General features: G+C 38.7%; 6 protein-coding genes across 8 annotated transcripts; 1 reads left to right on the top strand and 5 right to left on the bottom strand.

Moving 5' to 3' along the window:
• Positions 1-5219: 5219 nt before the first annotated feature.
• Positions 5220-8425, bottom strand: foxf2a (forkhead box F2a). The gene is made up of 2 exons (XM_069158031.1): positions 7194-8425; positions 5220-5726 (listed from the first exon to the last, which is right to left on the bottom strand). The coding sequence occupies exons 1-2, from the start codon at positions 8158-8160 to the stop codon at positions 5554-5556; spliced, it is 1140 nt and encodes a 379-aa protein (XP_069014132.1). The 5' UTR covers positions 8161-8425; the 3' UTR covers positions 5220-5553.
• Positions 8426-9970: 1545 nt separating this feature from the next.
• Positions 9971-11295, bottom strand: foxq1a (forkhead box Q1a). The gene has a single exon (XM_069158030.1). The coding sequence runs from the start codon at positions 11163-11165 to the stop codon at positions 10347-10349; it is 819 nt and encodes a 272-aa protein (XP_069014131.1). The 5' UTR covers positions 11166-11295; the 3' UTR covers positions 9971-10346.
• Positions 11296-34714: 23419 nt separating this feature from the next.
• On the bottom strand, positions 34715-47235 carry irf4a (interferon regulatory factor 4a). The gene is given in 10 exon segments (XM_069157464.1): positions 34715-40593; positions 40595-40651; positions 41598-41710; positions 42821-43219; positions 43611-43691; positions 44403-44580; positions 44711-44796; positions 45591-45777; positions 45927-46124; positions 46602-47235. Coding segments are annotated over 9 exon segments (1392 nt in total). The 5' UTR covers positions 46602-47235; the 3' UTR covers positions 34715-40500.
• A 91-nt stretch (positions 47236-47326) lies between these two features.
• On the bottom strand, positions 47327-51850 carry dusp22b (dual specificity phosphatase 22b). The gene is made up of 7 exons (XM_069157465.1): positions 51664-51850; positions 51247-51280; positions 51063-51145; positions 50299-50348; positions 49293-49367; positions 47951-48122; positions 47327-47779 (listed from the first exon to the last, which is right to left on the bottom strand). The coding sequence occupies exons 1-7, from the start codon at positions 51682-51684 to the stop codon at positions 47684-47686; spliced, it is 531 nt and encodes a 176-aa protein (XP_069013566.1). The 5' UTR covers positions 51685-51850; the 3' UTR covers positions 47327-47683.
• A 2139-nt stretch (positions 51851-53989) lies between these two features.
• On the top strand, positions 53990-64005 carry ripk1l (receptor (TNFRSF)-interacting serine-threonine kinase 1, like). Of its 3 annotated transcripts, XM_069157462.1 has the most exons (11): positions 53990-54064; positions 54425-54587; positions 56059-56215; positions 56365-56502; positions 56592-56823; positions 56947-57096; positions 57628-57704; positions 57844-57925; positions 58089-58697; positions 58833-58982; positions 59676-64005. In XM_069157462.1, exons 2-11 carry the CDS (start codon positions 54427-54429, stop codon positions 59972-59974), a joined length of 2055 nt encoding a protein of 684 aa, XP_069013563.1. In that variant the 5' UTR covers positions 53990-54064; positions 54425-54426; the 3' UTR covers positions 59975-64005. The 3 variants fall into 3 exon arrangements, with proteins under 3 accessions (XP_069013563.1, XP_069013562.1, XP_069013561.1); XM_069157461.1 differs by lacking the exon at positions 53990-54064 and having other exon boundaries at positions 54383-54587; positions 57844-57916; XM_069157460.1 differs by lacking the exon at positions 53990-54064 and having other exon boundaries at positions 54384-54587.
• opn7a (opsin 7, group member a) lies at positions 63894-69423 on the bottom strand. Its single transcript, XM_069157463.1, has 5 exons — positions 69336-69423; positions 67885-68047; positions 67416-67543; positions 65481-65815; positions 63894-64526 (listed from the first exon to the last, which is right to left on the bottom strand). Exons 1-5 carry the CDS (start codon positions 69421-69423, stop codon positions 63894-63896), a joined length of 1347 nt encoding a protein of 448 aa, XP_069013564.1.
• Between the last annotated feature and the right edge of the window lie 1892 nt (positions 69424-71315).

Below are 71315 nucleotides of genomic sequence, written 5' to 3'. Positions count from 1 at the left end.
GTTTACGTGCAGTTTAACATCTTTAAAGTGTATTTTATTAGTTAAAACACTCAACACCAGCAGCAGATCAAAGCAGCAAAGAACCTCGCGTCGTTTGCAATGGGCGGTTAAGTGCGATCTCATTACAGCGGGAATTACAATTAAGACAGTTTGGGCTGAGAGAGACCATGGATGTGAGAGTTTATTCAAGAAAAGCATCTGAAGACATGCGCCAAATGGGACGACCACGACACCTCAGATGTGTGGCTTTTCATCCAAACGTTATATCTGTTGACGGCCAATCGAGAATGTATTGGCTCAGTAACTGAATAAACAAAATGTGACTATTTAGCACACGTTAAACATTAATAAGTATTTATTTACAGACCTAATATTTGTTTTCTTTCCAACAATGCAGCTCTTTTATTAATTTGTAATTTAAAAGTCCCCTGAAGAGTTTCAAAGGTGTTTCATAGCAGTCCACGGAATTGTATTAAATAATGTTGAGGCCTGGAGAGTAGTTATAGAAAGACAGAAAAAGTTCAATAAGCCAACCCTAAAGGCCCTTATATCGCCCTGCTGTTGAGGGTGACTTTGCATAAAATTGTGAATGATCATTGTGAGGCAAAGTTACAGTCCCAATATCGCTGTAATCCTCCGCAGGTCGTCTTAATTAAATGTCCGTGCAGTGGCCTGCTGCTCCGCTGGTTTCTCCTTACATGGACCCGGGCATGAACTTTTTCCACCGCCCTGGGCTGTTTACACAATTCACGACGGGCCTTTTACTTAATACCACGGCCTGCCCACCCAGTCCTCCTTAACTCTTTTTTATTTAAAGTGTCCACGACTGCTGATAACACAGTGTAAAGCTGATTAGGTGTCAAATTAATTAATAACACGTCCGCGCAAATATTTGTGGCCTGATGGCCTTGTGTCTTTTTTTTTTTTTTTTTTTCTAAACCAATATCAGTAGCAACAAATAACGGGCAGAATTATTGATAAAATAAATCTTAATATGTTGTACACTGATGTAGAAACGTGTTCTAATATCATTTGGTCTATACAATTTAATTTGATTTAAATTTGTGTTTATTTTTACTAGTTTGTCTTTCTTTATTTCCATTTCTTTCTTTTTTTCCCTAAAACACGGAGACAAGGACATTTGATCATGTAATTCATTTATAATATCAGGTTAAACCAGTGAAATGTGATTCAACAAACTATTTACTAAATCAGATTTAGTAGTCTCTAATACAGATGATCCATCACATAAAACATGTGTGGTTCAAAATGAAAAAAAAAAACCTCACAATTCTGACATTTTTTTTAAATAAAGAAGAGAGCGAGAGAGAGAAAGAGGGAGTGAGAGAGAGAGAGAGAGAAATAGAGAGAGAGATAGATAGATAGAGAGAGAGAGAGAGAGAGAGAGAGAGAGAGAGAGAGAGAGAGAGAGAGAGACAGAGAGAGAGAGAGAGAAAGAGAGAGAGAGAGAGGCCTAGTCAGGGTTAATCGTCATAACTATGAACTTGGCTCCCTCTAGTGTTCAGAAAAGGGAAAGTATTGTAATGTGTCGTCGGAAAAGCACATCGTTCTTTGATGTCCTTAAATATTGAAAGGATTTTAATTGGACAATTATTATTAAATGTAATAAAGTCCTTAATAATGACTACCAACTTTAAACTTAAATTTCCAGAGATATAGTTAATTGCACACATACATTAAGTTGCTTAACCAGAAGTATATTCAGGGGCCTATATATTTGTCCTCAGGTTTTTCTTCTAGGTATTGATCTAGATCATAATTGTGTAGATTATAGATATTGCTGAGACTCATTAATCTAGCCTACATGAGTTTCCTCAAGTAGCAAGTTGAGCCCCTGCAGACTGAAAGTTTATAGAACATTTATTTGAAGCTGCTGCCACCTCGCGACCTACTTCAGTACTACAGTCACATACTGACAATCCAATACTAGCAAACCATGATGATATGTACTGCTCAACGTGTTTGTCATTAAATAGTTGCAGTACTAAATAGATGCAACAAACCCAGGCAATTTGACCAAAAACGTACCTTCATCAAAGTGTATAATACCTTTATCCTTACTTTAAACGATAATAATAATAATATTAATATAATAATACAAGATCCAATAACAACTGGAGTACAACAGAAAAAGCAAGTATCAGCATAATTTCCAGAAATAAGAAAAAAAAAATCACATTTGAAGCTTTGGTTAAAAATTGACATTGTATTCAACTGTGGTATTATGTTTAAATATGGAGGCACTGGTATCAATAGGAGTTGATGACCATGACATGGTTTGTTACTACTTCTCTAAACCTGGACTCTTTTTGTTTATGAGGCTGAGGTAGTTCCTGTTTTTCCTGATTGCACCCTGCTTCATTAAAGTAATTAGAAAAACAACTTTATGCACAGGTTAAGTGCATGAAATATTGCATCTAAAATTCAGATTTTGGGGGAATTTTGACCAAGAGGAAACCACTCTGACACACTCAATAATATCAAGCAAGTTCAGTGACTCATACTTCCGATCCATTCCTTTTGAAGTTCCCTATAATCATTCTTTCCAGTGACATCTTGAATTAAATTGATTTCTTCCAAACATGTCAAGTGTAACATACCTTTGAGCAACTGCCAACTACTTTCAGCATCATCTTGAGCTTCTCCATCCTCTCCCTCTCTTTCTCTTGGTTATGTAGGACACAGTAATGATGACAGCAATCATGTGCCTGAAACCAATGACAGTGATCACTATAAAGAACATAGATATGATACAGAATGATAATTGGCCAAATTGTTTCTCCAATAATTACGTTTACCTCATTTTACAGATTATGATAACCTTGTCAGACATTTAAAAAAAAAAACAACATTATTTTTAAGGATGCTTGCTGCTTCCTTAATAATAATATTTTTTTAATGTCTGACAAGGGTATCATTTGTGCTACTGGCTAGCACTGTGAAAGTCGCTAATTGATGTTGACAGCTAGATTAATGATTGTTTACTTTAGCCATCAAATATAGGGCATCATTGTTGCAAAAAATAGTTTTATTAAAGAGATCTTCCAGCCAGGTTTAGGCAACGACACGAGTCAAACTTTCCTACTACTTTTTTCAGACTAAAATGTATTGATTGAAACCATTCAATAGACTCACATAGATGAAATAACAACATAAGACCACCTCGTTGTAATGTGATGTGTATATGTAATAACCGTCATTTGATTTCAGTTTTTTTAGTCAACAATGTTTTTGAACCTGGGCCATTTGGAGTTCACTTGTTAGGCCTTTCAGTGAAGCTCTTGCAGTACCACCAGGTGGAGCCTCGCGTTCCACTGTTTGGGAATCCCCTTGCTGTATGTTTTAACAAGTAGAGTGCCTCAGAGGCTAAAATTTACTAGCTGACTTTATTACTGATTTGCTAAGAGGCAAGGTTGCTGGATGAGGGATGTAAATAGTTCATTTGTATAAAATGATTGTGCATGACCCTGTGGCCACATGAAACCACACATTCTCACCATGCTAATTTGGTGAGGCCTGGTTTTAGCGAAAGTTAAGGACCATATGTAACTCATATGAGGAATGTAACATTTGCTATCTTTACTTTCTTCAACTAATGTATCACATGAAAAGCAGCACAAGCTCTGTTGACTGCTCAAATTAGTGTATACCGACTCAGTATAAATATTCCATGATGCTCAATACTGCTATTGTGCCATCTAATCATTTTCGATTTGCCAATTTAGAATATGACTGCATATTTAACATAAATCATAGATAATAGATACCCTAATATGTATATATTACACTCTTTAGCACCATGGACAACAAAGGATTGAATAAGCGTTTACAATGTAACAGTATTCATTACGCTCTTCAGCACCATGGACAGCAAATCAATAAACTCTTACAGATGAGTGAAACTTAACTTTTTGGAAAATGACACCACTGTTGTAAATATAACAATATCAAATGCCATGTCTACTTAATTCATGTGAATATGCATCAATCTAACTCCATAATATTTCTCAGAACTGGACTCGTATTATACATCACACTATTCTGTCCCCCAAAAGCCAAAATGAGTAGATTTACACACTTAAATTAGCCAGTCTATATGCCAGTGGGCTTTAGGAAGTCAAAGTGAAGGCGTATTTTCTTGTAATATCTGGTTCTCAGTTTAGAACCTTAGGGAGCCCATATCAAAGGAGTAGTTAAATTTCAGTCCAATGTGTAGTGAGTTGTGCCTGTTTATGTCTGTGATTGACAAAGATGAATATCTGCTTTGACATACAAAAGCATCTTTGTCCTGATTAAATACTTTAATTACAACTTATTACAGCTTTTTTTTTTTTTTAATCTCTCCTTAAATCTCTGCAAATCGAAGTCGCACACTCATAAGGAATGCACAGATTTTTTTAAGCACCTCAACCTTCAGTCACCAGGAGATGGCAGTGCAAGTCCAACCAATAGGACTGTGGAAGAGGCATTTTAATTTGAGCAACAAAACTTAAAACTGTATATTGAATGTGCCATTTGTCCTTTTTTTCTACTAATTCATTAAATAACCATCTTTAAACAGCAAATATGCAAGCAAGCTTCTTAGGATAAACAAAATACAAGTTACAGTTGAATTATCCTCTGCGTATGAACAGCTCAACTGAGGTCTTTTTGATTTCAGTCTTTTCGTGACATAAAATGTGATTGGTGTAAATCTAAAACTACACCATATCTTTGCCCATATTGTAAATAAGTGCAGTACCATCTTGCTGTGAAATGAGAAGAAACTAATAACACAACTGGAATTATTTGCTGATGCTCGATGAGATAATAGTGTCTCTGAGGGGTGCCTACTGATATTTCGAAATGACAATTTAAAAATTCAAAAAGGTGGATTTTTTTTTCTTTTGCTGCCGAGTTGCTGCAAATCCAAAAAAGTGATCATCCAAAACCAAACATTTTTAAAAGGTCAGAAAAAAAGGGAAACAATCAGTAAATTAGATCATTCACAAACTCCAGTGTTTACAAATGCTTTCCATAATGAATCAGGATTTTAGTCATTTTAGGTATAATAGTATAGATATAATATTGACACTAGAAATGTTCTCGTAGTGGAAAAAAGGGAAGACAAAAGAGAAGAACATATATTCCTACGAAAAACATTTATTCCTCAAGACATTCAACACTTTTAAATTCTTTAAAAATAAATCTCTTTAAGGATTGACAATTGTTGCAGAAGATCAGCAACAATTTAAACAACGGTAGAAAAACAAAATTAGGTGCATGAATAAAGATTAAATCATACGTGGTATATGTTTTTTTTGTCAGTAAATAGATATTCATTATCCATCTGCGTGAACTCAGTCAAGTAATGAGAATGTGAAGTGCCACAAACCATTAGTTTAAAAGGGATCTTTTCAAAGGTCAAAGTTCACTGAAGGGATTTCATTACTGCTACATGAGAAAAAGGTTTTCTCTGACTCCACCCTGGAGCCGAATTTAGAGGAAAAGTATTTAGCAGTTTTATTTTTGGAACTCGCTGCCCTCCTCTTGTCACATTACACATGGCTTTACGTCCTGATAGACACTTTGGTGATGGTGATGAAGCTGATGATAATAAGATCCTCCGGTGCTGGCATGGAGGGAAGAGATTCCATTTAGGTTTAAAACGAATTCCTTCCTGTCACACACAGGAGCCGAGTGGCTGGAATATCGAGACAGTCCCACTGTAAACAAACAGGACACAAGAGGTCAAGTCATCATTTCTTTAGGCCCAATGTTGCTTTATTTTGTTTTATTTTAAATTAATATTTGCTTCTTTTTTTAAATCTAAATGCTAGACAGGTTTCCAAAACAGTGCATGCTTAATGGATTTAGTTTAGAGGTACAATGTAATGGTGCCTTGCACTTTCTAATACCACTGAAAGAGTTTATAAATTGTAAATATTCTCTTCAATAATGATGAATCCAACTTTGACAAAGGTTGTCATTTGTCAGATTTGGATGTTTGGTAAAAAGTAAGTTGATGCATGCAAATGATTTTGAGATCATCTGCCGGCTTTAAAAAATATAATACAATTTTACAAATAGCCTGTCAAATTTGCAGTTGATAATCTTAAAAGGAGTTAATAAAAGCAGTTTGGACCAGATGCTCAGAGAGTGATTTTCCTGAATTAAAAAAAATATTGGTGGAAGAGAATAAACAGATTAATATCGAGACTTGATATTTAGCATTAGTAAATTATAAGTAGGCTAAATAACTTCTTAAACACGACCACCAAACCACGAAATTACAAAATTTGTCATCTATTCTAAAAAAAAATCTACAAGCAGTCAAAAAAGATTTTGTCAATAAAAGAAATATATATATATATATATATATATATATATATATATGCTGTTGTTATTTTCTAAATGTGTTTCAATATATATATACATACATATATAAGCCTGCAGGCATATATGTGGATCATTTTAAAGGCCTTCATGAATTTAAATTTAAATGTTTTTCTTTTGAATTGTTATGAATATGTGTTTGAAAGCTCGTTTAATGAAATGTGCATGACTTCTTTATGCTTTTTGTTGTGCTACAGTCATTGAGTATTGTACATATTTCCTCTTGGTTCCAAAGCATAGAGGCCTTTAAAAAGGCTTATTTCAAGCCAATCAAATATAATAGTATAAAATTATAATGAAGAGTAGGTATAAGGCAAAGAATGTAATTATATGATGCATGATAATAATAAAAAATGAAACCGAAAACCAAAGATTTATTTTCTAGATTTTACTTGCGCGATTTATGATATGATCAATTGAACTAATTGTCGTTCTTTGTATTCAGGGGTACTCTTCTGTGTTTTACTCACTGCATTCCGATAAATGTTCGTTCAAAAACGGATTTGCATGCATTTCTTCTTGGAAAACTTTAATTTTATCAAATAGAAATTGATTGTGAAAATCTTTGCTAATTTGTATAGGTTACGTTTTAATTTATGTGATGTCTGAAAGTCTAAGACATTTGAATTTGACCTAAATAAAGGTGACCTCTGTTTTGTCACATAGCTCATTAGTTTGAGTTCGATATGGCCCTCGGCTGAATATATTGGCTCATTGCGGTGAAAATAGTAATGAGCAAACATAAAACAATAATGGTTATAATATATATATATATAAATACATAAGTAATGCTCTACCTGAAATGTCAGAAGAATCTCTGGCATTGTGGTGCAGATACCCCTGATCCAGGGAGTAAGGTGACATCCCCGTGTGCACAGCAGAGGAGTTGGGGCTGTTTGATGCCAACGACTGCTGTTTGATGTATGAAGATACACCAGGTGCACTCCAGTGTGAGGCTGCATTTGCATATGGAGACTGACAGTCCAAAGTGCCGACCATCGCCGGGGAGGATTGCAGGGGGCTACTGCTGCTGTCCGGACAATAGTCTGCGTTGGAGGCCACCTGACATGCGGCCATATACGATGAGCCGGAGTTTGATGACATATGCGGGACGTGATGTCCTCCTCCGAGTCCCTCGAACCCACCTGGAACCGTATTACCCATCAAGTCTAAGTTGTAGCTGTTATGGCATAATGAGCCTGAAGGTGATTGAAACTCAAAGCTCTGCGGCAACATGGACGCACCAAATCCAATGCCATTCATCACCCTGTACATTGGTTTCAGAGCTTGGCATTTCCTACGAAACCCCCGAGGTCTGCGACGAAAGGAGCCCTCCTCGAACATAAACTCACTACCCGGGTCTATGGTCCAGTAGTGCCCCTTGCCAGGTCTGCCCAGACCTTTGGGCAGTTTGATAAAACACTCGTTCAGAGAGAGGTTGTGTCTAACGGAATTTTTCCATCCCTGGTATGATCCCCTGAAGAAAGGAAATCGGGCCTGCAGGAACTGATATATCTCGCTTAAAGTAAGTCTTTTGGTCGGTGAGCTTTGAATTGCCATCACAATAAGGGCAATATACGAGTAGGGGGGCTTTTCAGGGCGCCTCAAGCCGGAGTTTCCCTTTTTCCCTTTAGCGGCAGCATTATGCGCGCTCTCCATCACTGGCTGCGCGCTCAGCAGAGCTGCGCTCAGAGCACTGGCCGCTGGACTGGAGCGCAGTGGATTAGATGGATCCAAAAGCTGCTGGGAAATCTCGGTCGTCATGGCCGTGCCTCGTTTTGGAATCTTACACTGTGGGGTCTCTATAACACGTCGGCAACTCACTTCTCCTGTATCTCAAGCGCTATTAAAGGTTTCCTAATGCAAAGGGGTCAGCGTCCCTTTGCGATGCTCCGAAAGGCTACAACCGTGAAAATCAAGAAACGCCTGCCGCTGTTCCCCCTTCCTCTCTCTGTCCATTGCTGGCAATAATCCCACAAGAGAGAGAAAATAAAGCTCCTCGACTTTGCTTGCGCATATCCACCCGGCCAAACACAACCCGACCACCTATCAGTTCTTAAATCTCTCTCTGCCCCTCTATCCCCCCAAATCCCTCCAAGAAATCGCCAGGAACTACTCCCTCCCCATCTGGCCAGGATCCAGACTAGAAGCCGGACACGGCGCTGCAGAGTAAGACAAATCTCCTCCCACGACTCACTTTCCAAAATACCTCTGTCCACATTTGACAGACCAATATTTGTCACAATAAAATGACAAACCATGATGAAAGTTAAAGAGTTTGCCCAAATTGAAACGATTCACCCCACTTACTGAAAACAGTGAAGATGCCTGCGAGCAGCTTGTAAAGTTGTACAGGGGAAGTCGTGACTACTGATTTGTTTGGGATGTGTTCAGGGTTAGGGCTCTGACATGAGAGGAAGCATGCTTTTTCCATCAGAGCGTGCCAGCAAACCACACACAGCGCACAAGTGTCAGTTTACCTCTCGGAGCCTGGATTACATCCCTGGAGAATTGAATTTATTAGAGATTTCTACGGAAACGATTCAGATGATGAAATATTCAAATGTCGTTTCTGCAAAGTCCGTACTGCAAATGGCTTTTTTAAAAATTATTATTATTATTATTATTATTATTATTATTATTTTTTAATTTTTATGTCAGGCGTAAATTTATCGGGGGTCACTACGCTTAAATCCTAAAATCATTTCCCATTCGCAAAGTTAAAAGAAAAGTTTAGTCTACCCAGACAACCAACATCAAACTTGTGGCCACGCTGCGTCCAGAAAACACAGCTGCTTTAAGGAAATCAACTTTCTAGTCTTAGAAGAATAGGCCAAATTGGAAGACATGTATTCCTATTGAGTTCAGCTCGTTCAGGATGCACCATTTGTCTGAACCCTTTGCTGCGCATGTGTGGTGACTGAGGCGACAGCTATTTCCAGGGCCAGACAGAAAACATAAATATTGTATGCCCCTATCCGGCAGCTAGTCTCATGAACACTGAAAAGTAAATTCTTATGGAATTTTTTTTTTTTTTATTTTATTTTTTTGGCAGCAAAGGAAAGAGGAAAATTAGAAACTGTAAGTTAGTATTATTATTATAATCATCATAATTTATTTCCTATTATTATTGTTGTTGTCGTTATTATTATTATTATTATTATTATTATGTTATACAAACCTTAGCCATGCACTTTTTAACGCTCGTTTTTACAAGAGTGTAGTCAGGTAAAAGTTGTGTTAAATACAAATTACGTGCTTAAGACCCGGAGTTGCGCAGCATATTTTTTCCAAAGCAAGAAATATGGGAAATTTCAATACATCATAATCGGCTCCAATGGCTTTTAAGCATGAGGTTAGACTAAGAAGGCGTGTAGGAGGCCCTTTACACTTGCAACCAATCCCTACTAGGCTTTCTAAAAAGGTTTTGCAAAGTGTAGTCACATGAACACACGCCCTGAAGCAAACAGGTGTTAATGTTTCAGACGGGTGCCATTTCCTATTCGGCTGCACAAAAAAACACGATGATTGCTCTGCAGTTCAATATGGTACAACAAAGAGAAACACTTTAACATGAGTCAGCATTTATTTTATTATTAAAAACATAGTTTTTGAAAGAAAGAGGAACAAAAGCAGCCAAAATCCATATGTTTAACAAGTTTGTTGAAAAAAACTAGCAACGGTTCTATTCAGTAACGCTTCCGAGAAACATCTGAGTATTAAATATAAAAGGTTGAGAATGCTTTAAAGGGAAACGAGCAGGTACAAACATATACAGTGAAACACCATGCCACCACAATAATATCAAATGCAATTAAGTCCTAGCTCAAAGTTTTTTTCTGTCTTTGGTCCGCTTCCTCCTTGGTATCCACCATCAGTGCAAATGATGATTTCTAATCACCAAATTAAAAAAAAGTCCCAATTTATGTCTGATATTACGACACTGTCTATTAAAGCAGACCGCCGATATAAGCGTTTGGCACGTGTGCTGCACAGGAGCCCACAGTCCAGGGTGCTTCAACGTGCGGAAATGTGGCAGGTGTATTTGGATGGTGAAACATCAGTTCAGTGTACCGCGGCCAGGTAAAGGCAGGGAGGAGAAGTGTGTGGTCTGTGTTTAAGTCTCTCTTGAACGGTTTACTGAGGATGCTCTCGATGGCAAATGAACTGGTAAACTTGGGGCGGGAGTCCGTCCTGGTGGCCGGGGCAGACTGGTGAAGGCTCTGTGGCTCCTTTGCATGGTCAGACGCCTCTTTCTCCCTGCTGAACGTTTTGCTAATGCGTTTTCTTCTGCGCTGGAACACCCCATCCGCAAACGTGTATTCGCTGTGAGGATTGAGCATCCAATAATTGTCCTTTCCCCACGGTCTAGACGGGTCTCGGAGCACTTTGCGAAAACAGTCATTTAGAGACAAATTATGTCGAACCGAGTTCCTCCAGCCGGTGTAGTTGCCTCTGAAAAACGGAAACTTCTTCATCAGATAGTCGTTTATTTCCGCCAAAGTCAGACGTCCAGAGGGAGAATCCCGGATGGCCATGGCGATGAGAGCGATGTATGAAAACGGGGGTTTGGGTCTCCGCGTGTACGGCTTGGACATTTTGCTGCTCCCGCACGGAGTAACAGGTGGGGGGCTGTGCGCCACGCAGTCCCCATCCGACCCCAGTTCCTCCTCAGCAGAGAGAGGGGATCGCGCATTCCCCTCTGCATCACTGGACATCTCGGAACTTTTCACGTCATAGTGGCTTCCACACAACACCTCCAGCTTCATGCTTATTGTGGAGCTGAGTAGGATCTGTCCAGTCTTAAACCCCCAGAAGCGAAAGTCCGCAGCCTTTGGTGCGTCAAGACGCGGAGTTTCTTGAGCTGAATCCAAACAAGTGTGTCCTTGCGAGCGCACCTGTCTCACCCGTCTCACCTAAAGCTTGTGTGAGGAGCAGTTTATAGCCGGCTCACCTCAGGACCAACCCAAGAAGGCGGGGCTAGACAATTTCAAAAGATCTGGAGCATGACAAATCATCTTCACAGTGCATGAATGATTGTCCATCATGAAACACTGATCATATTAACAGTTTCATAATAATCATAGTATTTTTTTAGTAAATAGCAAGAGATTATGTTCACCCAGCACCCCATTAATTTCAGGTGTTTCTGTCTCACCTGTGAAATGTAATGTCAGACATCTTGGGACTGTTTCACCTGAGGCAACCAGGGGGCGTATATTTACTTTGTATTTCTAGGTGCGGTTCCTGCAGGTATTCTCATTTGTTAGTTTGATAAAGCACTGTAATCACAACCACAGCCATTCTTTTCAATGTGGTCTGAACTTTTTTTTACGTCTTCATTATGTTCAAAACGATGTACTACACTGTTCAACTCCATAAGTGAAGAAGCTCCCCCTGCCAGCAGAATTTAGTCAAGATTTCTCACATTAAAACTCTGTTTAGGTGTGAACTCTTAATGTCTTTGCCAAATTAACAGCCCACATAGAAACCAGTGTTATTGTGTTTCTCTCTCTCAAACAAGTAGTGAGTCTTGTCCTTCCTGTTGCTCAGTGCCCAGATAAAGGATTCACCTAACAAATAATGTGTAATAATAATGGATTTATTTTCCTCTGAATGAACTGCCTTGAGCTTTTAAAAGACTTTAGAAGAAGGTAAGTCTCTTGTGATGTGGCTCCAGGGACATGGTGCAATTATAACAAGGCCAACGGGTGAACATACCAATTGAAGTCTGAACTATTATGCATTTAATTGCTAAGGGCAGCTTTTCATCCTATTTTACCTCAGGCTCCACCCACTTCCTCAGGTTCATCTGGGAGTTATGATGAACTCAACAAACCATCTTTGTTTAATTGGTAGTCTCCTGCAGGTCCGACCAAATCACTGGTTTTCAAGTTTGTGCTTTAACAGGGTCAAGTCAGATTAAATAAATAATATTACCCCTGTATAGCTGGAGACTAATGTTGACGTCACACTCATGCCACTGCTGCGTTATCACTGTGCCAAGTGCTTAAACTTTTGTTTATGCAAAATGTAGCTTGTGTTTGTGTTTTGCGTGGAGGTTAGACATGTTTGTGCTGCTGTAAATGTTTTGATTTTCCAGGTGCTAATCTGTTTGTGTTGAGTGTGACACAGAATCTGTGGTGAAGTCACTTTTTTTTAATTGTGGCATGTCAAGGACGGATTCCTGGAAGCTAACCGCCCAATGACAAGAGCTCAAATACCATGTATTTACTCTGTTCATTACATGTAGCAGCTTGTCAGGCCATCAGGTGTCTGTGTGTGTTCTCGTGTACATTGTGATCTACTTGATAACAGCTCACGCTGTCTGTCGTCTGGAATTGTATACGTGCATCTTGGTAAGAATAAAGTATATTAGACTTAGAATATACAGTTATATCAACAGGCTTTTGAGGAACTTTGGTATTACAGGCCTTACATTTTGGCAAAGGATATCTCAAACTGCACACAACTGTGTTTCTCATGAAAGAAACACAATAACTTTAAAGTATAATATTCATCTGACAATAAGTAATAAACAATTCTATATTAACTGCATGTTACTCTTATTTACCTAAGTGCCCGACATATAGTCACATAATATAAATTCCAATTCTGGCATAGCTACATTTGACAATAACCTTATGAATTTTTTTGAATACTATTTTTCCACCTAGAGTTCGAATATCTGTTACATTTTCCACACTGACAATAGTATCATTAATTCCTCTAACCCGAAGCTCAGTGCTGCTGCTCTTTTTGTCTTCCATTCTCTGTCTCTTGTAAGATTAGTGTTACGAGATTTATGAGCATGTTAGATAACACAACAATGTGGTGTCTTTCTGCAGACACTAGATCAGATAACAATTTAAAATTGTCATTAACAATCAAAGTATGAGGAAGGTTCCAGTCTGAGCAACACAATAAAGACACAAATCTGTTGTTTGAGCAACACAGCCATGCTGGACATAACAGCGCCATCCTTCTTATCTATTGATTTTTTGAGGTTCAGATGAAAAGGTTTTGGTGCAGTGTAGTGACACTGTAGCTCTAAAGAATCACCTGTTGATTCACTGGAATCAGGAGTTGAGTTCCTTTCAGAATCCTAAACTGATGCCAAAGTCATAAACTGCATGACTAGAATTATAAATACAGCACACTACAATTATGCCTGTCTACTCACAGTTGAATAACAGCTCATGTATGGTTCACATATGCAGCACATAAAATACTGGAGCTCTGCAGTCACTCAGTCAGTTTCTTCCATGATCGTGTAAGCTTTAAACTCTAGTTAACGCCAACAAGTCCTCAAACCTGTACGACCATATAGGTTGTTTGTTTTTTACCATCAAATACGACCAACAGGAGTGTCTCCTTGCTTACTGCTCTGATTAGGTTTAGGCACAAAAACATCTTGGTTAAGGGTAGGGAATATTTAAGGTTTGGGTTAAAACGATGACTTGAACTATGTTGTGCCTTAAAGTTACTACTTCCTTCAAGCAAATAAAAAAATAAAAAAATAAAATGCGAGTCATGGTTAAAAACAGGAAGCGAACAGTGGTCTCCTGTTCCAAACTCCACTGTTCTATCAAACTATGCAGCCAACCTACCTCGTCCTGAAAGGAAAATCTCACATAAGCTTAAATAGACATCATCTGAACTGCATCATTTCTTAAGAGCACCATATTGTCATCATCTTTATACAGCTAGAGGTTGCGTGACTTAATAAACTCCTTGCACCTTGTTTTTTGGAGGACATTCGTCTCATTAATCAGTACTTTTTGGTCTAGAACTTAACTGGGCCCATTGGTGATCAATGAAAAAAACACAGTAACAACCCCATGTTTTCCATTAAGTTCATTCTGTAGTTGTTTGTGTTTTTGCTGTTTGTGTGAGTATTCTGTTGAATGACTAACCTGTTGACAAAGTATTTTTGAAGATATACGGTACACAAAAACACAACTCTCAGTAATAGCAGAGCAGAGTTAAGTAAAGTAAATAGAACCAGACTTCTGTTCCCACTTGATCTTTGCAAGTTGGTTCATGTGTTTTCTTTCCGTTAAGAAATCAGCATGTATTTATGTTATATGTTGAAATAAAGAATATGCAAATAGTGTTATTTAACCGTAATTAGCATAATTGTTGCTGGGGATCCTTGTAGCTACTTTTCACTTTCCACTTACCTTTCAGTTAATGCAATATAATTCTGTTAAATTATTATGTTTAATGTAATGTGAGTAGATCATTATCTTGCTCATTCAGGACAGATTATGACTCATTTTTGAAAATATGAGCAAAGTATCTAAACCTTGCAGAGTATTTCAGTAACGTAAACAGTTGCAGCAAATTCCACAAGATGTCTAAAAATAACCCTGTGAAGATGTCAAACAGACAAAGGTTTTAGTGCATAACTCCCACAGAAGGCTCGTACGTCTCTCTCTCCCTTTTGCATGCAAAGCTGCAGATCACTTGAGCTGTTCAGGTGTTTTGGAGAAGATTCAATTTATGACAGTAAAGATCTGGAGAGCTTCAGATTTGGGGCTGTCGCCAGTGGTTCAAAATACAAACAGAAGTTCATGTTGATTCAAGGCATTCCTTCATGCTATTTATGGAAGCAATGTGTTTATTATCATTATACATTATGTCCTACCTTGAAATATTTCGTCAGTCACTAATTATAGTATTTTGACAGCTATGTTTTTAAACCATGTTGCCAGCGTCTCAGTATTTAGCTGTAGTATTATGGCTTTGCACAAACATGTTCGTATACTTAGTCATGCAGGCGGCTTATAGACATGGCTTCTCATTGTTTGTGTGGCTCCACCTTCTTCTTATCGTGTCCCACCTGCTCAATGCACACATTTGGTCTCGTATGTATGAAAGTTCTTTTTTATGTGACTTTTTGATAGTTTAATCATTGTCTTTGCCGAATATATTAGTTGATTTATAGATGACATTAAACAAAATTCAAGTTCTCTCATGTCTCTTCAAAATAGCAATGAAAGAAGGAATGAAAGCAAGTCCTTACCTGTTGCTGCTTTGGGAAGTTTCTATTTTGGTCTTGTTACTTCAGAGGTAACGTGAATGAGCTGCCAGACAAATGGGAAGAAAAAAAATGTATTAAAGAAGCCATCAAAATTCAAATTGAGGTCAACTACAGGTGGAGAAAGACAGAAATATAGTCACTACTGCTGCATGATTTCCTATTACAGTGTGAAACAAATATACTGTATTAAGGAACATATATTTGTCTGGTACATTGTCTACATTGCCCTGCCCATACTTTCATTGTGATTAAATATTTTTACATGTGATATAGTATTGCACTCTCAACTGTGGTTAATAAACACAAAAGTCTCACATTTTAAATAAAAACTATGAAGCATTTAAATCAGCTGATTATTAGTGAAATGACATGCTGTATGAAAACTGCTCATAAAAGCAGTTCATACTTTGTTGCATTGGAGCTCATGTCAGTTTGAGCAGTTACATCTGTCCTGGGACAAGTATTTGTAGGCCATGTGGTACTAAATACAAACGAGGGAATGAGGTAAACTCTGCAAAAGACACTGCACTAATCCTGGGGCTGGGATAGGGATGTAGTTTAGTTTACAAAAAGGGGAAAACCATTTTCACAATGAATAAGGGTATAATGTCATAAGTGCGAGTGATGATAGTGAAAGCATAAGAACAGGGGTCGATGCGTTCTCTATTTATCCTCTCTAGGGTTTTGGATAGCGAGGTTTGTATTGAGGGCTAGTGAGCAGACAGAATCTCATAAACTGTTACTGACCAGATGAAGGACAACAAGCTGCTAAAACTAATGGCTGATTTGGGAAACAACGCCACCTTCTCAAAGATGCAAGCTGAAGACATGCTTCCCACTAGCTTTGTCAGAGGCTCGGGATTTCAAAGTCTGATTGCATTATTTGGGGGTTAAATAGTTCCCAGTATGATAGTTATTGGTCGTAGTATTTGTGCTTGAAATTCCCATCCCTACTTTTGAATGAAAACAGTTTGTATCACAGTAGCTTTAACCCTGGTTGGTGTGTCTTATTTTTCTTGTTACAAACAAATCAGTATACCGGTATGACTACTGACCAGAAATCTTTAATCTGCAGGGACAACAGTTGCGTGAGGCCATGCTCTGCTGCCCTGTGCCTAAACATTTATGGCAGGTTGGGTATATCGACATGTGGGATCTTGATGGAAGTTAAGATACTATCAACATTTTAATCATACATGTTTTTCAAGTTTTGCATACTTATGACCAACTTAGTGCAACATCTTCTGAAGCCTGTAGTGACACAAAACGCAGATTTTTATATTTGAAAGATTACAGTACAGGACAGAATTGTCCAAGTTCGTAGTGGCTCCTTGACTTAAACTGCTGCTTATTCAATGTGCACTAAACGAAGGCTTCTGACACATTGCGTGTATGAATCAGGTGAAGTGACTTTTTACAGCAACTTATTCAAAAATAATCTAAAAGCTGTTTGCAGGATTTAGCCTGCCCCGACCAAGCTTAACTTGTTTTAGCTGCCTTTGGGCTTCCAAGTCTCAGAGTCTCAGGCAAAACCCTGAAGGATACCCTTCAAATGAAGAATGCTTAGATAATATCACAGTTACTACGTCTACAGGACCTGTTTGGGTTATTTGCGAGTGAGAGAAAAGAAGATGAAAAAAAAAAAAAAAAAAAAAAAAGACAACAAAGGGCACTGCGTGCAAATGGGAGGAGGAACTCCCCTTACATGAGTGCCTGTAAAATGTTGGCTTTGCACGAAACCAACACAGGTTTACCAGCACACACCTTATTTACACCCACTCAGAGAGGAGTCAATCAGAGGGCAAATACCACCTTGTCAAGAAGATTTAATGTAATATAATTTTACGTTGATTAAAAACTCTTTATCATTGTGTTTATTTTTAGTGTTTAGTTGCCATATTTGTTGCTTCTGCTACCAGGGTTTTCTTTCCTTTTTTAATTGCCCCGTCTCCATAGGACACCACAAGGTAAGGTAGATGTTAAAGAGATCTACTATCACACATTATGCCACAGACCAGTTACCCCATTCCGGTGTGTGTTTTTTTGCTCGTTTACAACAGCAGGTCTTCGTCAGTGATCATAGCATAACTTTGTAATCCTTGTTCCCAAATGACAAAAATGTACTTTGGATATAAATGAATGAAGCTATTTGGAACCTTTGTGGATAAAGTGAAATAAATGTGACATCTGTTTCTCGTGTGGTCTCTGCCGGTTTCCATAAACAGATCTCCCAGGTGGTCTAAGTGTGTCATGGATGTGTGTGTGTGTGTGTATGTGTGTGTGTGTGTTTGGATTTGTATGTGAGTGTGCGGGTGTCTGTTTCTTTGTGTGAGAGAGCGAGGGGGGGGGGGGGGGGAGTGGCGGCATGTTTGAGTGCCTGTGTGTTTGAGAGGGAAGAAAGACAGAAAACCAGCACTTGTGTGGAGGACAGCCAAGTTTTTTTGGATGGCAACACGCTCTGCAGAGCCAAATGCAATCTGACAGCTAAGTTTAATGATATTTATTTCCGAGCAACACGCTTCCAGACCTGTTCTGGATCTGTTCTCTCAACTGGACCGCAGTTGAGTACAATGCCTTAAGCCTGGTTTGAGTTTACCAGTAATGTCTGTGAATGGGGAATGTTTACAACATGCTTGATGAGTTTATGTATGAACTACATGCGTGTGGGCGCGCATTGCCATTGGTATGTGTACAAACTCCTCACACGGTCTCTAAGAGACACATGCACACATGCTGACAGCACTAATGGATCTCTTATGACAGTTTGGATACACACACACATTATCTTGAATGTGAATTAGCCTGCTCCTACCAGACACTTCAAGAAGATACAAAATCTCAGCTGCAGTCCACACAATTCTGTTCCTTTTGTCACGTCAGGTTGGCACATTGCTTAATATTTATAGCTCAAAATCGGACGGACGCTGCAACACCGCTGCCATTTTCTCGGCTGTATCATGGCTTTAAAAGTCTTTACGTATCTCTACGTATATGGGGCGATGCAAATAAACGGGAAAAAACTGTTGACGAATTTAACACAACACAACATTTTGTTGCCCTCGTCAAGTAGCATTTGGAGACACAAAATGAAGGAGACTCATTTTTACACAAAAAGTTTAAACACTTGTGTTTTGAAACTTTCCTGCAACAGTGTGACATTTCTATTACCTACAGCCTGATTGGTTAAATGTGTCCTTTTTGCAGACAAAATAATAATTGAGATTGTTGTGGGAAAAAAAAACAAAAAACACTTTTTCACACACAAATCTTGGTCTTTGATGTGAAAATATATTTTATTTACAGACTACTCATTCAGAAAAATATATAGACCTTAAGGCCTTTAGGATGGTAATTATGGTCAGTCTACCGGCCCATTAATACTTTATGGGAATATGTTTTCATATGAGCTAATTCAAAGTGAACCAATGCTTGGGATAAACTTTGGTTCATATCCAAAGGGATATTTAGCTACTATGATGTGATTATTGTAAAAAAAAAAAAAAAACTGCTTTATGTAATTATATGAATACTGAATTTGAACTTGATTTTTCCACTGAGAGTTAAAACGTGTACTAAGGATAGCACCATAACTTCATGGTCTTACAACATTTTATGATCTTGATTTGGCTACCAGTGAAATGTATGTAATCTTAGTTTGTGCATATAAAACAATCTCTAGGTTTGTAAGTGCTTGTTTTGATGTGAAATACTTTTCAGGATTTTACCAGGTTGATTTGTACTTTTCTAAAGTCAACTTGCAGTGCTTAGTATCTTGCAAGTGAAATTTGCAACCAGTTGTCATGTCAACATAACATGCAGTGTACAGTTGTGCAATGTGATAGCTTTTAAGCATCCAAAACTATCACCATTTAATTTTTGAAGCATTAAGAACAGTTTCACTATTTCATTGTACAGTATATGCTACCAAACAGAATTATATTGGAAGGATAAAATGTCTTTAGGAAACAAGAAAGATTCTATTACTGCATGTTGAAATATCTTCTGTGGAAAAGGTCTACAGTGTACTTCTCTACACGGGCAAGTTTATTACAGAAGGGTGGAAAAAGCATGGTGACATTGAGCTTTCATAAAAATACAAACTAAATGCTCAATCTTTGTTTGACTAAGGTGGCTAATGTCATTAAAGATGTCATTGAGAAGAATGTAACTGGTCGAGATGTCCCAACCATTTGATGCCTCCATTTATGTAATAGGTTCTGACAGACAAAAAGAAGTAAAGCCACATATTTCAGAATTTTAACTCGGGTACCTCCCACAAAATAGTGGCTTGATCTAAAAACAAAATTGCCTGTATTTCTGATAAAGGTGCATATATATAATGTATTTCTGCCTTGTATCAATATTTAGATAATCAATCTTTAAATGCATGCCAATCAGAAGTCATTTATGCTACGATAAAAAAAAAAAATGCTAAATTTAAAAGCTAAATAATATTCTATAATGATAACAATACAAAACAACTGAGGAATAACCCATATAACTAAATTAAAAACCACATGCCTCTTCTCCCAGCAAAGCAAGTATGTGCCTCACTGTGTGGCATGTATACAATGAGGAGAATGTACACTATGCTGAAAGGTGATCCTCACTTACATGTAGTTTTCTAACAAGTCCTCCAACCCATAGGATCATAGAGATCGTTTAATTGCTACCTTCTAACGCGACCCACAGGAGTGTTTCCTAAATCAGGGCCCTGGTTCGGTTTCGGCACAAAACCCACTTAGCTGGGGAAAGATAGTGATTTGGGTTCAAATTATGCCTTACCCATTTTGCGCATTCGAGTTACTACTTGTGCAACCTTTATTTTCATGACAACAGTAAACGTAGTTTTCAAAAACTGCCCAAACTTGGTAAAAAACGGTAAGCGAACACTAGTTTCCTGGACCAAACTACACTGCTGTTTTCGAGCAAACCTACTTCCTCCTAATACAAAAAAAATGACATTATATGGCTGTCATCAAAACTGTGTCAATTCTTCGGGACACCATTTTTAAACAACTGCAAGAGGTCACTTAATTTATTAAACTCCGTGCAAAAAAAAGCCTGTTAGGTGTTAGGTTTTATTGGAAGATGACGGTCTCTAGTTTTCTGAAGTTTAGAAATTAGAGCGATCAATGCCACATGCACTGGGTTTCATGTAAAACCTAGTTTCACTGTAGTTATACCATTTAATGATTTCCTTACTTTTACTTAAGGCCATGGCAATGGTTTATGCTTTTTTTTTTCGTTGGTCAGTTTGTTTGTTTCCTGCCGGCTAAGCGGTTGCATTCAAAGGTCAACTAATGTCAAGCCCTTGGACCGTCTGGCCAGGACATCTTTCAAAAATCTTTCAAGGACAAATTTACGCAATCAATCAATGCCAGTCAAGGTGCGTGAGAGACTCTGCTCCACCCCTTTTCATGAGTCATACCTCATCAAACTGATCAGTAACATCAGATAAAGCAACATAAATCAGCTGTCTATATAAACATTCCTGATTATGACTGGTGACTGCTTGAAAATGAGCCAAGTCTGTGCATGATTCATGTGGGATAGGCTCAAACCAGGTGACAGAATCATCTGAATTGCACCCAGGGTCTGGTGAACTCGAATCTAGCCAATGCAAATACAAATGTCAAGTCTCATTTGTTGCTGTGGTAGATCCAGAGAGTCAAGGTGTCTATTGTCTGCCCTCATATTTGTCATGCCCGCTATATTTGTTTACATTCTCAGTAAATGACTGGACTGGTTCCCTCTTAAGAGTATTTGATTTGCAAAATATTCCTAAAAGTAACAGGAGGCATTAATTTACCTCAGAGTTCATGGTTATCTACCATAACAAATGAACAAGTAGAGCCAGTATAGGTTAAATACACCCTCAAATTATGCAAAAAAAACTGTCCAGCCAGCTAACATAATAAAAAAGATAATGTGAGGAGTGAAAGAGGAACAACTGTAAGGCACAGCCTCATGGTCATGTGATATGCGATGCGGTGGATCAGGCGACACAGGGGAAACTTGCAAATCACCACTCGGCATGGATAACAACGTAAAGCTGGTAGTTAGAGCTCCCCAGCCAGGACAAGCTACTCTCAGACTGTTTTTCTGACAAAAGATGTCAGAAAGAAGTCAGGTTTAATAGTCACAACAAGTACATCGGTGGTCCTCTAGTTCTGTGTCCGGATTCACAACACAGAGAGGCAAATAAAAATCAACCTGTAGTTCACTAACAAGGTAGGCAGATAAGAAAAGAAAAGGCCCAGGCAAAAATGTAGATCAAGCAAGGACAAAAACAGGTGAATGTAGGAAGGCACACGCAATATACATTCTGATTCTGACTGTATTTGGTGACCCCTCAGATTATGTGACCTACAGTGGTAGGTTAGGTTTAGGCATGAGGCAAGATGGTTCAGTTAAGAATTACAAGGTAGGTTAGAAATTGATGGGTCACCAGAGATGGTGCAACACTGGTGCTCCATTTAGAACCGATAACAACACTGGACACGGGAGTTGTTAGTAAAAACTAGCAGCACAACAGCTGCTAGGATGGAAAAAAGTTCAGATTAACCACTGTTTGTTAAAGTCAAGGCTAATGTGGGTTGGGTGATGAATCAGAAAAGGACACATGATGCCTGACCCAATCAGGAAGCAGACATGGGATGTCTGCATTACTGTTCTCATAAATCTGTCTACACGTATCTAGACGACAGCAATCCCAGAGTTTTCAAACTAAAACAGGGTCAGCAGCGTTTTTAGAAGTCTCAGTTTTAGGGGTTCTAAAACGCCAGAGTAGTGTGGACGATAGGTGTGAATAAAACATTAGTGTGGATGTAGCCACAGGGAAAGTATACTGTTTGGTTAACATTGTGCAGAGCAAACTTATTCCCAGTGTGTAATCTTCAGTAAAAATCACAGTCCGCTGCGATGACTCACCAGCTGTTGTTGCTAAACAGGGAAGTTCGAGTTCTGAGACACTGTGAGAGACTGGGTATACCTTTCTCAGGAAACTGGCAGCGGAACAACTCATGAAAGGATGTTTTCTTTGCTACACCCAGTGTTTGTCGGGTCTGAGGGAAGGTGGATTATAATGAGGTCGAAGGACAGCTTGGGCGAATTGTAATTTCTATTTCAGTCTCATTAAAGGACCCTTTGGGAGTCTGAGGCCTGTCTCTTACCTTTGACCCAGACTGTGACGTGACGTGACAAAAGAGGAACATCTAAACAAGCCAGCAGGAGAAGAAAGGAACCCAAATCATTGTGATTCCATAATTTAATGTCTTTCTTTGTCTTCAATATGTGAATACATTTATTGAAATTTATATTAGTAAACCTTGTTAGTTCACCCTTTAAAAGGTACTCAGTGTTGACCAAAATGAGAACACAGTTTCACATTTGTATGTGTCTAACATATTTGTCAGTGTCCCTATAATTTACCTCCCAGAATAGGCTTTCAAAATGATATAGTACTCGGTGCTTAATGATGATCTGGGAACTCTATCAGAAATGTGAGGCCCGTAAACACAACGCACAGCGAGGGTTAAAGAGTCAGGCACGATGAAAGCATTTCCCGTCCATTGACCTCTCCTCATTTCCAGCCTGCCGTGTTGTGGAGGGAGATCAAAACAAACCCTTTGTAATCTGATCCTTATTCAGCATCAAACAGCCACTACTAACAAAACAACAAACGATGAGGTACAAGGGCACAAAAATAGTTGGGGAAAAGGCCACGACACAATGCCATTGTAACCGTAGAAAGAGACACGAGAGACTGGCATTTGGTCTGCTTTTAAGGTCGGACACAGCTTTCTGTTTTTTTAATTAATCCATTTTTTATACAGGTTTGGTCCGTTTCCAAAAAGTTAAACATGGCAAGTGTAATGCAGAGAGAAGAAATAGAAACAGAAGGGATCAAATGTCCTCCACAGTACAAAAATGTTGATCTCTCAAACACTTCAGAGAACAATTATCACAGTCTATCAAGTTACAAGAGAGCAAGGAAGTGAGACTTGGAATAGCTGAAATTCCTCACAGCGCAGATGTAAACAGTCAAAACTAAAGTAATAATGAGAGCAAAAAAGCTCAGACTGAAAGATTTCTCTCTTTATATCATCCATCAAAATATGAAGAAATTTATTTTAAAACATATTAAAAGTATGCCATGAACACTAAAAATGTAATTTAGTGTTCACATGGCAGCTTTAGACTAAAGAAGTTCAGATTTTCTCCCGGTGAATGATTACAGTGGGAAAACCAGCCAGCACTCCCTGAGTGAAGGAGGTGGTGATGTCCATTCGGAAAACCAAAAACGCAGTATGATTCATCATGACACATCATGTCACCTTTAGAAAACATTTTGCAGTGGCTTTCCTTGATAGGTAAACCATTCAGATATAATAGGGAAGGGTTGTTGTTTTGAGACATGAGAGGAGAGCCGAACAATGAGAACGGTACAATAATAGCAGTGAAAACGTATGGCACGGAATAGGAGCTGTTATTAGCTGCAAGTCACATTGTCTGCCTGCCCATTGTTACTTCTATTGTAGCACATTATCCATTACTATATGTGTCCTTATGCAACACAGTGCCAGCATCCCTAGAAAAATATGCATCAAATAACTTAGATTACCTTTTTGTACAACAATAAACAAAATAGGGCGGTGCCCCGGTCCTTTAATAGAGTAGCTGTCTTAACATGCATCATGCGGTTTGGTTAATGCTAATAAGGCCATTACATTACAGCTGGATTAAGCCATTTTTATGGTGTACCATACTACATTTAATTTGAAAAACATTTCAGGTAACAGGCAATGAGTAGAGGCATGACTAAACAGAGCTTTTAGTAAAAGGCAGCACGAGTTTAAGGGATAATTTCAGTGTATTTAAACAGTGGCCTGACTTTCATTGTACTTTAAAGGCTACACAGTTGTATATGTCAATAAAGTGGTGAATATGACTGCATGGATTGAAATTTTTGCGCTTCTCCCTTGATTTAATGAGTCAGCTTCATGAAAATAGAGATTGTGAGGATAAAACGGAAAGACTGGAGGGAAATAATTGATAAGGTGAGTTCTGAGATCAGTCAAAGGGTGAGCGAATAAAAACGACACTAGACAGCATACAGCTAATATGTGAACGGTTTGTACACTGGCTGTTTGAGGGGAGTCATGTCCGACGTCAACATTACTAAAAAAAGAAACCCAACATTGTAAGAAACCTAAGCAGTCAGATGATACGTTTTCGAACAAACCTTTGGGTTGACCAAAAGAAATGATTAAAAAAAAAAAAATGATTACCCAAAGTGCTTGTCTATCACATACTGTAACTATGGTAGCTGTTTTCATGCGAGTGATTTTCTTGGCATGTTGGATGCGCTTACTTGTGAGATAATATGGTTGCCTGACTGATCATGTTTATTGCCCCCTTTCAGTTTACTTTAATTGTGCCATGTTCGAAGATCTTGGAAAATACATGAGGACCTCAGAATTACCATAACTGATGGAAATGATGGCCAAAACTATGAAAATGAGACATGTTGTAATAAAGTGGTATTATCCTTTAAGAAAAACACAGTGGTTCAGTGGCACAATGAAAATGATTTCATCAATACCTGGTGTTATATGAGAGATTTGCACAAGGTGGTGCCTAGACTTTGAATAGTACGCAGAACATTTACAGTATATAGCAGGTTGAGCTGTTTCTTCCTCCCATAAAGATGATAGTGATTGTATAGCATCAGTGTCTATGTAATAACGGCTCTGTGGAAACTTTAATCACTGCTGTGCATGAGCAGTGAATAACATTTTATCACTGTTTTTAACCACAAACACAGTTAACGCATGCTGCTAAGCAACCACTCTTAGTTGAACTAAAAAGACAAAGTTAACTTTAGTTATGAACACCTTCACATTATGACTTTGGCAAAGGCTGACTGTATTTAAACACACCCTTGTAGCATGCAAGGCTAAATTTGGTGTTTCATGGTTCTTTTATCTTTGTAGAAGCAATAAAAAACTGAAATTATTGTCCAGTAAAATCCTCAGTGTTGAAATTTTGGAAAAATTTAAATGTCTCTGGAGTTTGCATGCCAGTCAGGAAAATTAAACCTGTCTAGCACCTGAGCGCATGTTTCAGTGGTGACAGTAAAACTCTGCAACAAAAGCTGCACTGCTTGAATGAAAGCTGTCAGTTGGGGTGAGGCCCAAATCTAAACAATCCGATGAGAAGGCACATATATACGCACAACCCTGAAATTCCTCTGTGTTATTCTTCTAGGGATTTTGAAGCTTACTTAATAAGCTAACTGATGAGTAACACACAAAGTAATGACACAAACAGTGCCTATAGTAAACAGTAATGACTAATGTCTCTATGGAGGGGAATTCTATGCTTTGGGAATGGTGTTGACGTGGGTGACTGCTGTCTGGCACGCGATGTGGGATTAAAGGACATAAACAAACCTGTGTCTGGCTCCGCCCGAAGCTGACATGCCCAACTTTCCTGATCCAGGAATGTCCGCCAGGTCCACATACAGACTGGTTCCACGTATCACCCATCTGAAGCTCCTGTAAACCTAAATTGTTTAGAATTAATTCTCTGCAAATTCAGTATATTCTGGAATCTGTGTTTCTGATCTCTGTTAAACTTTGTGAGCGTTTATTTTTACTAAACTAACAAACGTGTTTATATTGACAACGAATCAAATTACTATGTCACTTGTGAAAGGGATAACCGCTTGTAATGAACCCCCAAATAATTATCATCCAACTCACCACTTATATTTATTTCAGCAATTTACAACTCAGTGCTTTGGGCCCTCAATTTCACCGTTTCAGTTAACTTTCACCGGCTGTTGTGACGGAGCGCCCCGTCGTAAGAGGAGCACACTAGGACACACACTTTCACGCTCACTTGCATACGAGGTCAAAGGTTTCAGCCAACTATAATCAGTCGCCTCGCTAGCGTTAACTTAAGCATGGCAACAATTTACGTCGACTGAGAATGGAGACACAGGTCTTACACACAAGTGGCGTAGGTGCGCGCTGGTGCTTTAGTTCACATGAATTGATAGGGCGTGTGGGCGTAACATTTGCTCGACCTGATGTAGTGCACACAAATGCCACACCTGCCTGCATGTGTAAAGTCAATGGAGCGCTGCAGCCATACGCTCATCCTCCGCTCAAGATGTCCATACAAATTAAACTGAGGTGTTTACCGATATTGTTGGACCATTTCGTTTCTCATTGTGCATGGATTTCTGTTGGTTTGGTGATTTAAAATATCTTGCAAAGCTACACTGCATATGGGGCTTACCTCCTTGCGTTATATTGTTATCAGGGCGACAGTGGGTGAATGAAATGCCCAGCAAAACGAAAATAAAGCTTTCAAAGGCCTAGATGTTGTTGGACCTCTAGTTTCATAATATCTACCATGAGCGTGTAAATAAGCCTATCTACCAAACTGTAAGGTGTAATGTAGGTTTGGCGTTTGCTACAGCTCGCCAAAGTACACGTGTACACTTGTAAGCTTACTTTCGGCGTTGCAGGTGCGCAGCGAAGGTTTTGTGTTTCTTGGCTAAATTGTTTGACACCTCATACGCACGTGTTCAATCACACACTTTACATGTCCCTACTTAGAGAATATCCGATAGTTTCGGGCCAGCTTGCCAAGGTGCACACTTGGTGGTTCAAACACAGTTTTGACACGTCATTCACGGTTTGTCTGCTTACCTGTGTGTGTGTGTTTCCGGGATTTCCCGATTCAAACAGAGGCCGAGTCCAATCAGCTGTTAAATAGGATCGCAGCAGGGCACACCGAGATGACGTAATGGTCATGTGACTACCTCGAGTGACTGCTATTGGGTGTATATAAAAGATTTTCTTTGGAAAAAAAAAAAAAAAAAAAAAAAAAAAACGGTGTTTTTGATTTATGTGAGAAGTTATTGTTTGCACAAAAGAAAGGAGTTTTTGGTATCAAGGAAACTAAAATTATTGCGTCTGTTACGCAATCAATTAGCCTGGTGGGAGGGGCTTTCCAGAATTAAAAAGACCTCATGATACACATGTATGTCATATCAGACAGGAGCACATTGTCAAAGTAGAAATGTGCTCTTAAGGCAGCTGAGATAGAGGTCACTGTGAAAAACAAACGTGTTAAAGACTCATGGAAATTATACGAGCATTTAATTGATTTTGTAAATGAAACTGCTCTTATTAATAGAATTATGGGTTGTTTTCCACTACTGTGCTTCTGCTTTGTTTTGGGTGAGGCAGAATCCCACTATGGCTGCTTTCAGCTAAAAGGCTCACAGTGAGGTGATGGCTGGTGAACACAATTATTCATTTAATAGCAAAAAAAAACCAACATCATATATTCCCTCAGATATTTACCTCAAAGCAACTAAAAGGAGTGAAAATTGGATTTATATTTGTCAGATGGTCAGGAACACGACTCCAAATGAATGTTAATATTTTTCTTATCTGATGGATATGTAAGTTAACTGTGTGCTAACACATTTTACCATGACACCTTTATGAAGTGCATACAATATTTGTGCATTTTCTGTGCCAAATAATCAATTAAAACTGATTTAACCTGCTTGGAAAAATATAAACAAAAATTTAAAAAAATTCTATTCATTTTAAACCAAATCCTTGCACTAGATTAGACTAGACTTCATTTGAGTCCTTTCACTCCTTGTCACAAACAATATTATCTTTATTGCCCATATGATGGAATTTTAGGGCAGAGTCCTGGTTAGACTCCGGTCATTATCCACCAATCACCAGAAGTAACACATATCAGAAAAGACGATGTGTACTTTAGAAAGCACATAACATGTATTCAAGCAGTGGCTTGCCTTGTTTGTGGAGTTGTTGTTGAAAAATATTTCTTGATATTTGCAACTTTATTATACTGAAAAAAATATACTGTATGTTTGGATTTCAGCTGTTGTAATTTACTAATTATCTTCTGTATCATGCTACAAATGAAATTCTTCTTGGCTTCTTGTTAACTGTTTTTGCAGCTGAGAACAGCACAGAGGCCTTTCCACACCTCCTGACAGCTGTGTTCTGCTCAGTCACGCTATAGAGGTACAGCAGTGGTCTCCACCTCTGCCTACAGGGCCATCTAGAGTTGGAGTTATAAACAAAGAGTTTTACTCTCAGATGAAGAATTCACAGTTGGAAAAGTGGGGAAGAATCCTGCAGTTATGATAGTAAATCAAATCTCAGTATAGAAAATGATTTTTAAACTTAATTTCCTTGTTTTATTGATCTGTTCTTTTAATTTGCACATAATACATTGATTGCAAGTACATTTGGTAACTAATTCACAACTTAGAATGGCATCTTAATTTGCAGACCGTTCTTGCTGGTCATATCAAGACTTTCACTGCATTAATAACCTGTTAACTCCATCTGATAATGTGATTAATATGATCTATATGCTGGTTAACACAAGGCTGCTCTATTGTCCTTACATGACAGCATTACTTACACGTTGAATGATTATTAATCAGTTATTAATCATTCTGTTGCGCAAGCTGGTGTATATTTTCATCATGTTAAAAAAAGCAGCAGAGAGAGAATGAAGAAAGACAGAGGTAGAGGAGAGACTGAGAACAAGACTAAAAACTGTGTTTATAAAATAATAACCTGAATTAAATATGAAAACAATAACATTTTAATCCGGTTTCACCAGACTTTTCTCTTTGTTAACTAAGCTTAAAGCTTTTGAGTTAAAATCTGCTTTTTCAAACTAAATTTTGATGAAATAAGACAAGAAATGTAAAAAAAAAAAGAAGAAAAAAGACAAAACTACAATCGACAGTCAAACAGAACAAATCAGCTTGAAACTGAAAATGTAAATAAATAATTTACATGATTTCAGTAAATCAGTGACTAAATCAGTTCCCAACATTTTGATTAGCTTTGTTCCTCTTTACTTGTAGATGAGGGTTATTTACAAATTTACAGTTTGTCATACATAATATAAATAATATTCTTTCTTTTGACAAAGACTTTTTAATGACTAATTGATGTCAGATTTATCCATACAGGTGGAACTTTCACGTGCATTGTACAGCATTTATATTAAATGCAGTATTAATTCTTTAGGAACACAGTGTTTGATAATTACTCAACATAAGTTCAAAATCTAAGGTCATGTGGTGCAGTTCATTTCTCTCGAGACTGTAAGCCATTTGAGTTTTGTGAGCGAGGCTGAATTCACAGTGTTCAGAGAAATATGAGAAGAGCATTTAAATAATGACTCCAAGTTGGAGGTATTTGGAGAAAATGGAGAAACAGTGCAAATGAGCTTGCAAGATCATTACTGAGGTGCAGTCCGTAGACATATATATGTCTATGGCACAGCCTATGTAAATTTGTTTTAAGTGGCAAAGGAAGGCATGTGGTAATGGGCAGATAATCTTTGTTTGTGCCGGAGACAGGCAGGCACACAGTGGGAGGATCAAAGGTCTGCTGTGTCCAAATATAAATGGCATAGAACAGTCATTCTCACACACACAGACACACACTGTACCACTGCTTTGGATCACTAATGTGTTCTTCTGGTTTCATTTGTTTGCATGGATAAAAATCCCATATAACGATCTATTTTTTTTTGTAAATATAATAAACTATACTCTCTGCTCCACTGGGAAATTATAATGACAGTACCTCCATCCATGTAGGCTCAAAAGTAATTCTCTGAATACCAGTAAAGAACAATACATAGAAAAGTATTGGCAATTTTTTTCAGTTAACTTTTGATAGTGGCACACTCAATGCCATGTTAAAATGGTCGAAGAAGTCTGCTAAAACATGCCCCCTGCTGGACACAAGAGCCTAGTTGGTTCTTTGTGTCTGGAGAGCAGCAGACAGAGCTGGTGATTTGTTCAATTTAAGATGTAAACTGATTCGTGTTGCATGTGAATCCCTGATCTCTTCCTTTTTTTCCTGACTATCCCCACACTGTCCTATCTAATTAAGGTAAAATACCAAAACATGTATATATTAAAATAAAATACAGTAAATCATGGTATGGATTGAAACAATTGGTGGTTTGAAATTAGACTGTGATGTAATAGTATTGTAATGTTATATTTTTTTGTCATATGCATATAACAGCCCATATAAAGAAAATGTCATGTAAATGAAAGCTAGTAATCTGCAGGAATGTCCTTTTTGCACGTTGTTGAGTGTTATTTGCAACCGTAAACCTACAGTAGGAGCAAAACAGTTTTTTTGTCATTGTTGTTGTTGTTGTTTTTGCTTCTCTTTAATGATCTATACTTATGGCTCATATAGTAGTGTTAAAATCAAAAGTATTTTTTTTGTAAATTGTTAAATTGTCAAAAAAATTTGACCAAATAACATTGCATTTTTTACACCCCAGTTTCAAATTATGTACAACTGTACAATACGAAAACAATAAGCAAAAAACAAAAAAAGTATTGTTGTTCAGCTGTTCAGTTGTTGTTATACTGCACCATACAATTACAGGCTAATAATGAGTTATTAGGGGAGTTCTAATCAATAAACCCACAGCTGGGTTAATGACAAAGGACAAAATGAAACATCCATCTTTGTTTTATCCAAATGTAAATACAAAGAACATTTCTATCCAAAATGTCAAATCATGTGAAAATCGTTTTCCTTAGTTTGGTCAGTAGAAATAAAAACGCATGATTTACACATCAAAATCAGAGCTAAAAAATAAAAGACTAGCATTTAAAAAAATGTGTTTTGCTCTGTCATTTATTTTCTCAAGATGAATTTTGAAAATTTGAAACCTATTTGTCTTCTATATGCTAAAAATAGTGCAGAAAACAATAAATAATTTTCGTGATTATGGTCTGAAGAACATTTCTTTAGAGTATCATTTATTGTCGAATTGACAAGTTACAGGCTCAAATTCAGATTCATTTCTATTAATTTATCTATTCTATATGACTCACTGAAAGTAACTGAATCTGTCTTACTTATTTTGAGAAAATTCTTGGCAATGGACTTTAACTTTTACACTGGATGAAATTGCCTTCTTTGGTCACAATACAAGCACACTGCATATTTTTATTTAATTTTCCCCCAAAATTCTGCAATACAAGTATCCTTATCTAGGTAACATGTTGCATCTATAGTCGTGCATCAGCAACTGCAATGAGACAAAGTCACAACAGAGACTTGAGATTGACTCAAACAAGATTAAAACTGAAGCATCGTGCACAAGAGCTCCATTCATATTCTATTGACAGACCAGCTTGTCACTAATCTTTATTATCACACAGCGAATGAATATTCTCTAGCTAAATACACCTTGATGTTGTTTCCATTGATGCTCAGCAGGCCATTTAATCCACCACCAGGGTGTTTCACTGTTGTACCAGTCTGCAGCATGTTGTTATAACCGGGGTTGTTAAAACCACTTCACTACTGTTAAAAATACATTCCCCAGATGGCTTGCAGAGGTCTTAACGTTAAAGCAGGACAGAAAACTTTAAGTCTCATTTAATGGAAGGTCAATATTAGTGTAACGTTTGCAGAATGTCCTTTTCATTTTTACACCTTGAAGAATGTAATTGCAGCCGTGCAGTTCAGAGTCAATGCTGACTTATTGTGTTTTCCCATTTTCTGTCCGAATCCTGAATTGTTGAACACCACACTGGGAGTGAAAGGTCTGATAAACTTTATATCTCAGACTTTGTTCATAACCCTTAAATCTTTGACCTAAGCTTTACTTTGCAGAATTCAGAGGTGATACACAGTTCATCTCTAAATGATCTCATTCCTAACATCTAATGTGAACATCCCCCTCCATTTTAGCTTTTGTGGTTTGAGTAAAAACAATGTGTTACGCCACTACTTTAGATCAAGCTGAAATATATCAACAACTATAGGATATATTACCATGAAATTCTATACAGACACGAGCCTGAGGATGAATTTAATTGACTAAGATTATCACCTGATTTTTCCTCTGGAACCAACAGCAGGCCCATGTTTTGGAGTTTCTAATAAAATATTATTCAACAATTAAAAATTGGATTACAACAAATTTGTGTTGATGCATCCCAGATGATGCATTTTACTGACTTTGGTGATCACCCTGATTTTACCTGTGGCAGCACTATGCTGCTGATATTTCTGGTTTTGAGTGAAATATCTTGAAACCTTGATGGATTGTCATGAAATTTAGATGACTACAAATTTGGTGATTCCATAACCTGTTATTAGTGCCATCCTTGGGCCATAATTCAGTTATGTCCAGGACTCTGGTTTATGACCAATTATCTGTAAAATAATGACATTCAAGCATCAGTTCTACTTTCATTTTAGCACTGATTGGCAATGCTAATACACATTAGATGATGAACATGGTAAACACTACCTTCTACTCATCAAAATAATCATAATGTCTTCTTACTGTGTGCATGTTGGCATGCTGATGTTAGCATTTAGCTCAAAGCTACAACCGCTATATATGACCTCAAAGAAGATACAGTGGCTAATCTTGTTCGAACTCAGATTTAAGAATATCAGATAAATTAATCAAAGCCATGGCATTGAAATACAGTTTTTACAGAAAAAGAAGACAACAATGCCTCCGCAAAGTATTCCTGAATCTGCTACTCTCACGAGACATTGGTCAAATTTCTCTTTAAATGACGGCTCACAGTTCTACAAACATTTTCCAAATGACTAGCCAGTGTCTCTGTGTGTTTACATTGGGGTTCTGCGGCTCAGAGTCAAGGCAAGAGAGGATCTGCTGAGCTCTGTGTTTATGCTGTGTGTTTCCTGTGTGACTGTTTGGGAGCCTGTGAGGGAAGAGACACTGCATTCAGAGACCAATCAAACATAAACACTGAACAATGGATGACGAACAGAAGAGGATTTGCTCCAAAGGCACAGTTTTGAGGTATCTCTGTTGGTGCCATCCAAGAACAACTCGATATGACACAATGTCAAAGTTTTAAAACTACAGTACACTAATACATGTGAGGATAAATCCTTACCTCAGCACCCTTCCCTCAGGCCTTATCTAAATGAGCTCTGCCCTTTCCGGGTGAATTATAGTAATTAACAAGCGTTGTTACATCCTCTATAACCATATCTGGAGTGAAAGTGACTTTCATGACACAGCTCTTTGGCTCTCTGGGGCAATTACACCAAGTTGTGTGTTTATGTTAACTAATAGGTCCCATGATGTTTGCTGACTGAACACAGCTGAAGCAGTGACAAGCAGGCACATTAGCAGAACTTGCCACGCAAGTCATTATCAGACTTTGATATCAGGCGTACGTAAGCACACTATCAAAGCACCATCTCTCTTTAGAGAAGGCTTGATTTGCTTATCACAATAAGGACTCTGCATCTGCGTTTCACAACTGGACCGTATCTCCTGGGTGGTCTCAGGGGCTTAGCTGCGTAATAACGGTGCCTAGCTGTTCCGTGATGTGGAATACAGTAAAAATGCCTCATTTCAGCCAGATAGGAATAACTTCATAACCTTGATGGTGTCGGGCCTGCTCTCTCAAAATGAAGAACCTGAAATGTTTGCAAAGCGGAGACATGTGAACCAAAAAAAAAAATCCTTCAGTATTACCAAGATTATGGTGATTTTATAGGTATAAGTATCAAATCCCATGCATTCGTTCCATGCCCATATCTGAGTTTTGTGGAAATGTTTGTGAGTTCAGGAGAGATAACAGGAGGGGGAGCACAATGCAGCTGCAGTGGGATGTGCAAAAACAGCCTAAAGTGAAGCGCTGAAGGCTGCGTTCCTCACTGTGTCTGCACTGCCACAGTCCCATGTGTCTGACCTGGACCTGGACCTGGACTCCTTTCAGGAGTGGAGGATCGAGATGGGGGTGTGGTCTTCTCTTGTCTACCCCATTTCCTGCCTTCAACACAAGCTCTAATTGGAAATTTGGGTGGCCTTGTTTATTTACATGGTTGAAATGCGGTGAGGTTGTATTTATATTTTCATGGCGCGTTCTCAGCAGTGCTGCATTACAAAGCCTTCCCCTGAGATCGCTGTGGGAGAGAGACAGAGGAGTGTAGAGAAGCCCAGTGGCTGAATGTGTGTGTACAGTGTGTGTGTGTGTGTGTGTGTGTGCAAGAGGGAATAATGACAGAGGTTGTATGAGGTCTGACGTTTTTCACTATGAATCTGCACATAATAATCTTAAGGTAAAACCTGTTTTATCTGGGAGGCTTATTTTATTTTAATTTTGTCCATCGGCAGATTAAACCAAAAGAATGAAGACACAACGATAAAATAAATCTTTAATGGCAAACGTGACTTCAGTTTCTTATAAACAACAGCATTACAGTATTATAATGATCAAAAAACAAACAAATCAAGGAAAAAAATTTAAGAAAAACAAAACAGATTTAATTGAATATGGGACAGATGCAAAAAAACAACAAATGCAATGTCAAACTGACAAACTTGTCTCTCAGATACCCCATGAGAATAATCTTAAGTGACAATATTCACATTCCCAAGTCAGTGAATCAAATTGTATACTGTTCATTCCTTGCTTGTACAGGATGAGTGTAAATGAAAGAAAGAATCTGGGCACCAACTATCAAATGTTGACTGCAAAATGTCCATGAACGCACGCGTAGCGAAGCTTTAGAAAGTGTGTCAAATTCGTATTCATCGCGATTTTCAAAAACATTACTAATTCAGTGGAACAATTGTTGCATATAAGGCTATAGTTTCAGAAATTACATGTCAACCTAAGACCCACTAACCTATGATCTCTCAGGTATACATGGACAAAAATGATCCTTGGTTGAGCCGTGTCAGAATGGTGGCAGTGTGTGTTTATCTTTCAGGCCAGGTCTGCAGAGTGGCGGAAGGCACAGCTTTCTAGTCAAGCCATGACTATAGAGAGCCTGGATCTGACTCTGGATAAAGTAAACACATGAGCGCGCGTGCGCGCGCACGCACACACACACACACACACACACATACATATATACACTGAAAGGGCTCTCCTGTCCTCCTCCCTGCCCGTCAGCTGGAGACCACACACCCAGACCACACAGAGTCTGAGAACAGCCCGGCTCACTCTCACGCAATAAGGCCCATGAGCTGTCACTCTGACCACCTCTGTCTCTCTGTCAGCACTGGCTCTGTGTGTCACTTGACACACAAAACAAAGCATCTCTGTTTAGAAAAACAGAAAATGAAAGAAGTTGAACCTCAGATTCTTGCTTTTGTTTGGAAATTGTTTGCAGGAAATCCAGAAAGCATGATTGGATAATATTAAAGAATCCAAAACAATTAAGAAAATGCAATTTCTAAAATGTGATTGTGTGCAAGAGTGTCCCTGGGTAGATGTTTGTTTCAGAGGCAGATGTGTCAGTACAGTCACGTCCCAGGGCCATTAGTTGGGGTTAAAGGGACTCACTGATTACTATAGTACAAATGAGTGGCCAATATGGCTCATATATCAACTTTCTCCTGCTCCATGCAGACAGCAAGCAACCAGCCAATGATACATCACTCCCTGCTGGTCATTTATTGTATTACACCTTCAACCATATACAGTCACTTCGTAACTATCTGCTCTATTTACGCCTGAAAATCTTCTCTGTTGATTCTGTGTCTCTAGAGAAAATCTAGATTATGTTAAAAATGCAACATTTCCTACCTTGTCTAATGGCATTTGAATGCAACATCCTTTACCGCCAAAGCTTCTGTAAATTGCCAGGCCAAACTAAACAGACAGCGCTGCCCTTGCATCAGTGCCAGGTAGTCCACCATATTGTTCTGCTTATCAGCCCTTATCTGTTTACACTCATGTCCCTAGTCATCTGATGATTGTTTTCCATGACTTTGCTGCTCCTTATCCGACAACTGTTATTGCTTTCCTGCCATCGTATTGGGTCAAGTGTATTGTTGTCTGAAGACACTCAAATAAACATTGACATCTGAAAACAATTTAAACTGATTAATTGTGCCGATAACGATTTTTTTTATTTCCTGATGATGGGAGCCATTCTCAGGTCTTCTGTAGGTCATATAAAGAGAAATTATTCAACTATGATAATGATTATTCGGTTATAATAATAATAAAACAATGATAAATAATTTACATCAACAATGGAGAGTAATTCATTGGCATACACACCTACACAGATCAGTTTTGACTGTAGTGTGTTCTGACACTACTAAAGTGTTGAAATAATCAGTCAACAGTTTATCTTATTATGACTATTTGCTCCCATCAGTGACTTCCTCACGCTATCAGCCTCAGCAATGGGTGGGTAAGAGATGACTGATGGATTCACTGTCAGTTTGACGGGTCAAAATTTGTAAAAAGGAAAATGAGGTCAACACCTTTTTCACCACGCCAGTAAACAGGACTATGCAGAGTCAACAGAGGTTAAATAGGACTGTCATCGAACACTGGGCAGAGGTCTGACCCTAAACATACTGAGGTCAGTGACTCTGAGTCTGGTGTAGAGAAACCCTTTCCCTGCACCCATGTCAGTTCTACTGGTTACCCTCTCTCATGTCTGACATCATTTTGGGGCTCCATGTGGGTAATATCCTCTTGCTTGCAATTTGTTAAGAGCTTATAAATGACATGACAACGGTCATAGAATGAAACATATCGTTTTCAGAAAAAAAGAGAATGTTTTTGTTCTTTTTTCCTTATTTGTTGATTTTATCTTATGACTTCTTTGATGGGAGTTTTTAATCCTCAGTTTACAAGCCACTGTTCTGTGCCATAACATTTGTTTACCCAAAGCTACACTAGCCAGCAGGTGTCAGCAGACATGTTTTTTTTTCTTGTGACAGAATCTCATTTTTTTTCCATGCCTGGGAGCCTTAATGTATTGCTCATAAATGAATAAATAAACAAATTGTTTTTGACACAAACTGTACTGTAAATATGGCACTCAAAACCAGAACAACAGAATCATTAGAAAATATCGGAGGATTTCAATATATAAAGTAGCCTATAACTGCAGTTAGAAGATGTTTTGCAGTTACTACAATCAGTATAAATGCTGCTGTAACTGTGGCGAAATCCCCAAATGACCTGTGTGAAGGGCAGTAAAAGTATTAATAACACTATTATAGTTTCATAACAAACACAATGTTACAGATGGCTGTGGGAGTTTGTCACTTTTTTTTTTAGATGGAAAACATCCAGCAGAACGATTGCCACTTTGACATATTATTTTATGTCGCACTGCCAGCCCAGTCAGTAAATCTATCATTGTCACTGAGTCAATATGGAACCAGCAGAATCACCTTCTTTTGAAGAAGGGGTTGCAGTGAATATGATGTTTGTGGTTTCATTTTCTCTGTAAAACCTTCTTGGGGCATTAGTTGACTAAACTGTCCGCTCCAGGGCTTTGAGTGAAGGGGTGCAGACGGTGTCACTTGGAGTAACGGCTCACAGTGGCGGAAAAACTGAGGCCTCACTACAAATGATGTGGCTTCCTGAAGAAGGGGAAACACCATTGCAAATGTGTGAATGTGTTTTTCTGTTCTTTTGGTCTTTTTTTTTCTAACCAAATATGTCTCTCTTATTCTTCCTCCCTTCGTTTGCAAATGTGGGGAGCTCAAAGATGAAACAAGTACAGATTATAAATTTATTTTAAAACAAATCGGATCAAATTGCAGTTATATATTAAACAAATCTTCTCATGTTTTTGTCTCAAAAAGTGTGTACAAAAATGTTGTCATTTTCTCTGTAGTTTTCACTGCATGTTTTACTGTAACTGTAAACTGTGATGTGAAACAGGTGTATGTGTCTGTGTTTGAGTCACTGATGTTGTAGGTGGGGGAGTCACATGATTTTATCCACAGTCTATAAATGTCAATTCCTGATAACAGTAATACCGCAACTGCGTGACACACACACACACACACACACACACACACACACACACACACACACACACACACACACACACACACACACACATGGAGGCACACATTGTGGTCATTTACTACAAACACATTCCCAAAAGCAGTGTTTACCACAACAGCACATTGTAAATTAGGCTGATTGATTCTGAATGAGTGAAATGTCTGACTGTAAATTATTAAACAAAATTTCACTCACCAGAGAATTAGGGGGCTGACTAGATGTGTAAGGAGAAAAAGGATTTATGGCTCATTGAAAAATAAAGAAAAACATCCCTGCCTGCGATTTTGGTCAGATTTTTGAAGCCATTGTGAAAGTGATGTGGTTTAAGTGTGAAGGAAGTAAATGCAGAGATCGAAACTCTGGACCACAGAAAAAAAACACAACAAAACCTTTATCCCTACTACTTCAGCATTAATCTTCAGGAATTCAACAGCATGAGGAATTTTACTATACTCACTGTATCTTATAATGTCCACAAATTCATAACGTGCACTGTGTGGGACTCTCAGGAAAACTTTTGATGGACATTGCATTGAGTGTTAGCTGCTACAGCATCTCAGGCATGGGAACTGGAGAACACATCTCAGTCTGAACCTGCACAAAGACCTCAAAAGTAGTTTTCCTTCCCATTTGTGAGGCCACTAGTTTCAGGTCAAGAGGAATAGGTATGGTTTCTTTCCAGGTTACAGGATGAGTGTGTTTTTCCAGTCAACTTCCCTCTCAAGGTAGTTCAAGGCTGATCATCACAAACAGTGACACAGGCCTTGGACCATCTTTGATAATGTGCAATACACCACCGGTTGCCTACTTTATTTTAAGTATTCTCTACCAGAAAATACTAATCACAACGTTCACGTCTGTAAGTATAAATCTGAATGAGTTTTGTTCATTAAAATAACTTTTTAGAAACCTGTAGAAGTAAAACTGTACAATAGTTCAAAAGAAGGCATACATAAAAGGTCAATTAATGACCATAATATTATGCAGCAATTAATATATATATATTTATATATATATACATACATATATACATCCCCAGCACCAGGTTGTGAACCACTAGTGTAGGCATTTCTGTATACATATGCATTTCAGAGAGAAAAAAAAAATATGTTCGGAAACTTCTTAACTTAAAAAGTAGGTCTGATTTGTAATGTTAACAATCATTAAATACACATATAAACGAACCGTAAATGACTTGAAATTACTTTCATAACTCTAACTTGTCATTAGCTGTCAGATGCAGTACAGTAAACTGTTGTGTGCAGAAAGTGGACTATGGTCTTTAATCTTTAATCACAGAAAAGTTATATATTACCATGTACAAACTGCTTTTTCTGATTTTGCTTAACATTTTGACCAAATTTAAAGGAATTGGATCTTTTTAAATAGCAGATCAGATACAAAAGAAACTGATTTTTGTGAGTCCATTCCGCAGTTGGCTACATGTACTTGACAAGAGGGAACCAGTTGTGATAAAAGCTGTCACTACAACACCACCAGTGACAATATTATTTGTTGTTATATTCCAGCTGTAGCTTTTTTTTCTTGCAATGAATTCTGAAATTTAGGAATACAATGGACTAAACATGTTTATTGTTCACTTGCTCCTTCAAGCACATGTTTTTATTTTGCATATCAAAAATTGTGTGCGAAAAGAGAGTTAATGATTGTCTTCACTTAAATGTGTGAGTGCAAGAATCACATTGTCATCTGTTACCTTTGGATAATAAGTATTCATTCATACTGTTTTGTCCCTTCGACATATCAGTGTTTGTGTTAGGGGCCACTCTTCCTGTGCACCTGCGCTGATACTTCCTGTCTCAGTTGCACTCCCCTCCGCTCCCCTCACCCCCTACCCTCTAACCGCATCCTTCATTCTGTCACAATAATATTTGTAGAAAAAAAACACAAAGACTAAAACGCATAGGTGTGCAAGTGAAATCAACAGGGTCTTCCCCACCTCTACCCCTCTGTACCATGACAGTCTCTACAGCTTGCAGTGCACAGGACTGCAGTCACAAGGCATGATAAGAGGTCAGAGCATTACATTCAGTCATGCCCCCCTGCATGTGTGTGTGTGTGTGTGTGTGTGTGTGTGTGTGTGTGTGTGTGTGTGTGTGTGTGTGTGTGTGTGTGTGTGTATGTATGCTTGTCACTCCTGAATATGCTGTAGAGGTCTCTGAGAACGATAGTCAGTTGCTGGAGAGGTGTTCTGTTCCTGGATGTGATCATAGGCCTGCAGGTATGTGACCATTGTTCTGCTGGTAATAGTACACCAGTTTCCTGGCAAACACTGGCTCCACCTAAAATGAAATTATGTCTATGTATGAAATATGTATGTTGACATTACTTTATCATGTTGTGCTCCACAAAGACAACGAGTATCACCTAATCAAGTAGTGACAAAACGTTTTTAGGTTGACTAGCAAACTGCAAGAAAGACTCATTATTACAATAGGATCTAAATATTTAAAATAAAATTGCTAATAATGTTCCTCTATAGTTTGTAAAAAAAAAAAAAAAATCACAAATACAAATTAAAGGTGTCTCTGTTTTGTGGAGTGTATGTCTCACTCTAATAATATACAGTTCATATTGAATTCAATATAATACATTAATTTAGATTTTAAAACAATCAATGATAAGATTAATCACATGATTACTAAGATCTGCTAGTTATGCTACCTCAAGCAAGAAATAAACTGTCTTAATAACAAATTAATTTAGCTTAGGTCTCACAAATGTATGTAATAATTAAAGGACTAACAAAATTCTGAGTTCATAAAATAATATATGTTTTAATTACAGATAAAAGCTGTCAGGACTGACAATGAAATCAAGGTTGAGTTTTAGCTTAGGGTAGCTGCGGCTGACGCCACAGGTAGCATATGATATGGTGCTCTTGCTTTAGGTGCAGTTACTGTGGTTCAGCTGTTTTCAGGGTAAATTTTTTAACTTATGTTTAAGCTGACTGCACAGCAATTACACATTTCCATGGTATTATGTGTTTTTATACAGTAAAACAGATTACAGGAACTCTCTCACTTGACCAAATATGTAGTGAATATGTTTTGCATTGTTGGTACAGTATTTTGGTCTCTATCTTATAAACACGTATTGCTTTACCCAATAAGCATATATGGTAGTGATAAATAATTAAAATATTATTTTCACCATCTGAAAATTTAATAGTTGATTTGCATTTAAAAAAATAGCATCAATTTCACAGGTAAAGTAGCATAATGATACCTGTGCTGTGATCATCTTCCTTGGGCGTTGTGGGTCGGGATATTCGTCTCCAAAACATAGGACCACCTGGTGTCTCGGTAAATGACGACCATTGATGGCAAAGTCTTGAAGCTCTGAGAAGAGGGGACACAATAAGACATAGGTTCATTACCCACAAAACCCTTTACCTGCAGCATCAAACACTCAGACATGTCACATTTAAAAAATACAGCAAATAAACATTGAAAAAAAACAACACATTTTGCTCACGTGACATTTCCCTTAATTATGAAGACTTTTCTGGTAACTACTGATGTACATGATGGAAATTTATTGTGAAATGGCACAGAAAACACTGTCTTATCATGTAGTGTGGTGGACCACAGCAGGTGGGTGGGGACTCCACACGCCGTAGCCCCCTGCTGAGAACGTGAATAGCTTCTTTATTCTACTTCAACAGTGAGAGGGACTTACCCAGCTAAAGAACCTGCAGCTTCTCTTTCATTACCATCACAACTAATATCAAAATGACCACAACTATCCCCACACTGTAAAATAGCTGAAGTAACATGTTTTGTAGTGCATTCAGTTAGTCTAATCCCTTAAAGAAATGAGCTAAGATCGAAATCTTGAAACAGAGAGCATCAACACCGTAGGATAAAATATATCAGATTTTCTTTTCACATTTCACATAACGTTTGACTCCAACCCCCTACAGAAGACATTGTAAACACTAGCAAAATAAATCTAAATAATGCACAATAATGATGTCTCAAACTATGGGATAAAAGGTTGTCATACTTTTTTTGTAGCCTGTCTCAAAAGTATGTAAGTAAAGTATACTTACAAAATTTGCAAATAATATACTTATACAATATTAAATAACTTACAATGGATTTTATGCCATATATTGTACTTGTCTTTACCAAAGTTTAGCAGGAAATACTACATTAAGAAATGTAAATGGTTTACAACACACTATAATGTACATATAAGCGGATTCTGGTGTAAGATAAACAATGAATGACAGTATACTATACCATTAAATTTGCATTATGACAATGCTCTTTAGGATAAAGAATAAAACATTCTGAGCAGATTTTGCAGCCCTTTGATGCAAATGTGTCATTCATTGTCAATGTTTTTTGCAATAAAAACAAGAACAGATTTGACTTTAATAAAGGATAATGTATCCAAACCTGTAAGTTTAAATGGAAAACAACTGCAGTAATATTAGTGCTTACCAATAAGAAATTGCTGGGTGTCAAACAGTTTGCATGGCTGCTCCTTCTCCAGCTTGTTGGGTTTATCCATATACGGAGCCAGAGGTCCTTCCCAGTATACTCGTCCTTGACACAGGCGCTTAGCGTACAGCCCATCAGGCGCCATCCACAGAAGCACCCCCCTCTCCAGGACGTTAGGAAGCATCTCAGCACCCCGTCTCTGAGACTCAGGGTATGGGAATGGAAACAGGATGATTTCTGCCCCACTTTGAAACTTGTCCTCTGGGCATGGAGAAGAAGAGGAGGAAGAAGATGGAGAAGATGTGGAGGAAGAGGTGATCTGACAACCCTCTGGGCCAGTGGTGGTAACTTCCTTCACCAAAGACTCTCTGTAGAAAAGGGACACATGCATGGAAAAATCTGGAAGAAAGAGACAAGCATTTAGCAGACATAGCCTCAAAGGATTACTCAACATCATAATTTGAGCCTCACAGCTTGATCAACTGGAGGCCCTGAAACTATTTAGAAATCCTGGCATGTAGAGTTTTACTCATTTCACTCTTATCGTTCCAAGAATCCTCTGAACTGAACTTTTTAATCTATCATCATACGATGAATTTAAAAATCCATTCTGTATCATTACCTGCTGTTCTGAGTTTTAGAATGGGGAAGTAAGTGATTGTTGTGTGAGGTGTTTTGTATTTTCTTATCTGTAAATGCAACTACATTCAAAATAGCACACATCCAAAACACAAGCATGTGAGTTAGTGTTAGTCTGTGTGTAGCTATCTGTTTGAAACACTTCTTTTACCTGTTATAGCATTGTTGTGGTCCACTGTATACACAGGTGGCTGAGAGTCTGAAAAGTAGGGGTGGAAGGAGAGCTGAAAACCTGCATAAAATAAATACAAAAATAAAATATATAAATAAATGCCATAATTAGAGTACTGAATGTGAAAGTAGGGAGACGTTAAAGGCCATTATGCCACTTCTTTGCCAGGATGAGGAAGTTTTTTTTAAACTCAGAAACGAAAGCAGGTTTGAAGAATGTGTAACAGATTTTTGGATACACCATATGTGTGATACTATGCATGGTGAGTTTACAGCCCTGTTTTTCATTACACGAGAAGTTCAAATTAATATATTATGATTTATATGTGCAGCTGCTGTTTGATATTGTTGTATACATTATTAGAACTTTGTTTTGAAATAATTGGCTGGCAAGTTTACTTCACGTTTAAAGTTCTCAGTTTAATTGATTGATACAAAATGTATTTCAAACATAAGGATCATTATCTATTGGTGGATTGCGATTGTGGCTGTTAACAATTTAAATTGGATCACAGTATTACACAGTGAAATAAATTATCATCATTACAAGTATTCTTTATATTTTATGCCAGTAAAATGATAACATTTTGCCATCTCTGAACTGACTTCCCCTTTAATTAGATAAAACTAATGCCAATACTTTTGAGAATGGAAAAATGTCTAATTGCATATAATAAAGAACAATACATTTGAAATAGACATAATTATGTAGTTTTACAGTCTGGTCCATTTTGGATGTTGTACCCATGAAGTGGATCTGGCTGTGTCTTACCATTTTCCGTGTGTGACCCAGGCCAAGCCCGGCTGATCGACGATGGGTAGTGACATTGACCATACTGCAGCTCTGCATGTTGCCCATGGGGATGTGTACTGGGAAGATGTTGTTGTTCTGGTGGTGCGTGGTAATCTCTCCAGTCCCTTCTCTCCTGAGAAACCATAAAGCTGGATACCTGATCAGGGAGCAAAGGAATTGTCACTCAGAGAGAATGTCACTAAGCGAAGTCTCTCACAAAAAAAAAAAAATATATTAATGTGTTAGGGCTGTGCTTATACGATGAAGCAGCCACAAAATCTGCTGACCTGGTTGTGCAGTGACGTATATGGAGGAATATAACCAAGGGCATTAATCGGTGACGGTGTCTCCTCCATAATGTTCATCTTCAATCCTGTAAATGTACAGCAGAAATACATTTGTCTGATCATTTCTCCACAATGTCTTCTATGCATTCTTAGAAGCATTATCCAAAAAGGAAAAAACATTTTTAACATTATTTAGAATAATCCTGAATAATAACAAAACTTTATTTTACAGATTAACAATAAACTGTGAATACGTGAGGTGTAATATTCTTTGGACCTAAGTGATCTAATTTATTTTGGTAGGTTTGAACTGTGACTATGTTTTGTGCACTTGTGTGGTTTTTCTATTTTGATTGAATGACAGGGTGATTTGCAGAGTGGGTGCAACAGATGACTGAGTTAATCTAAATCTTGTTCACTTTGAGAATTAAGTGTTAGCGCAGATCGCCCAAGAACTGCTCTGGTGTGACAAAAACTGTTGTATGATGGCAGCAATTTAGTTATGCAAGGCTGGAGATCGTCTGGTTGTGTTATGTGCACCCTGCACTTAGTAACCGAAGCCCTCTAAAAAAAGCACTACGGCCCTTTTGGTACATGTTTTGGCTTCCTTTGTGCTTCCTGCCTCATCAGAATAAGCTGCAGTGTTGCATGTCTATGAAAAATCACCAATAGTCTACAACAGAGTAAGTTGCTTTTTGAAATACAGCAGGTAAATCATGCTAGATTTAGAGTTTACTATTTGTAATCAAAATATAACTAAAAAATATTTGACTCGTAACACTTTGTTCCATCCTTCACCTCATACATGGGTTGCTACATGTAATTCTCTCTGTAATCGATGCTCGAATGCATCTTGCATGGACTATATTTCAATAGTTACCTTTTTTTGCTCCCTCTGGGATGATTCTGTAAACTTTATATGGCTCGGAGATGTCCAGTTGGCTTCTTTCTACTAGTTCATCAAAGTCGTTGCTTTTATTAAGGGCACAGCGTAGCCTGGTTTTCCATGTGGGGGGATCTGGTTTGTCCACACCTTCTTTATATTTTCCCTTGAACAATGCCCATGCCTGAAACAATAATTGAATCAATTTTTTAACAATTTGTCTTGCATTAAAATTTAAATTAAATTACACTTCTTTGAGCTTATTTTAATTTTTCATTCTCTTTGCTTTTTTGAGATGCTTTTGGTGCCTTGTGAAGAGAGAGATGGTCTGACCTTGAAGAGTGCAGCATCCTCCTCTCTGTTATAGTCTTGTTTTCCGGCATGTTTCCATGGAATCCTAAAGATGGTTTTCTCATCGTTTTCCCACACCAGGCCGAGATATCTCCTGCTGTCAATCTGATCGATCAACCACTGTCTCAGTTTGCCGTTGCCGCAACTGACGGACAGGCCACTGTCCTCATCTAGGTTCATCTGCAAAATAGAATAATGGGCATAGCAGAACTGTGAACATGGTCGGTGCAGTTCACATTTTACTGCAAAACCCAATCCTTTCCCTGCTCCTTAGAATATTAATTTGATCAAATAGTTGAATGAGATACCAGTTTTAGCTTAAAACAGTAGGTGATTGTCTTAATTGGACAATTTTCATTTCTATCAGAGAAAATAAATGCAACTAATTTGAGATACATGCACAAATAAAATATAAATGTAGTTATAAAATTACAACACAATGTTAAACACAACAACACATGCTAGAGTACAATAAGATTTAAAGTAATGTTAAGAGATAGTTATCTTGATATTTCGCCTGACAAACTTGGTGTTGAATGAGATTCGACATTTTCTCCTGATTGAAACTACTGTAGTTACTCAATACATTCAAAGTTTTCAGAACTTGTGATGTTGAAAGTATCGCCATTAATTTAAAAATAAAGTGCTGCAGCTTACCTTTGAATATGTAAGGTCCCCTGCTGAAATCTGTTGTGAACCTCTCGGGGTTCTAGTCTTAAATGGTATCACATCTTGATTTGTAAGGGAGGAGCCTCTTGGGCTCCGAGAAGTTCTAGAGATGTGCAGCAGTCAGGTATACATTTCTGTGAAACTCTGCCCACACAAAGTACTGTTGTGGGGAATCCCTCTAGTGACACCCAGACACTGGGATGAAATTAAACATTTACATGTACAAAAACAATTCTGACACATATTTTTTACGTTTTTAGTCTTCTAGTACAAACTGGTTTACACTAACAAAGCTGCTTAGTGGAAACATCTGTCTTTGTTTTAAAATTTGTTATTAGGAAAGACTTTACTTAAGGAAGCAATATCAGACAAAGACACATGCTTGAATTCAAAATACTGTGAAAAAAAAAGGACTTTGTTATTAATACTGCCCTCTACTGGCAATCCATGCACAGGCTATATGTACTATATGTAAGATTTTACTATGGTAAAATTGAGGAGTTTGTTTTAGTTTTAGGGTTTTTAAAGACAATTGTGCAAAAAAAAGTGGTATAACAACACGATCTTGATGTTTCTGATGCTACCATGCATGACCTCTCTTGCACACTACATAAACAGGAAGAGAACCAGGAAACAGAGCTGTAAAAAGAGCACTGAGTGTGCCTTATCACCTCCAGTATGACAGACCAATGGGTGACAACCTCACAAAACACTTGACTTTACTATTTTTATTTAACAATTTTAAATTATAAAGACACAGTGAAAAACACAGTTCAGAACATTTATAAGTTAGAAAAACAGCACCGGAAACATCAATTAATGCAAACAAAATGAATATGTACTGTACATATTAATAGTCTCTTCCAGCTTGTATGTCCATATTTTGAGGATCATTCCACCTGCGATAAACATCCTGACAGAAGTCCACCTCAAAGCACATTACACTTTCTGATAGATCCAGAATACTGCAGCATTGCACAATGATGCAATCCTCCTGTCGCAGCTGCAACAGATCTCATCAAAAGAGCTAATCAAATACCTCCAGGTGGGGTTGATGCATGTTTTTCTACCTACTCACTGCTGGCTTTGGATGCAAGCAAGTCTCGGATATCAGCCTCATCATTGAAGGGATTGTCCTTATATTCCTTCCGTAACCATTCTCTGAACTAATAAAGAAGAAAACAAAACAAAACAGTTGGTCTGTTGATTGCAATGTGAACAATTTTGCAATACACAAAATACTAATGATGTCCTATCCGAGTTGTATTCTGTAATGTAGTGGTATATTTCCTATTCCCTCATACTCCATTATCCTGTATTCATTTCCGAGAACTGACCTCTTCAGCCTGAGTGGTCTGGAACTCCTGGAGCTGATGCTGGAAGCCCAGGTTTGGGTTAGCAACGGACCGGACCACCCTCACCGCAGCCAACGCCTCCTGCCAGCCCAGTCCTGTCACCGTCATGATGTAAGCTACCACCAGGGTGACACTACGTGATACACCGGCCAAACTTTAAGAAGAAATGGATGGACAAAGACTATGAGGCGAAACATTTGACCATTACTAGATAATAACGTATGATAATCACCATTTTCCAAATTAACTTGTACACGTTGGGCTTTCTATTTATATTGGGCATGGAAATCCCTGTCTCACTTATAAGCAGTTTTATTCTGCATATATACGAACTAAATCCCCGCTTGAGAAACTTGTATAAGTTCAGAGTTTTGAGAAATGATGATACCATATCCACAGGCGTGTCCCCAACTTGAGTTACACAGTTGTCAGTAACAAAAAAAAAAAAAAAAAAAAAAAAAAAAAATCATAAAATGATGTGATGATGGCCGGAAAGCTGAAATTCTGACAGTGGTACAAGAGAGGATTATTTTACTTTGCTCCATTAAAAAAATCAGATGAGATAGATGAATCGAGCATACTGGAGGTTTGTTCCCAGGGGTATTAACAACTAGGTTCTCTATGTTCTGTGCAAACAACATATCCCCCAAAATTTGTACAACAACACTCAAAACAGGGTACAAGTTAAAAACACGTAATCATAGCTCGAAGACTCGCACATAGCATATCTACAGTGGGTGACATTCTAGGCATCATCAACCAGACAACAAATAGTGACAGATAAAGAGAAAATATCATAATAAACAATAATGGTAAATTCATGGTGTAAACATTAATTCAGTAACACATTAGACACGACATCTTGGATGATTCTTTGGCCCAGAGTTATTAAGTAGAGAAACCTTTGAGAAAGCAGATCTTATAAAAAGCCACTTGTATTTCTGAGAACACCCTGTCTAATCAAATATAACTTATGTATGGTGAACATGGTCAACCACCGCTACTATATAAACATAATGTGGCCAGGCTTGTTACTGTACTCTGTTTTGGGAAGTTCAAGAATAGACCTTCCGTTATCATTTAATCTCTTCTGTGCAGCAGTTACACATGGCTTCACTTGTGTACGTGTGTGGTCATCTCAGTTTTCTTTCTCCACTCTGGATAAACTGTAGGTATATTTTTCAATATGTTTGTGATTGGAAAGGATAGATGGAGGAAATTGACCAAGTTAAGTCACTTAAATGGCACCTCTCCTTCTAATATTTGGTCAGAGTAAATCTTGACTCAAGCTCCCAGGCAAAGATCAAAGCAATCTTGTTCTCACCAGTGAACGAGGCAGCCTTCTCCTTTCAGGCGGGACTCGTGCATAAACATTATACTTTGTTTAAAGTGTTGAATCCTGTGGAGAATAAGAAAACACGTTTTATAATAGGTGACCATATTATGAGAACCCGACAAAACCTGCTATAAAAACTGTAACTATGTGTCATTCTGTCTTCACTAACACTGAGAGCCCCTGCATGCATCTAACAGCAGATTGACAGTGTACATTGCAACTGTCTTGTCAAACCCTTCCTCATCCTGGACAGATCAGGATCAGGGTGTGTTTATCTCAGGTTTGAAAGTTGGTGTCACATTCCTCACAACAGGTTTCAAATACTAAACGCCATGCTCTCTGAGCCTAAGAGGTACGGTGTGAGCCAACTGGGGGCAGTGAGGGTGCATTAGTGTGAATATGTGTCTACCAATGTTACAAGTCCATATGTGTGTGCTTGCGTGTGCAGGAGGTAGGTAATGTATCAGAGTGCATATGTCCATGTGTCCATATATGTGTGTATGTGGTGTGGGTGTGAAATAAACATGTAAATATTTAGTATAAATGCAGCACTAACCATCACATGAGAAGTAAGCGGCAATACCTCTGTTAAAAGACTGCTTGAGATGTAGATTTGGTCATAGATGGTTGTAATACATGCACCACCTTTGATTTTTCTTCTCCAGTTTCTGCATGTAATCGAGCACGTTATGTATTCATGCCAAAATAAGAGTCACGCACCATGAGCTGAATCCAGCTGTGTTTTTGTGGTCTAATCAGAGAATAAGTTCACAGTTAAACATTGAGCTGGTGAAAGCATATCATTTGCACGTTATCTAGAAGAAAATGAACCTCAGACGCCCACACAGTGCAGCTTTAAATGGATGTTTTACTCTCTGTGTGTGTGTGTGTCTCTCTCTCTCTCTCTCTCTCTCTCTCTCTCTCTCTCTCTCTCTTTGCCTCGGCTTTTCATTGTTCTGTGTTGTGTTGCTGAGCTGTACATTTTAGTACTTACAGGTTTTGTGTGGGCAGGTCAGCTGCTGAAATGCAGAGATAGGTCATCTCCTAGTGGACAAAGTATACTAGTTACCTGTCAGCAATCACTTGCTCTAATGTATTCATCACAAATCAATAAAAAAAAAACAGGAAACAAATATCACCACGCTCCTACACACTCAAGGTTTCACATTGTATGTGTGCTACTAATGGTGAACACAAACTGAGCAATTTTAAGCAAAAATCTGGTCACATTTGTCCATGACCTTTTTTTAAATGACGTGATTGAGAAACAAAGCTGCTTTAGTGCTTTCAGCTGTTTGAGCAACTTTTCATCAAATTCAGTAATACAGAAAAAAAATTATAATGAAGAGACAAAGCACAGTCCACACTCGCTGAAACAAGCAGAGCCGCCTACTCAGAAACCCACGCAAGCACACAACTCAGCACAGTGACCAAACCAACTGCTGTTGACTGGCATTTTTTGCGATACTCTAAGCATCACATGAGGAAGAAACTCCCCTGCTTATTGTCTACTCACTCGGGAATGACAACTGCTTGCTTAAGAAGAAGCACTGTGGGTGAGCAGTGTGATAGTTCTCCCTGAAAAACCTGACAGACTGGTCTATGGACTGTGCTTGACTGTCCTCAGCCAGTCAATCTGCTCACCTATATTTGCTTGATGACTCTGCTTTAAAGTTAATGACTAATCTAAAATGCACACTTTTTTATAATCCATGTGAGGGGTGAGATGTTATAAAAAGTCAATGGAGCGCATCTCACCTGGAGGATCGGAGCTGCACTGTCATGAATGGACAGGATGTGTGTAATGTTGTTTCTGGCTAACTGTTCTCTGTCTCTGGCATCTGTGATAAACAAATAACACCACAATCAAAGAGAAAGTACAAGCATACGGTATATAAGGACCAGATAAAAAACAACAACTAAAAAACACAATCAGACACACCTTTGAAATTTCCCAAGTATAAGTCAGGCAGGACCTATAAGAGGAGAGAATAATGTATACAGGAGTGGTTAAAAAAACAAACAAAAATAAAAACACTGTCAGAAAGCGTCACTGATAATGAGGTGGAACAACAGCTGGGACAGCCTAAACAGCTGACTCAAAATGACACCCTGAAAATATAATGTGATAATTAGAAGATTATAGCTCGTGATTCAAATTTAATCCTGACGTCTTTTGACTAGATAAACATTCAAATAAAACAATAACGGTGTTCAATATTTTAATTTAGAGCAAAAAAAAAAACCAACTTCTAAATTGTTAAACATCCTAAAATGATGAGCTCTTATCCTTGAAACACTGAGCACCACTCCTGTGAGAACTCCAACCTAAGGCGCATGGAACACATGAAAAGCATACCTTGTTGATGCCATTTCCCATGCTGAAAGATCCCGTCTGAAAAATAAGAGTAAGAAGAAATGCCGCACCGTGTGTAATCGTTGATTTTAAATATTTCACTCGCGATTTGACAGCTTCCCAAACCCACTGCACGGGAGCAAAAGCGCCAGCTCCGCGTCCGAGCCAGCCGAGAACTGCTGCCCGAGCATCCCCTGTTGAATTCTGGGAGTTGTAGTTTGTTCATTTAGTGAGCCGTGAAGTAGTTTGAGCAGCTGTAATCTAAAACCAAACATGCGTTTGTGGATAGATATGATCCTGGTATATTAATATCATGCCTGCTGGCTCAATGACACCAAACGTTCAACACAAACGTTATAAATATAACAGTGTCTCAAGAGTAAAATTAGCCAACTCTGCAATAGCCTATTACAGGACTACAAAAGGCCAAGATGGAATATCAACTCACAGTGAAAAAGTTTCAGGCATAAACTTGAGGAAAACTGGGGGTCAGCATTTTTGGAGAAATATCCCTTTTCCATTGTCTTGTTTTCCCGAACAAAATCCCCCAAAAAAATGATTTATCCATTTTTTTTTTTTGCCCCTTTTAAACATTCAACCGGATTAGATTAGAAATCAGATATTGTAGATGACAATTATGTGAGATACCAGGCTGATAATTACATTTTTTTTTTTAAAATTAATAACAATAAATGACACATAACCTACCTCTATGTAGGCCAATATACTCAATACAAAAATGACCTAAATAGACAGCCACTAGGAGGAAGCAAGCACGAGACGCTAATCACACATGCAGGCATCTACAGAGTTGCTTTTACAGAGGAAGGATACCTGACAGGAAGTACCGCTACCCACTGTCCCACATTAGCAGAACATGTACACGCAGTTACAGGCACTAGTTGGTTTAACTTCCTGGTGATCTCTTAATCTTCTATATGGGGCAGTGTGTGACCAGCAGACTGTAGCTTGAAAGGGAGGAGGTGTCTGCGCACATATGTGGAGTAATAGAGGCCTACCACACAAGAGTGAAGTGAGCTGTTTATCAGTCCACTGCATGCTGACAACCTGTTACAGCATGATGGAACTGTTATTCTTGCCTCCATCTAATCGTCTCAATTTCACCTGAGATTTCGCAGTGATAAAAGTTGTCATCTGACAACTAGTTTAGTGATAAATATGTCTAAAACCGTTTGTCTCATAGTGGAATGTCTGAAATGATGTATGCTGATGTCATAACGGTTGAGTTCATGGAAATGTCAACAACACGTTAATTTGACTGGAGGACCCATAATTCAAATATTTGCACACAGTTATTAAACATCAACGCTGGATCTTGCAGCCTTAATGAAAATGAGTCTGATCGCTTCATCTCGATCGTCCAGATTAGTGTTCAAACCATCAGAATCGTGGAAGAAATGTCGTCGGCGTGTGAACGAGGTAATTTCATTCACCCGTTTGTTTTGTTTAATTACTGGTTACGGTGCTCACGCAATTACCCGTTAACTGTTACAGACACTTGTAAAGATTACCAGCAATAAATGTGAATAACAGACAAATCATTTGTCAGCCGGTAAACGGAGACAATAGGAGATAAGTAAATGTGATATTGTGTTGTGGCTTTAGTGTCTAAAAGGAAGGATTTACAGCGTGGGCGTTCACGGACAGGCTGCTCAAAATGTAGGCCTACGTGTCACACGTCACATCACCCGCACTTGTCAGAGGCTACACTTCAGGTGGTCCCCGCTCTAGTTTCGCATAAATGTTTGTTTTATCAATGAACTTTCTTTTCGGCCTGGGCACCACTTTGGCCCGAAAGGTCTTTACAGTTTGCCTTTTCATTTTGTATGCTCTTGTAAAAGCTTTTATCTCTAACATGGCAGATGCTGTTTAAGATACAGCCGGGGGAAGAAAAAAAAAAAAAAAAAAAGACTTGATCAGTGTCATCATCAAGTCACGTTTTCATTCAATTCCACCAAGTTAAAAAAAAAAAAGGTATTTCTGTTTGTAATGAATAATTACACCAGTATGAGGCAACAATGTCCCACGCCAGGTTTTCTAGTAGTCTTTTTTTTTTTTTTTTTTTTCATCTAAACAACTCATTTATAATCAATAAGACAGAAATAAGTGAGAAAGGCACTTTTAAATCGTATCATGTCCCCTGCGTTTTGTCCTTTTTTTATATATATATATATGTATATGCGTTTAAGGTCACACAAACCTGAATCTACTAGCCGCTCTGATCTGTCCCGGTTATCGACTAGTAGGGCTGTTTGTAGTTTTTTTTTTTTTTTTTTTTTTTTTTTTTAATGTCGTCTGTCTCGTTTCATTTTTGAACGCGGACGTCGAGGAATTCCCGGAAATATAAATAAAGTGCTCTACGTGGATTGTACAGCACACTCCGGTAAGTCTTTTTATTTTTTTACTTGGGTTTTTGTTCGGTATTGGGGAGCGAATGAAGGTGTTTGAACTGGTTTTTAGAGTTATGAGTTGGGTTATGAGCGCTGAGTTAGAGGGGGTTTTATTTTGTGTTGTTGTTGCGGAAAGTTTGGGTTATGTGTTGCTAGCTTCCCTCGTGAGTCTGTCTAGGTGGTTTTGTTTTTTTTGAGAGTTACGGTCGGTCGGTTCCTGACGTCCACTTTGTGTCCTCGGCATATTCACGGGTACGTTAAAACTATAATAAAGGTGTTCAAAACAATTCGTGGTGGGCGTACCTGAGCTGCGGCGCTTCTGGTTCAGATGTTTTATTGTGCCTTCTTCCCAGGGATGGCCACCGCGTCTGACTCCTCGCTGCATATGAGGTCGACTGATCTCATTATAAAGGAGCCCCTGGACTACGGAGGGTTTGGAGAGGTGTACCTGTGCTACCACGTAACTCTCGGCCAGGTGGTGTTGAAGACGATGTACACCGGCGCTCTTCGCAACGAGTAAGTTCTCTTGTGTGTGTGTGTGTGTGTGCTAGTGCGTGGACAGTGCTGGGTAATTCCCCCCTTCCCCTGAACATAACTTTGGAGTCATGTGTCCGGCGCACTCGAGAAAAGCTCTCCACGCAACCCAGCCGTACAGCTTTGGAGGTTGTTGTTTTTTTTTTTTTTTTACTTGCACAGACGGTAGATTCACGGTGTTAAGTGCAAAAAAAAAGAATATCCAAGTGTCATCTGTTATTGTCAGTGTGGAAGTGTGCTGTGGAAAAAAAAACAACAACATTCACTGATTTATTTTTTGTATTAAATCCTTTTAACATGGAGAAGAGACAGAGACATTAGCGCATCTGAAAAAGCGGATATTTAGGTCCCATCCATCCATCCATCCATCCATTATCTATACCCGCTTTATCCTGAACAGAGTCAAGGGGGGGAGGCGCTGGAGCCCATCCCAGCTCACGTTGGGCGAAGGCAGGGTCCACCCTGGACTAGGTCGCCAGTCCATCACAGGGCCAACACGTAGAGACAGACGGAAACAAAGACCATTCACGCTCTCATTCACACCTAAGGGCAATTTGTAGAACCACCACTTAATGACATGCTGACCACTGTGCCGCCCCGGATTTAGGTCCAACATCCCTTTTTACAGATCAGAAATTATTAACAACAATATTACGGATAATGCATTACTACATTTGCGGCTCTTCCTCTTAAAATCTTCATTCATATTTTTGTTGAAGTCCGAACACACGATGTTACACATAATTTCACCCAAAAAAAAAAAAAATCAAGGGGCCATATTCGTGAATCAGCCGGAGACAACAAGTAGCTCCTAAAAGGTTGAGTTTGTTAAATATGCGTACAAATTATGTCATTTCCGAACTTTACATCTAAAGTGTTTTGGTTTGTGTGTAACAATCAAAGCATTTTAGCACTATAAGTAGCTCTTAAATCGGAGAGAAGTTAAAGGTAGGCCAGACAACTCGTAAAACCTACTCGCAGACTGTCAAATCTGCAGGTATAATAAACTTTAAAAGCTTTATATTGATTGTGGCGAGTTGATAAAGATCCAGATGGATCAATAACACTGGATGTGATAGTTTCCACCACTCTGCACTACTGAAATCTGGAGCACTGACAAACCTGAATTATTTTAGCCATGTTCAACATACAAGCCATCTTTCTAAGTTTCTGTGTATTAATACAAATGGACTGAGTTGGTTGTTCACCTGTACATGTAATCAGAAAAAGGAAATTGAAAAGTGTATTTATTACATACTTATCACTTCATGTCCTCGTACCAGGTCATTTTCATCAGGATGATATCAGCGCCGTGCCCATCTGGCTTATCAGATCTGTGCATCCCTTTGTCCTGCCCCTACCTACGTCCACAACAAGATTCAACATGATGTATATATTCTGCCCCTTGTCCCATGCCATAACTGGCTTTAACTATATTCACTATACTTTCTAGGGAGAGTAAAAAGTCGCTGCTGGAGGAGGGGAACATCATGGCGAGCCTGAACCATGAGCGAGTGGTCAAGTTGCTGGGTGTGATTATGGAGGATAGAGACTGCTCCTTAGTCATTGAACTCATCCCCAGAGGCAACCTGTTAGTCATGCTAGAGGCGGTCAGTAGGTTTCAAGTCTATGGTCATATTTAAAAGGGAGATTTATTGTTGTTGTTTTCATCCATAGTGTGTCACCTTTTGAATATATGGAATTATGGTATTTCAACATGAATTGAAGGGTTAATACACTGAATTCTCCTTGTTCCTAGGTCAGTGTGCCAATATCCATCAAGGGAAGAATCATCTTGGAGATCTCGGACGGAATGGTGTACCTAACAGAACGGCATGTCATACACAAGGACATCAAGCCGGAGAATATTTTAGTGGATAAAGATTTTCACATCAAGGTGCCTTACACTCTGATGCCCGTGACGCATTTATGATTCTGACATCCTTCATTATGGTCATGCTAAATAGGTTTTCCTCTGTTTTCTAGATCGCAGACCTCGGCCTGGCCACCTGCCAGACATGGAGCAAACTCACAAAGAAGGAGTCTCGCAGGAAGACTCATAGGGACCAGTCAGCTGTGGCCAGAGGTGCCGGCACACTAAGCTACATGGCTCCGGAGCACCTAGGGAGTGTGCATACAGTCTCCACTGAGAAGTCTGACGTGTACAGTTTTGCCATTGTGGTTTGGGTCATTCTCACCGGAGAAGAACCATACGCAAGTGAGCTGAGATGTCAAACTATGTCCTCATGACAAGACAAAGCATTCGCAGGGCAAACAATGAAGCAGTGAGTCAATGTCGCAGCCACGCAGACGTTCAAAGTAAGTTCCTCTTTTTGGCCAGATGCCAGGAGTGAAGACCAAATCAGCCAGTGTGTTCGTAACGGGGACCGACCAGCAGAGGACCTCATTCCAGGGGAAACGCCTGTAGAGATAATTCATCTGATGAAGAGATGCTGGGATCACAATCCGCAGCAACGACCAACATTTAAAGGTATGTATTTTAAGCAGCAGAGTACATAGTGGAAGATATCATAGTCCAGTGATGCGGACCATCTTTGTAAAAGCCAGTGACGCCAAATGTAAAGAGAGCAACTTGTGCACTCAAAGTTTGATTTAATCCTAGTTTTAGTTTCTAGGCAGCTAACCTACGTCTAGTATAATGACGTTAATATAATGACGCAGTTGCAATATTGTTTCAGTGCCTCAAAATGCATAAATGTGATATTATTAGGAAATTATTGAAGGGATTGTATAGTAAATTGTAATTCTTTAATCTCAACATAACATTTCCTGAACATGTTGAAAGATGTGTGGTTGTTTATTTCTGACGAAGATTAGTAATTTTCCTAATCAGAGTTTTTCAGAGGACTGCAGTGTATTGCTTTTATTCTCAGCTGATCATGTTTATATATTGTACAGACGTACAGTATAAAAAAATGTTCTTACTTCAATTTCAAGCTCAGGAATTTGATCCCCACGGTGTTCTTCTCATCCTCTGCTTCTTTTTTTCCGTCTCTTGCAGAGGGCTACAACTGCTTTCGTCCTTTCTACATTGAAAAGCTTGAACCACATGTCGAGGAAGCTTTACATGATCTGAGGGTAAATGTATTTTCTCTAGGATTTGGTGTGGTCATTTTGAAAAGTTATCAAGAAAGACATGAAGCAGCAAATCTGTTAAAGCAATAGAAGATAAATACAGACTGTGAGTATTTTATATATATTTTACTTTTTAATACAGAAATCATATGAAGGCCCAGACGAACTTGTTGAGAAGATGAAATCTTTGTCAATGATCCCTCCTTTTTCATCAAGTGAGCACGGTTGGTAATCTTGATGTCCTGGATATACTGTACTGTACACTCTCTGATGTTTTCCATGGCGTGCTGTGTCACGTTCAATGTTCTAAATGTTCCGAAATCTTGAAAAGTTGTCGAAAAGGATTGAGCGGTTTTATTGATGTTAATCTGGATTCCTACTTTGCAGATTGCCCAGCTCCTTTGGTGAGTTCAGACAGAAGTGTATCAGTGCCAGTTGAAGCCAGTATTGAGGACCTGCATGACATCCAGCACGATCCACTTATGGGATCTATTCAGACAGATGCAAAGCCACCGAGCAGCCCTTCAGTTTTGGAAGAGAAACTGGACCGGGAGTTTCAGTACCACAAATATGGTAGCTACGGTTGTGAAGACCAGCCCGATTCTGCCAACTACCCCAATAACAACTTCTCAAATCCTTTACTGCAAAGCCATGTCTGCACTTCAGATTATGCTTTAAGGCAGCCAGAACAAGACAGATCCTCTGTCCATTCCTGGACAAAAGCCGAGCCGGTGCAGCCCACCAGCCAGGAGGAGGATTTGTATCGCCCCACGGCAGGTCTCTACCAGTCCATGAACTCCGGCACGTCTACTCCATCCCACTTGCCTATGTCTGCCAGCTCGCCTTCTCTGACACAGTTTAACCAGCAACATCCACATTCCCACTTTGACCGGCAGCAGTCCTGCCCAACTTACCCAGTGTCTGATACATCTGCTCCTGACGCCACCGCGGGGCGTTACCTCACCCCTTCAAAGTATTCCTCGCTACAAGATCAAGGTACGTCCGAACAAATCTGCCACAGCGAATTTTAAAGCTGGATGCCTGCAGGGGTCACAGCTCCTTGTTTCATCCCTGACTGGCACGTGTTGGGAGCGACCGTGTTTAAGTGTGTTTGTCTTGTGCTCGTTGCAGGATCCCTTTTCATTCAGAATGCCAGTGGGATCCAGATCGGAAGCAACAACATGATGAATATCAGAGGTTATGAGCCCTCCCACAGTCTCTCATCTCCACCTACTAACGGCACAGCTAGCTCTCCCATTCAAGACGGCATTCTGAAATATGGTAAACCACAACATTTCTCTCGCGTAACGGACACGACAGTGTTTTGATGCACATTTTAAGCCCGAGTTTCTTGTTTTGTCCAACCAACAGTCCAAAACGTAAAGGTATTCAGTGTTTTATTAAATGTGACCAGAAGAAGCATCAAACCATTGCATTTCAGGAGCTCTGAGTTGGCCCTGCAAGATTTCCAATTAAGCAAACACGAGTTATGTTTACATTCAGTATTGCTCACTAAAACTCTTAACATTATTGCATTTCTTGCCTCGGTAAGCATTTGTTTACATTATTGTTTACATTCATGTTTTGTTTTTTTTGTTTTTATCCAAGGACCTTTTTTTTTTGTCTCCGTCTGTACTAGCGGATTACCGCATATCTTGGCGTGTTAGCTCTTCCTGTTGCTCAAACCGTTGGCAAGAATGTCTGAAACACTGAGTTAGTTATTAGTTGCTAATATTTTTTTTGTCTTTATAGATTATTTTTTTTGTCTTTTAGAGTTATTAATAGATAATACTTTCAAAGTAACAGTTACAACAACAGTTTTCCAATCGTTAATGGCAACGGCATTCTCCGGTTCAACAAAGAGGGTCACTCTCGGATGTTTTCTGATCAGTTTAATAAGTAGTCGTTCATCTGTTGGCGCCCTGATATCTTTCTCTGTTGTTGTTGTTGTTGTTGTTGTTGTTGTTTTTTCAGAGGACCATGCCGTGACTGAGATCCACCTGGATCTTCTGAGGGGCAACATCGGGGCCAAATGGAAGAGCTGTGCGCGGCGTCTGGGTCTGACCGCTGTGGAAATAGAGACCATAGAGCACGACTACTACCGGGACGGCCTGCCGGAGATGGTGCACCAGATGCTGGAGTGCTGGAAAATGAAGGAAGGATGCATTGGCTGTACCATCGGGAAGCTTTGTCAAGCCCTGAAAGGAAGCATTAAGGTAGAGGTCCTCCAGAAAATATTGGACACCTGCGGTTCTTCTTCCACGACGTCCTAAGCATTTCTAACTTAACCGATTTGCCTCTTTCCCTTGTAATTAGCCACCTTTTATAAAGTATTGTCAAGGGTTCGAGACTTGGTTCAACCAAAAGTGAAAAAAACCTATGAAAAAAAAAAAAAATGATGTTTTGTTTTTACGTGCTAAGGATTTGTTATACAATAACGTAGTAAGGTATGTCATACACAAACATCAATGATTCAATGTTACTCATGATAATCAGAGAGTTTAGAAATAGTTGATGGCGAATTAGTGAACGCTGCCCCGCCGTCACTCGTTTCGATAAAATGATCCTTCGGACTATTACTGTAATAATTACAAAGACAGGCGGGGTAAAAAAAAAAAAAAAAAAAGTTATAGCATAATATTGTGTGGTGATATTTACACAATACACGGGCGCCAAGTAACAATATTTGATCATATAAATACTTTTATATGATATTTTTATATTAATAACCGGTCATTTTTGACAGGTTATTATGACAGCGGAGGTCATTCTGTCTGCTTGACGAATACCATTTTTGCTGCAATAATAATAACTGAAATGAGATGCAGTTGAAAAAGGTAATACATTGTTTTGATGTACGTTCTTTAATGATCAGGACGACACCGTATGGGGGCGTCTGGTGATTCCCACCCCGAGTTATGAGCTCATATTTAATTCTCAAATGACCGCTTGATGTTTCCTGTTTTGTTTTGACCGAGCCTGTCTTTACGAGCAGGAGGCGTTCAGGTTCTTCTCATCACGGAATTCCAAATTCATTGATCCTTTACTCTACATAGTCGTTCTTATTCACGTGTCATATGTGGCGAGTCAAAGCCGGAATTATTACAAAAGTAATATTTTAACATAAACTTCGTCTGGTGTTTTGTTTTTTTTTGAAATTATAATCCACGGGGGGCCATCGATTTACGCAATAGGTAAAGTGGGAAAAAAAAGAAAGAATGAAATGTAAATTGAACTGTCGATTAAAGCGCGCGTGCGCGCGGCGGTCAAAGTCCCATTTCCTTTCGAGACCTGCTCGATGCGCTGCCATGGACGTCGTTTCCCCAGCTGTCAGCAGAACAGAAGTGCGCGTGAAATCGGATGCTCGTTTTAGTATCCGGCGTGCGGATTTGCCGCGACGACGTCGCGTCGTCTTTGATCTGACGAGCTGCTGCGCCGCGCCATGTCAAGCATTTTGGATGACGAGCTCCTTTTCTCGCTCTTGGCAACGATCGCGGCGCTGCGTTCACGCCTCGTTCTAACCATTTACAAAGTGCTGCGGTTTTGTGCCTCGGCCCTCGTTCTTGATGCAGCTCATTGCCGCGCAACACTGGACCGCACGTGGGCGGCGTCACCGAAACGACTTCCCGCAACCTGTCCGCAAACCCACAAGCCTTTACCAACCCGACTTCTTCTGGGATACCGTTTTTATATTCAGAATAAACTGTGTAGATATGTTTCTAAAACGCCTCCTGTGGAATTCATTTATCTCGTATTTGGTGCTCAACAACTTGAACGGGACTTTTTCATGCTGACTGTTGTTCCTGCTTCGGTAGCTCTTCCTAATTCCTTCTGTTATTTCCTACAACCAGCGGCGAGCTATAAATATATTGTCTGTTTGAAAACAGCTGTAGGGCTGTCACCTCCGAACGTGTCATTCGTCGACTTACATTCAGACTACGTCATGTCACCGGAAAATGCATTTACCATTAAAGCAATTGGCATATCGTCAGTGTCCACCACATGACACCCAGTAAAATCACCAAGTCTGAACCTGACATAAGCATTGTTTTTATAAATGAAACTAGAGACAGAACTAAAAATAAAACAATTTAGACTGTAGGAAAAAAAAAAAAAAATCGCACAAGCGTTTTATTTTCCAATGTGAATGATTATTGAGTGAGAACGTTTAAACTGGAAGAGTGTTTGAAAACCTTATTTTAGTGGATTGCAGATGTGATGATAGTGTGCTTATTGCAAATCAAACGGACTTTTTTTTTTTTTTTTCACCTGGTGAGTTTGATAAGGTCTTAACTAAACAGAAGAAAATTAATCCCTTCATTCCAGGAATGAATAATGATAAGGTGCTGGCATACAAATGCGGGATTTCTGTTTTCTTAACTGTAATTACATCCATTTAAAAAAAAAAAAATGTTTTAATCAGATTTAAGGATGATGTTTAAATGGCACCCTGATGATCAACAGACAAAATCTAATGAAGCAGCTTTAGTCATCAAAAGGAGCTGGCCTTTCAAAACACGACACACAACAGAAGCACGCAATGTAAAAATGATAATACAGCATTTTATTCAGATTAGATGAAATGGCTGTAAATCCCTGGGATCAGCGGATACGAACAACATAGTTCTGTGCCTGGATAAGAAACTGAAACAATAGCTTGAAACACTGTCAAAGATTTTGCACAGATTCCATTGCAGTCATGTCTACTTCACACGATGGATTTACGAACAATTAACTTGGAACTTAATGGTGTTTGTCCGCCAGTGAATGGATTCATTTTGTACGGAGGCATTATTAGGCTTCTATAGGTTAGTTTCATTTCTTTTATTTCCATCTGTTGTGGTGAAATAAATGTATGGTATTATTAGGCAGTCAAATATTCCATTTGTGTTGTTCACATAATAGAGACAGACAGTATTGTACCATGCCTTAATAACAGGATGTTGCAACAGTGCTGCGTTCTGCACAATGTGAACACAGATAAATGATCAAGCACCATCAACTATATACCTGCAGTTGTCAAGTGTAAACAATACTTGGGCTGGCATAGTGAAGGAAGTGTTAACAGCTTTTGAAATGAGATGGCTTTTAGTTGTCATGCTCACACGCTGGTATGTGGCTTTAATAAATAACCTTGGAAATCCCGAAATACATGTAAAAACCCTTTTCACAACAAAGCCATGATTAAAAGCGGTGAAACTCAAGATTACTACAGTGTAGAGACCATATGAATACATCATACATTTATAACAAATGGGACCCTAATATAGTATGAAACTAAGTCATATGTTAATGCAGCTGATTTAATTTCCAGAGGTCAAACTTAAGGTTTTACTGATACTAACAGTAAACGACTGCTAAAACCTAATATTAAGCACTTAATAAGGCCCACAAGGATTTGCATAGCTGTTGTCAAAAATATGAGAAGGTCAGAATGTCATCTTTAATTTGAAGGTACTATTAGACACTTTAAACACTTGAAATACAATTGCATTGATTAGATTATGACTTTCAAGTGAATAAGTCAAAAACGGGCGAAACGTAAGAAAACTCGGTTTAAACCTCTAAATCTCGTATTGTTTTAAATATTAACAGTTTTTCTTCATTCAACTCAATCAAACTGTTGCGAGTAAATGAAGTATGTGGAGCACTGTTCTAATACTGCTTGGAGGAGTGTTTGAGGCAGTCAAATATTTTTTTTTTTATATAAATTTTAAGTCGAGCTGAAATTATGATCAATGCGGCCATGGGGACCGGATACTTTCAAAGTATCTGAAATAGGATCCTAAAGATCGACACAAACAACTTTTTTTGTTTCTCGTTGAGTCAAAGCCTCAAATTTCCAATGTATCATGTGGTTTCGAAACATCAACAGCTAACATGACGCTACTGCAGCGCAGCTGTATTTAACAACTCTGTCAAAAACAAATGAAGCTTCAAATTAAGGCTACCTGCTTTAATCTGCCATTCTGTCTTTTGTCACATTAGCCAAAGTAATGCACAGCTGGCCCGTTACGAAGAGGAGAAATAAGAATGAGAAGAGAAGGGGGACATTTACAAACACTTAGGGGGCAAATTATGAATTCCTGAACAATATTTCCTGAAAAATATATATTAAGTAATTGCACGCGTTAATGAACCTGCAAATATGATCGTAAATATTCTTTAAGTAATATAAATGATGACAAATAATCAGGGCCAAGCCACTTTTGCATGCCCCGGAACCATCTCTAAATTGATATCAAAGTTGACTGTTTCTGACGTCCTTTTTGCACACATGGTGGCCATCAGGGACTTCTTGGAGCACACACTTTCAGCTCCCTGCTTATGGGAAACTGGAGCGTCCCGACCCTTTGATGAGTTGCCATCAGCAGCCGGGTTAGCGACTCCACACGTTTGAGGATAGCGTCCGAAGCATTCAAAGGCATCCTGGCGCCTCTCGCAGCTGTGGTCCTTCAACGCCATCACAGGTGGTTGAGCAGAAGAGTTGGACGAGGGGAGCTGGTTGGTCTGCCTGCGGACTGTGCGAAGTCGAACCCTGATCTTTGGCTTCGAGCAGCACCTCACTGAGCCCCGTGGGCAGAGACAGCTCTTCAGGCAGGCGTGGCATAGTGCACCCAGGTCTCTGCACATTATCCTGCGGAAGTTCGGCCTCAGCATTAGGTAGATGATTGGGTTGTAGATGGTGGAGGACTTGGCAAACATGGCTGGCATGGCGAATGCCAGAGGAGGGATGTTTTCAACGTGTCCAAAGGCGGCCCACATGGACACCAAAGCATACGGACTCCATGCCGCAAAGAAACCAATGCAGACAGCTACGCTCAGCTTGTAGAAGAAAAAAAAAGTAGCAGAGAGTAGAAAAGTGTAATTGATAATGAACTTTGAAAAAAGCTGTGGTGCATTTTTTTCTTAACAAATCACATGAAAAGACCAATACTACCTGTTAGTTTCTACTAAAGATGTAAACATTTAAAAAAAAGAATCATCAATACATACTTTTCTGTTTAAAGGGCATACTTAAACAGTAACCTGTTTTTTTAGAAAAATAGTTTACAGTGTTCATGTTTATGGCACACAGGTATACTTTGAGCTTTTATCTGGTTTATAAGCAAAATGTCAGTGTTGGTTCTTATCTTTTCATGGCAATTAATGTGATATCCTCATTTTATCCTTTAAAAACACAATAAAATCTAAACAATGACTGGCTGACTAAATTTCCGCAATTTTCTTCTCAACTGGAAAGATTTGACCAATAGCCTTCAGATATTACATAGGGAGCAATGTGCTTTTGTGGGATTTTTATTTTATTTTTTTTTATTTTTTTATTTTTAATGTATTTAATTTTTATTTGATGAATCTAAGATATATGATGATTTATCAGCAAAGGCAGCAGTAGCTTCTCATCCATCACAGTACAACCAGAGCCACTTTCTGCTCATGAGAAGCTGCATCACATGGAGGAACCTTTGAGGTCATTGCCAATTTCTTCAACAAATGAAAGTTTGAGGAAGTCTGCAGCGGACTCTGTCTCTAAGGAGATAAGACTTGGATCAATAATCACAGATATGAGCAAATGATTGTGCTTTTTATTTTTTGTGTAGGTGGGTACAGTAGACTGCACAAAGTTGAAACCGTGCAAGTGGACTAATAATACTCTCATATAATGTATGGTAGCACTTTACTGTTGATGGCGAGGATGCGTGTAGCATGTAATAAGAAAAAGATAGTTATTATTAATTTGATTAATAATAGTTTGCAGTTGCCAGGCTTTTGTCTTACCTTAACAATAATTGTCTGGATGCTGCTCATGTGTGTCTGCCTCATTGCATGCCGCTCCACAGTCTTGCGGGATGCCTGCACAGTGACCAGAATGCCCGTGTAGGAGGCTACGATAACACAGCAGGGAAGGATGTAGCAGAAGATGAACAGCGCCACGGTGTAAGAGCGTGCTGTAGTGTGCTGATTGGACAGGCGCCAGTCGATGCAACAGGCGGTGCCATAAGGCTCTGGTCCGTACTCCCCCCAGTGGGCCAGTGGGGAGCAGGCAAACAACAGGGCATAGACCCAAGCGCAGGCAATGAGCAGACGGCCGTGAACCCAGTTAAACCTGTTTCCTGTGAAAACAGATTAGGTTTATGTTATTCATTTGGTTGGGATGATTCTATTACAGTTCTTATTTTTGGAATTGCCCCCAAAATGCTGCATTGTTTTTGCATGAAATGAGGAGAATCTTTTGGTTATGTGATGAGCCTGGTTCTGTGAGTTGCATGACTGAGTTGCCTCATCATGTGAATACACTTTTGTGTGTTTTCAGAGGCTCTTACTCCACCAGGGGATTCATAAACTGTTATCTCACCTTATTTTGAAAGAAAGAAGATGTGCGTCACTCCACGTGTGTGCCAGCTTGCGTAACTGACGGTACAACAACCTTTTTTGACGGCGGATAATAGGCCACAATAGCCCCGTTATCTACCCCGTCCAGAAAAAGATGTTTCTGAATGAAACTGCCTCAGCATCGGTGTGTTTTGGCAAACCATTCGCTGCTCTGTCCTTTAGCGTACAGTAAAGAACAAACACTAAGGGTTCTCACTAAAGCTGCTGCCTTGTACATCTTCAGTTTACTGTTAATCACTGAATTCAGATGACACAACGTGTTGTTGTCAAAATGGTGTCAATCACATCTCTAAAGGGACATAGGTTGCCACCACTGAGTTCTTGGACAGTATGATGCCATAGGTGCCCGTCTTTGGTGTAGCTGGCACTCGAATGAGCGTCTTGCAAGAATATGGATTCTTCCCCCAGCAGACAAATTGGGGTATTCTCCCTCACCCAAGATGAAGTTGATTCCTCAGTGGTTAAATTAATGAGAATATGGCCTTTTCCAAAAGAGATAAGACAACTAAGGAGGCCCTTGCTGGTCATCTTTATTTTCCACTGTTGGGTATGTTCCGGACAGAAGCAAGCAGAACATATCTAGTCTATAATGGTCAGAGTTTTGTGTCGTGCGTCATGTCGAGTCGAGCACCTTTACCATAAAGAGAGGTTGGTCGGCAGTTGTATCCATTTCACTTGAGTGCTGAAGGAACATGGGGTAATTATATGGATTGGCAATTTTCAAGGTAGCTCAGGTAGTGCATAAAATATAAGACAACGGCAGGCATCATTAGCCTGCAGCAACAGGCGGAAGATAAGGCCTGTGAAGCAAGAGGCGATTGAATGACGAATGATGTTACGTCAGCCTAAGATACTTAGACATCATGACATTAAAATTCAGGGTGAGACTATAGAAATAAATGCAATTAAAGAGAGCATATCTTTTTGTAGCCCCTTATTTCAAAGGAAAGCATTTTCTTACAATGATTGTTGTTTTAGTGGCTCAATATTAATAGAAAATAAAGCAAAATGTTAAGTATTAGTGTTTAGGTGCAACTGTTCTGTATAGAGACCCTTTTCTGACACTGAATGGAAAATGCACTTCCTTGTGGCCAAGTTAATTCCCACTTGCACTGCATTAACCAACATCACAAGTAATACTTATTGAGTGCAGCCACTTAACTTGTCAGTCATCAAAGAAAGGCTAATGTGCAGTGCTTCACAGAAGGATTATCATTTCTTTTTCTTTTCACAAATAAATCAACAATCAGTCATTTAGGGATGTGATTGTTAATCCCATGTCATTTCAGTGGGCAAAAATAGGCTTATTTGAAGACTTACCATAAAGCGGATAGCATACTTTCACAAAGCACACCATGCTTAGCAGGGTCAGAGTGGTCAGACTGCAGATGCCAAACAACATGCCGCAAAATGCGTATATGGAGCACACTGTTTTCCCATACAGCCACCTACGTGGGCGGGCGAGGGGGTGTGAGAAAGAGGACAGCGCAAAGGAAAGACAGAGAAGAAAGATCGATAAGGGAGATGGTGAGGAAGGGAAAAGAAGAGAGTAGCTTGAGCATTACACGCCCTATCAGTGAACCCACAAGCAATCATACTGCTAACCAACCATATCATTAAATAGACCATGAAATATGGAAGGGACTCTTATTCAAAAGCAAGATCTCTAATCAATCTTCCCTATGGCATGTTTTACTGGAGATTATCAATTCTCCCGTTATGAGAAAAAAATATTTCTCATTGTTTTTTTTTTTATTATTAACGCTACAGTAGGTGCCAAGTTTGGTACCTGTGGTAGATACTCGAAGTTATCGCCATGGGGTAAAGGGACAGAGTCAGGCCCAAGTCACTAATAGCGAGGTTGATGATGAAGTACTCGGCAGGCTTTAGGAGGTGCTTTTTCTTGTAGGAGAGGTACAGAAGTGTGCTGTTGCCAAACAGGGAACACAGTCCTGAAAAAACAAAACATACCAAAACTCCAAAAATGTGAATGAGTGCTGATTGTGGGCCATAAGACTGAGGTGATCATGTTCGGGAACTGGTTTTGGTCCTTCAGGAATTGTCTCACAAAGCTGTCAACTGTCTTATTTAAAGAAGGTCAAACATAAGGGCTAAATGCTTCTCGCTTAGAATTGAAGAGGATACAACACATAACAATTTCATATCCGTCTGATTCATACAAGGCAAGGGTAACCAGCATGTTATGCCTCAATTCTTTAGCCTGATTCAAACTCGCTGTGTCCCCATGTTTTCAGTCTTTATGATAAGCTAAGCTTGTGTTTTTTTTGTTTATAATCAAATATGTAATAATAGTGGTATCTACCCTCTACAGGAAGACAGCAAATAAGCAAATATCTAAAAATGAATAATTCTTTCTTAAAGATCAAATGTAGATATTGCAATATTTTTCTAAATGAAGTACTGCTTCATCATTTTATTTCATAATGCTGATGAAAGAAGAAAGAATGGTAAACTTCACAGACAGAAATCCACCAGCAGCAAAAACACACTTACATCGGGACATATCTCCACCAGGCAGAACACATAGTTGAAACCGAATCAGTAATCAATCAATCAGTTCCTCAAAACAAAATAAAAAAATTAGGAAATGAATTACTTTGACTATAAAGTTAACATCTTTAAATTAGTCATGTCAAATCACTATCAGAAAATAATTGCATTCACGAAATAGATTTCATATATTACAATTGTGTCTTTTTTGATTTCTAACCACGTGCAGTAGCTGACTACCTATAGGGGTTCTCCAGTAATGCTGCTCAGATCAAAGACTGAGATGAAAGTTAACCTGGGTGTGATTTCTTTTCACAGTATGTGGCACAGCCACAGAATACGTTATGAGGGACCTCTTATGTTGTTGTGTTACACATGAACAGCTGCCTCGCTGGGTCTATACCACAACTGTACTCTGGAGGAGGAATTATACAGACATACAGGTATACATAAGCAGTAAATACAGATGGAAGTGCTACATGTACAGTATTTGATAGGTATTTAAATACAGTTGAATGTGAAATGCATTACACTTGCCTAGTGGCAGAGTTAAAAAAAACAAAAAACAAGTAAACTTCACAGTGTGCTGTCTGGCTTCATGCTGTTACTCATTTCAGCTTGAGCAGAGTTTATAGAAAACTCATTGACTATTAAAGACATAATTGTTGGTCTGTTCAAGAAGAAAAATAAAAGATAACATGGGTTAACATTTTTGTCAACTTGACTCACCAAAAACAGAGTAGACCACAGCCACAGTTATATCCAGTGGCACAGGTATGTTGGAGTGGAATGCAATGTCTTCTGCCAAAAGCCCCATCTGGAAACAGAAAGTTTTTTTTAAAGTAATTTTAGAAATTGGCCTAGCTGACATGTTTAGGTTTTAACATGTTAGTGTTTTGGGTCTCCTTTTATCTTATCCACAAAATATTATTATTAAGTATTTTTATATCGCGCCTAATCACATCATAAGTCCTTTTAGGGCAATTAGCACAGTAAAATCCTTGCAAGAGAAATTTACAACTTTATAGGCTGTAGATGAACCCAACAATTCAACAGTTACCACATGAGCGACAACTGGAAGTAAAAACTCCCTCTTAACAGGAAGGAAACCTCTGACATAACAAGGCTTAAGTGTGGGCGGCCATATGCCTGGACCAGTTAGGGTGAGCAGAAAGTGGAGAGAGAAAAGAACAGCATAGACAGACAACAAAAAATAAACATTGGACAGCCTGGTAGGGCCAATAACCACAGATCAGAAACATGCATTCCCAAACCCAGTGATACATGCAGAAAAAGCAGACAACTATGGGAGAAGAGAAGAACAGCATAGAAAAACAGCAAAAAAGCACAAACTACGGGAGAGAGAAGGAATAAAGTTAATGAGATGCAACAGTAAAATATAAATAATGGGAAGAAATGAACGACACTGTAAGTTGTTTGCTTTACAACATTTTTCAAGTCAGATCATTTTACTTTGCAGGGCCATGTGCAGGTTTTTTTTTTTAAAGAAAAAACAAAAGAGTTATTACTCAGTGACACAACTAGAGAGAATTAACTGCAGCTCCATTCGACCTCAATAGCTTACTAATGAGTTTCAGCTCACTGTTTAGCTGTCATCGTTGCTGTCAAACTTTGCTGCTTCTTTTCTCTGTCACTCCTCTCATAATATCAATTTGAACTGCAGCAGGCCATTATCTGCTCAGCACCAGTTAGCAGACAGTGCAAAGGAGCAACTAATTGGCCAGCACAGATTTTATCAATAGATAATCAATTAAGAGAACAACTACCAAAACAATCAGTATGATCAGGACACTTATACTTTCCCAATTATACTTACAGATTTTTACTTGAGTAACATTTTAAATGTGGAACTGAGTATTTGAGTATTTCCACATTGTGGTGGATCTGAGTGTCTCCTTCAACAGTGGACGCCACTCCAAATACATGATAATGCTCTTCTGTATCTGCTAAATGTGTAAATAAACAAATGTTTGCATACAAGTTTGACGTAACATGAAGTGTTTCAGAACTTGTTTCTAATACCCCTGACTGGGCAAAAAAAAAAAAAAAAAAATCACATTACAGATAGGGGTGTAGGAAAATGTTGATGTGCTTGGCTACCACAATATTATGGTTACTGTACTGTATAGATTCTCAAAAATACAGTTCTGGCAAAGATTTGTGGCAAAAAGTGGTTCATTTTGTGTTGCGTTTAAACCCCCAAACGCTAGATGGCAGTGTTGTAATCTGTTGCCATTTGACTCGTCCACTCCAACGTAACAATGTAAACTGAGACGCGGATTAGCATACACTATAAGAGTTTTCCTAAAATAAGATTTAAAAAAAAAAAAAAAAATCGCAAAATATTGCCTCGTTTATGGTATCGCAACATATTGGGATACATTGAATTATGATATGCATCGTGTCAACAGATTCTACCAATACACAGCTCCAGTTGGAAATAACGTCAAGCTTTGTTTATGAACTCTAAAGTCTCTTGTGTTGCTGACTGATTATGTTGGTTTAGTGCTGATCTACTGCCGCATTGTTGGTCAAAACATGTTCACATGAATAAAACAATTCATATGACCGATTTAAGGTTAACTGTGTGTATGTAATCCTTTTGTGAAATTTCATACGGAGCATAAAAAAACATGTTGCTTGTACACATGTTAAAGTTAACTGGGAACATTATAGTTGTATTAGAAT

The sequence above is a fragment of the Embiotoca jacksoni genome, unplaced genomic scaffold (genome assembly GCF_022577435.1).
Source record: "Embiotoca jacksoni isolate LCO1_2020_lvr unplaced genomic scaffold, fEmbJac1.0.p SCAF_22, whole genome shotgun sequence".
Lineage (NCBI taxonomy): Eukaryota > Metazoa > Chordata > Actinopteri > Embiotocidae > Embiotoca > Embiotoca jacksoni.
Note: the sequence above shows the minus strand (reverse complement) of the source record. Positions and strands in the feature narration are given on the sequence as shown.

What these genes read in the sequence shown, in the direction of transcription:
- foxf2a (XM_069158031.1), bottom strand. Translation starts at nt 8,160, where the DNA reads ATGACGACCGAGATTTCCCAGCAGCTTTTGGATCCATCTAATCCACTG. An exon ending in AGATTCTTCTGACATTTCAG is followed by an intron (nt 5,727 to 7,193) that starts GTAGAGCATTAC and finishes GTTTGTTTACAG; the next exon opens with TGGGACTGTCTCGATATTCC.
- foxq1a (XM_069158030.1), bottom strand. Translation starts at nt 11,165, where the DNA reads ATGAAGCTGGAGGTGTTGTGTGGAAGCCACTATGACGTGAAAAGTTCC.
- dusp22b (XM_069157465.1), bottom strand. Translation starts at nt 51,684, where the DNA reads ATGGGAAATGGCATCAACAAG. An exon ending in ATACTTGGGAAATTTCAAAG is followed by an intron (nt 51,146 to 51,246) that starts GTGTGTCTGATT and finishes TGTTTATCACAG; the next exon opens with ATGCCAGAGACAGAGAACAG. An exon ending in GAAGGCTGCCTCGTTCACTG is followed by an intron (nt 48,123 to 49,292) that starts GTGAGAACAAGA and finishes TTCTTCTTAAAG; the next exon opens with TTTGGCCGGTGTATCACGTA.
- ripk1l (XM_069157460.1), top strand. Translation starts at nt 54,400, where the DNA reads ATGTTTTATTGTGCCTTCTTCCCAGGGATGGCCACCGCGTCTGACTCC. An exon ending in GCAACGACCAACATTTAAAG is followed by an intron (nt 57,097 to 57,627) that starts GTATGTATTTTA and finishes CGTCTCTTGCAG; the next exon opens with AGGGCTACAACTGCTTTCGT. An exon ending in AAGCTTTACATGATCTGAGG is followed by an intron (nt 57,705 to 57,843) that starts GTAAATGTATTT and finishes TTTTTAATACAG; the next exon opens with AAATCATATGAAGGCCCAGA.
- opn7a (XM_069157463.1), bottom strand. Translation starts at nt 69,423, where the DNA reads ATGGGGCTTTTGGCAGAAGACATTGCATTCCACTCCAACATACCTGTG. An exon ending in TGTGGTCTACTCTGTTTTTG is followed by an intron (nt 68,048 to 69,335) that starts GTGAGTCAAGTT and finishes TTGTTTTTTCAG; the next exon opens with GACTGTGTTCCCTGTTTGGC. An exon ending in TCCAGACAATTATTGTTAAG is followed by an intron (nt 64,527 to 65,480) that starts GTAAGACAAAAG and finishes TTCTTCTACAAG; the next exon opens with CTGAGCGTAGCTGTCTGCAT.